This window comes from Erinaceus europaeus, chromosome 23 (genome assembly GCF_950295315.1).
Source record: "Erinaceus europaeus chromosome 23, mEriEur2.1, whole genome shotgun sequence".
NCBI lineage: Eukaryota > Metazoa > Chordata > Mammalia > Eulipotyphla > Erinaceidae > Erinaceus > Erinaceus europaeus.
The window spans coordinates 14,006,091-14,073,739 of record NC_080184.1 but is presented as its reverse complement, the minus strand read 5'-3'; the positions used below and the strand labels follow the sequence as shown (position 1 = coordinate 14,073,739).

General features: G+C 63.5%; 3 protein-coding genes across 9 annotated transcripts; all 3 read right to left on the bottom strand.

The window, feature by feature from the left end:
* Positions 1–8,468: 8,468 nt before the first annotated feature.
* AKAP8 (A-kinase anchoring protein 8) lies at positions 8,469–16,460 on the bottom strand. Of its 2 annotated transcripts, none has more exons than XM_060182329.1 (13): positions 16,350–16,460; positions 13,748–13,786; positions 12,971–13,211; positions 12,416–12,881; positions 11,972–12,104; positions 11,834–11,880; positions 11,682–11,715; positions 11,518–11,596; positions 10,878–11,019; positions 10,479–10,572; positions 10,245–10,375; positions 9,706–9,801; positions 8,469–9,435 (listed from the first exon to the last, which is right to left on the bottom strand). In XM_060182329.1, exons 1-13 carry the CDS (start codon positions 16,366–16,368, stop codon positions 9,187–9,189), a joined length of 1,770 nt encoding a protein of 589 aa, XP_060038312.1. In that variant the 5' UTR covers positions 16,369–16,460; the 3' UTR covers positions 8,469–9,186. The 2 variants fall into 2 exon arrangements, with proteins under 2 accessions (XP_060038312.1, XP_060038313.1); XM_060182330.1 differs by lacking the exon at positions 16,350–16,460 and adding an exon at positions 16,128–16,217.
* A 201-nt stretch (positions 16,461–16,661) lies between these two features.
* Positions 16,662–30,486, bottom strand: AKAP8L (A-kinase anchoring protein 8 like). The gene is made up of 15 exons (XM_060182314.1): positions 30,397–30,486; positions 25,977–26,051; positions 25,430–25,462; positions 24,954–25,203; positions 24,766–24,816; positions 24,120–24,642; positions 23,711–23,822; positions 21,903–21,976; positions 21,735–21,795; positions 21,550–21,658; positions 20,179–20,320; positions 19,934–20,039; positions 19,698–19,828; positions 17,048–17,143; positions 16,662–16,975 (listed from the first exon to the last, which is right to left on the bottom strand). Exons 1-15 carry the CDS (start codon positions 30,407–30,409, stop codon positions 16,739–16,741), a joined length of 2,013 nt encoding a protein of 670 aa, XP_060038297.1. The 5' UTR covers positions 30,410–30,486; the 3' UTR covers positions 16,662–16,738.
* A 4,469-nt stretch (positions 30,487–34,955) lies between these two features.
* WIZ (WIZ zinc finger) lies at positions 34,956–64,364 on the bottom strand. 6 transcript variants are annotated; one of them, XM_060182265.1, is made up of 10 exons: positions 64,258–64,364; positions 56,110–56,451; positions 46,355–46,507; positions 44,416–44,877; positions 43,834–44,232; positions 42,530–43,078; positions 38,371–38,889; positions 37,814–38,275; positions 37,461–37,656; positions 34,956–36,518 (listed from the first exon to the last, which is right to left on the bottom strand). In XM_060182265.1, exons 1-10 carry the CDS (start codon positions 64,328–64,330, stop codon positions 36,356–36,358), a joined length of 3,318 nt encoding a protein of 1,105 aa, XP_060038248.1. In that variant the 5' UTR covers positions 64,331–64,364; the 3' UTR covers positions 34,956–36,355. The 6 variants fall into 6 exon arrangements, with proteins under 6 accessions (XP_060038248.1, XP_060038249.1, XP_060038247.1 ...); XM_060182266.1 differs by lacking the exon at positions 46,355–46,507; XM_060182264.1 differs by lacking the exons at positions 43,834–44,232; positions 64,258–64,364 and adding an exon at positions 60,065–61,973.
* Positions 64,365–67,649: the final 3,285 nt, after the last annotated feature.

Genomic DNA, 67,649 nt, shown 5'->3' with positions numbered 1-67,649 from the left:
ACTCACATGTGTGAGGTATTGGGGGGAAGGGAGAGAGAAAAGAGAGACCCTCAATATCCTTATCAGTAAATCCTCAATTCTATTTTCCTTTCTTTCTTAAATTTTATTTATTATTTATTTATCATATAGAAACAGCCAGAAATTGAGAGGAAAGGGGAGATGGGGGTGTGGGGGGCTGGGTGGTGACACACCTGGTTAACCGCACAGGGTACTAAATACAAGGATGGGGGTCAGGGTCCGGGTTCGAGCCCCGGTCCCCACCTGCAGGCGGGAAGCTTCCTGAGTGGTGAAGGAGCAGGGCTGCAGGTGTCTGTCTGTCTGTCTTTCTCCCCTCTGGCTCCCCCCCAGCCCTCTTAATCACTCTCTGGCCTATCCAGTAACAAACAAACAAAAAGGAGGAGGGTAAAGGGGAGGCTTCACAGCGGTTCTGCCAAGAGACGCTCCTGTCTGAGGCTCTGAGGTCCCGGGTTCAATCCCCAGCACCACCATCAGCCAGGGCTGAGCAGGAAAACCAGGGGAGAAAAAAAAAAAAAAAAGGGAGGGAAGGAGGGAGACAGGAGAAAAGGAGAGAGCCCTGCAGCCCTGCTTCAACACCCATGAAGCTTCCCCCCTGCAGGTGGGAACCGGGGGCCTTGAACCGGGGGCCTTCTGCACTGCTCGACCAGGCGCACCACCACCCGTCCCGTATAAAAAAGACGGTTTTTAAATGGATTGATTTATTTAACTGATGGGACGGAGAGACCTTGAGAGGGGAGGGGAATATGTTTATATATGGGGTACGTTGAGGAGTCCCCCCTGCAGGTGGGGACCGAGGGCTCCAACCAAGTCTTTGCACGTGATAATATGTGCGCTCAGTCGGCTGTGCCTCTACCCACCCCCCAGAATTAACCTTAAAAAAAAAAAAAAAGTGCTCCGGGAGGGGGTGCAGCGGATAAAGCTTTGGACTCTCAAAGGTCCAAAGCGTGAGGTCCTGAGTTCAATCCCAGGCAGCACATGTGCCAGAGTGATGTCTATTTCTTTCTCTCTCCTCCTGTCTTCTCATTAATAAATAAATAATTTTTTTTTTTTTTTAAAAAAAGCAGTGATCCAAGAGGTGGTGCAGGGGATAAAGCATAGGACTCTCAAGCATGAGGTCCTGAGTTCAATCCCAGGCAGCACATGGACCAGAGTGACGTCTATTTCTTTCTCTCTCTCCTCCTATCTTCCTCATTAATAAATAAATTTTTTAAAATATTAAAAAAAAAAAAAAAAAGGAGTCGGGCGGTGGCGCAGCGGGTTAAGCGCAGGTGGCGCAAAGCACAAGGACCGGCATAAGGATCCCGGTTCGGGCCCCCGGCTCCCCACCTGCAGGGGAGTCGCTTCCCAGGCGGTGAAGCACGTCTGCAGGTGTCTGTCTTTCTCTCCCCCTCTCTGTCTTCCCCTCCTCTCTCCATTTCTGTCCTATCCAACAATGACGACAGCAACAACAACAATAACAAACAAGGGCAACAAAAGGGAATAAAATATCAAAAAAATTTAAATATGCTGAATTGGGAAGATGGCACAGTAATTCTGTAAATAGACTCTGCCTGAGGCTCCAGGTTCAATCCCCAGCACCACCATCAGCCAGAGTTCAGCAGGACTCTGGGAAAAAGAAGAAATATATTCGGAGCTGGACAGGAGCTCACACTCCCATTCACACACACACACACACACAGACAGTCCACAAGGTCCCGGGTTCGAGCCCCCGGCTGGCTCCCCACCTGCAGGGGGGCGGTTTGCTTCATAAGCAGCGGAGCAGGGCTGCAGGTGTCTCTCTGTCTCTCTCCTTCTCTATCTCCCCCTCCCCTCTCAGTTCCTCTCTGTCCTGTCCAATAACATGGAAAAAAATGGCCTCCAGGAGCAGTGGATTCGTAGTGCGGGCACCGAGCCCCAGTGATAACCCTGGATGCTAAATAAATAAAATAACAAAAAAAGGGCTGGGTGGTGACACACCTGGTTGAGGGCACATGTTACAGTGCACAAAGTCCTGGGTTCAAGTCCCAGCCCCCACCTGCAGAGAGAAAGCTTCCCTAGTGGTGGAGCAGGGCTGCAGGTGTCTCTCTGTCTTTCTCCCCCTTCCCTCTCCATTTCTGGCTGTCTCTATCCGCTAAAAATAAAGATAATAAAGTGTATAAAATCAAACAAACAAACAAAAAATCAGTGCCTGAAGCTCCAGCCTCCTGGATTCAATCCCCAGCACCACCATAAACCAGAGCTGAGCAGGGCTCTGGTGGAGAAAAAAAAAAAAAAAAAAGACGGGTGGCCCAGGAGGTGGCGCAGTGGTTAAAGCATCGGACTCTCAAGCGTGGGGTTCCAGGTTCAACCCCCAGCAGCACACGGACCAGAGTGATGTCTGGTTCTTTCTCTTTCCTCCTACCTTTCTCATGAATAAGTACAGTTAAAGACTAGAAAGCTGTACAGGGCAAGGAACTGGAGAAAGATCCCCCCTCTTGGGTAGCTTTTTTCTTTTCTACTAAGGGAAGCAGAATTTATCCACTTTAAGCTGCCGCTCTCCACGGCCGTGGGGTCACATCAGCCACTTAATTACTCACAGCCAATGTCTGAGGGAGTCACTGGGAAGCCGGCGACCGCCGGTGACACAATCAGGCCTTTCACTCAGCCCTGGAGTCGCACTTGACGGCAGCAGAAGCCCTGAGACCTGTCCTGACCTCCCCACTCCCACTGGCGCCCGAGACCCTCGCCAGAAATCCAGCACAGGCCTCGGAGGAGGTTGAGAAATCTCACGGGACAGAGCAAACGTCTCGTCATTTGGGTCTTTCCAAGGGTTCTCAGTCTCTTCACTCCTCACAGACAATAAGTAGCTTTATCTCCTTTGATGAATCAGCTCCCTTGAGCTCTGTTGTGGACAGGAGAGAGAGAGAGAGAGAGAGAGAGTAGCATTAAACTTCAGAAGAGAGTGGGGGGAGACAGCATAATGGTTCTGCAAACAGACTCTCATGCCTTAGGCTCCAAAGCTCCAGGTTCAATCCCCTGCACCACCATAAACCAGAGCTGAGCAGTGCTCTGGTAAAAAAAAATAATAATAAAATAAAATAAACTTAAGAAAAGATTCATAAAGATGTGAGGGGGGGCAGGCGGTAGCGCAGCGGGTTAAGCGCAGGTGGCACAAAGCGCAGGGACCGGCGTAAGGATCCCGGTTCGAGCCCCCGGCTCCCCACCTGCAGGGGAGTCGCTTCCCAGGCGGTGAAGCACGTCTGCAGGTGTCTGTCTTTCTCTCCCCCTCTCTGTCTTCCCCTCCTCTCTCCATGTCTCTCTGTCCTGTCCAACAACAGCAATAATGACAATAAAACAACAAGGACAACAAAAGAGAATAAATAAATATAAAAAAAAAAAAAAAGAAAGACAGACACCTGCAGACCTGCTTCACTGCCTGGGAAGCGACTCCCCTGCAGGTGGGTAGCCGGGGGCTTGAACCGGGATCCTTACCTAGTCCTTGCGCTTAACCCGCTGAGCTACCGCTTGACTCGCTCCGCCTTTTTAATATTTATTTATTTTTCCTTTTTGTTGTCTTTGTTGTTTACGATTGTTGTGATTATTATTGTTGTTATTGATGTTGTGGGGAGCCAGGGGCTCGAACCGGGATCCTCACGCCGGTCCTTGTGCTTTGCGCCACATGTGCTTAACCCGCCGCGCTACCGCCCAACCCCCCTACTAAGCAGCCCTGGTTTATGGTGGTGCAGGGGATTGAACCTGGGACTTTGCTTTTTTTTTTTTTTTTTTTTTACTTTTTTTATATATTTATTTTTCCCTTTTGTTGTCCTTGTTTATGGTTATTATTGTTGTTGTTATTGATGTCGTCGTTCTTGGACCGGACAGAGAGAAATGGAGAGAGGAGGGGAAGACAGAGAGGGGGAGAGAAAGACAGACACCTGCAGACCTGCTTCACCGCCTGGGAAGCGACTCCCCTGCAGGTGGGGAGCCGGGGGCTCGAACCAGGATCCCAGGATCCTTATGCCGGTCCTTGCGCTTTGTGCCACCTGCGCTTAGCCCGCTGCACTACAGCCCGACTCCCGAACCTGGGACTTTGAAGGCTCCGGCAGGAGAGTCTCTTTGCAGAATCATTGTGCTATCTACCCCTGCCCTGTATCTGTCTGTCTGTCTGTCTATCTCTCTGTCTGTCTGTCTATCTATCTGCCTATCTATCATCATTTATCACTTCACCTGGTGTGCCACTACCCGGCCTCCTCTCTCTCCCTATGTCCCCCTCCTCTCTCAGTTTCTCTCTGGCCTGGCCAATAAAATGGGAAACATGGCCGTCAGGAGCTGTGGGTTCCTAGTGGTGCCGGCACCGAGCCCCAGGGATAACCTCGGAGAAAAAAAAAAAAAGAAAAGAAAAGAATCTCGCTTTGCAAATTCCTTTTTTCTAGTGTTATTTTCATTTATTTATAAATTTATTTACTTATTTATTTTTTAAGATTTTATTAATGAGAAAGCTAGGAGGAGAGAGAAAGAACCAGACGTCACTCTGGCACATGTGCTGCCGGGGATCGAACTCAGGACCTCATGCTTGAGAGCCCAAAGCTTTACCACTGCGCCACCTCCCGGACCACTATTTATTTATTTTTTAAAATTCTTTTATTTTTTAGCCAGAGCACTGTTCAGCTCTGGCTTATGATGGTGCAGCGGTGGTGGGGGGATTGAACCTGGGACTTTGGAGCCTCAGGTGTGAGAGTCTGTTTGCAGAACCATGATGCCCACGGGCAGATGGGGACCTGGGGCTCGACCCGGGTCCTGTCCACTGAAACAGTATCCAGGGCGTGTGTTGTTCCCCAGACTGAACACCGGTCCCTCATTTGTGGAGACAGCCCATAGCCAGTGTCCTGAAAGGGGGGACAGAGATTGTTTGTGTGTCGCGTGGGAGAAGGGAAGGGACAGGTGTGTTCAGGTGCTGGCCCTAACAGGCGACAAAGTGGGACTGCGGGGACGCTCCCGCCTGAGGCTCTGAGGCCCCAGGCTCCATCCCCAGCACCCCAGCAGCCTGAGCTCAGCAGGGCCCTGGGAAATAATAATAATAATAAATTAGTAATAATAATAAGAATGGTTCTGCACACAGACTCTCCTGCCTGAGGCTCTGAGGCCCCGGGTTCCATCCCCAGCACCAGCAGCAGCCAGGGCTCAGCAGGGCTCTAGTGTCTTTCTCTATATATCTCTCACTAATATAAAATTAATTATAGGGGCCCAGGCAATGGCGCACCTGGTTGAGCACACAATATAGTGCATAAGGACCCAGGTTCAAGTCCCCCGGTCCCCACCTGCAGGGGAAAACTTCACCTGTGGTGAAGCAGGGCTGAGGGCGTCTCTCTGTCTCTCTCCCTTTTTATCTCCCCCTTCCCTCTCGATTTCAGGTAGTCTCTATCCCATTAATCAATAAAGGTAATAAAAAAAATTGGTTCTTGGGTGGTGGCGCAGCGGGCTAAACGCAGGTGGCGCAAAGCACAAAGACTGGAGCAAGGATCCCAGTTCGAGCCCCCGGCTCCCCACCTGCAGGGGAGTCGCTTCCCAGGCGGTGAAGCAGGTCTGCAGGTGTCTGTCTTTCTCTCCCCCTCTCTGTCTTCCCCTCCTCTCTCCATTTCTCTCTGTCCGGTCCAAGAACGACGACATCAATCACAACAACAATAATAACCATAAACAAGGACAACAAAAGGGAAAAATAGCCTCCAGGTGCAGGGGATTCGTGCGTGTGCAGGCACCCAGCCCCAGCGATAACTCTGGAGGCAAAAAAAAAGGAACAAGTTCACGCTGCATTTTGTTTATTCCAGAAAGGTGTTTTTATTTTTATTCTTTTAAAAAGATTTTATTTATTTATTCATGAGAAAGATAGGAGAGAGAGAGAGAGAACCAGACATCCCTGTGGTCCATGTGCAGTCGGGGATCGAACTCAGGACCTCCTGCTTGAGAGTCCAGTGCCCTATCCACTGCGCCACCTCCTGGACCCTGAGTTTTATATATTTCTATTTCCTCTCTGTGTCCCTGGCCCCTCTTCCCAGGAGACTCACTCTCACTTGCAATTATTATTATTATTTCCCCAGAGCCCTGCTGAGCTCTGGCTGACGGTGGTGCTGGGGTTTGAACCCGGGACCTCAGAACCTCAGGCGGGAGAGTCGGTTTGCAGAACCATGATGCTGTCTCCCCAGCCCAGATCTTTTAAATTTTTTTTCTTAGTGACTGAATATTGATTTCCCAAATGATGAGATCGCAGGGGTCTAACTCCACCCCGTCCCCACCCCCAGAGCTCTGCGTCCCCGTTCCCTCCACTGGAGACTGCAGGCTTCTCCCAAGCTCACAGACACGGGCGATTATTATTATTATTTTAAAAGATTTTATTTATTTATTCATGAGAAGTGATAGAGGAGAGAGAAAGAACCAGACGTCACTCTGGCACATGTGCTGCCGGGGATCGAACTCAGGACCTCATGCTTGAGAGTCCAAAGCCTTATCACTGCGCCACCTCCCGGAGCACTATTATTTTAAGATACTTTTTAAATTATACATTTTCCCCCTTTTGTCGCCCTTGTTGTGGTTATTACTAGTATTGCTATTGATGTCATCGTTGTTGGGTAGGACAGAGAGACATGGAGAGAGGAGGGGAAGACAGAGAGGGGGAGAGAAAGACAGACACCTGCAGACCTGCTTCACCGCCTGGGAAGCGACTCCCCTGCAGGTGGGGAGCCGGGGGCTCGAACCGGGATCCTTCTGCTGGTCCTTGTGCTTTGTGCCACCTGCGCTTAACCCACTGTGCTACTGACTCCCTCCTGGTGGCCTTTTTATTGGACAAAAGAAATTGATAGGGGAGACAGAGACATCTGCAGCCCGGCTTCACCGCTCACGCAGCGTGTGTGTGTGTGTGTGTGTGTGTGTGTGTGTCCCCTGCAGGGGGAGCCGTGGGTTCAAACCCAGATCCTAGTCTGGTCCTCAAACTATGAATACGTGCACTGAGCCAGGTGCTTCAGTGCCGGGTGTTCATTTTAATAATCGTAATGCATATCCTCTGCGTCTTTGATCAGAAATTTTGTATAACCATTAAGCTATCTCAGCCCTTTTTTTTTTTTTTCCCTCCAGGGTTGTTGCTGGGCTCGGTGCCTGCACCATGAATCCACCTCTCCTGGAGGCCAGTTCCCCCCCCTTTTGTTGCCCTTGTTGTAGCTTCGTTGTGGTTATTATTATTGCCCTTGTTGATGCAATTCGTTGTTGGGTAGGACAGAGAGACATGGAGAGAGGAGGGGAAGACAGAGAGGAGGAGAGAAAGACAGACACCCGCAGACCTGCTTCCCCGCCTGGGAAGCGACTCCCCTGCAGGTGGGGAGCCGGGGGCTCGAACCGGGTTCCTTACGCTGGTCCCTGAGCTTTGCGCCACCTGCGCTTAACCCGCTGCGCCACCGCCCGACCCCCTCAGCCCTATTTTTAAAAGAATTTTTTTTTCTTACATTACCCAGTTTCCCATCTAACAATACAACCCCCACTAGGTCCTCTGATTTAAAAGAATTTTATTATCCCTTTGTTGCCCTTGTTTTTCACTGTTGTATTTTTATTAATTTATGAGTTTTTTTTTAAGGATTTAAAAAAATTACTCCCTTTTGTTGCCCTTGTTTTATTGTTGGCTAGGAAAGAGAAATGGGGAGAGGAGGGGAAGACAGAGAGGGGGAAAGACAGACACCTGCAGACCTGCTTCACCGCCTGGGCAGCGACTCCCCTGCAGGTGGGGGGCCGGGGGCTCGAACCCAGATCCTCACCCCGGTCCTTGCGCTTGGCGCCACGTGCATCTAACTCGTTGCACTACCGCCAGACCCGTTATTTCTTTTCTTTTTTTTTTTTCTGTTATTTATTTTCTAAAGCTCTTTTATTTCATTTTGATGAGAGATACAAGGAGAAAGACCGTAGCCCTGCTCAGCTCTGGCTCATGGCTGGGCTGGGCAATGAACCTGGGAGTCGGAGCCTCAGGCACCTGTGTTTTGTGTAACCATCAGGCTGTCTCCCCAGCCCTGGGCCCCGAGCCCCATCATGAACCGGGAATTAACGGCTCCCTTGGCGCCACCCCAGTGCTGGGCAAAGAGGTCTCCTAGAACCCAGGCTCTGGAAAAGGATCGTCCTCACTCCCGGGATGGGAGGCCGGAGCCAGCGAGGTGCAGACAGGTGTGTGGTGAATTCAGGTGTGAGGAGGCGGAGAAGCTCCTCGGGTGGGTCTGCGGCCTCCCTGTCTGCCCGGGCTGTGTGTGCGGGTGGCTGGTGCTCGGCCCCCCGTCCCCCCGCCCACCCGCGTCCCCCGGCTCTGGGCCGCCGCCAGTCGGCCCTGAGGACGGTGAGGACGGTGGGCACCGGCAGTCGCGGGCTGGGGGCGGCTTCTCCCTATTTGGTGCCCCCCCCCCCAGCCTCCCGTCCTCACAGGTCAACGCAAACCCAGGGAACAGAACTGGTTTCAGACAAGGCGCTTTCTTCTTCTTCTCTCCCGATACTTTTATTTTTTTCTTCAACGTACTGTGCCCGACTGGCGACTTACACTGTTTGTGTCTGGGAGTGACATCGGGTTTTCCTGGAAAATGTATTTCAGTAAAAGGAACTCAACTCGGACAGAAAGCCCTGAAGTGGCGCAGAGGCGGCACACGAATGAGGTAAAAAAAAAAAAAAAAAAGGAAAAGAAAGAACGAAGCGGCCGGCAGGGATGGGACGGGGACCGCGGTCACAGCCAGACAGGCGGTCGGGCTCAGTCCGGCGCCTCCTTCCCTCCCTCCCTCCCGGCGTCACGGCCGGGCTCACAGGGCACAGCCACTTCAGAGCAGAATTCAAGGAACTGAAGCTGAAGCAAATTCTCGAAACTTAAAAAAGAAGAAGGAAAAAGCGAACCGACAAAAGGGCGTCACGAAAGCAACCGGAGCTGAGCGGCCGGCGGGAGGGCGGGGAGGGCGGGAGGGCGGGAGGGCCGGCCGCTATTCACAAGCAGGACCACGGGGTCTACTGGATCTACTGGCGAAGACGCCGCACCGCAGCCCGGACGGATACGGCCCAGAGGGGCGGCCCGCGGCCGAGGGGGCTGGGGGCGGGGGGACGGCTGGGTCCCCACCAGGCCCCTCTCGGCCGGGAGCCAGGGCGGGCGGGCGGGCGGGAGAGCGATGCGTGGCGGGACAGCCCCGGAACCGGGAGGGGAGGGGTCTAGGCGGATGCGTCCTTGGAGTCGGCGCCCGCGGGCTCCCCTTCGGCCTCCCCCGCGTCCTCGGGGTCCGGGGCGGCCTCCCTCTCCCCGTCGACGGCTCGCACGGCGGCCGTGATCACGTCTGCCAGGACCTCGGCCGCCACGTCCTCCGGGGTCTCGGCCTCGGCCTCCTCCTTCTCCTCGCCGCCCGGGTTGTCCTCTCCTTCCATCTCTGGGTCCATGGCTTCATTGGTGAAGGGGTCTTCACCCTGGCAGGGACGGCAGGGTACTTTGGGGGGAGGGAGGGACGAGCACCCGGAGCCCCGGAGCCTCAGGCGGGTCTGTCTGCAGAACCGTTATTACTGTTATCATTGTTGTTATTTCCCCAGAGCTCTGCTGAGCCCCGGCTGCTGGCGGGCCGAGGATGAGGACGGACCCGGGGGCTCAGGGAGGAGCAGCGCCCTGGCACTGCCCACTCGGGCCTGACGGCCGGGGCAGGGGGCCCCCAGACCAGCTCCCCTGCGCCCCTGCCCGCCCACCTTGAGGTATTTCTCCAGCATCTTCACGATGTGCCTGTTGTTCAGAACGCTCTTGGCCACATGGAGACTCGCCTTCTTGAACTCTTCCGCGGTCACCTGGAGGGGACACGTGTGGGCTTAACAAAAGGCGACCGGCCATGTGCTCCGGCGTCCAGGGCCCGGGTTCGAGTCCCCGGTCCCCGTCTGCAGGGGGAAAGCTTCACGGGTGGTGAAGCAGGGCCGCAGGTCTCTCTTCCTCTCTATCCCCCCTTGACTTTTGGCCGCCTCTACCCAGTAAACGCAGATAATAACAGACAGACAAAGAAACAGAAAACAAAGCGAAAAAACCCGGCAGCTGGGAGATGAGGGAGAGGGCGCAGCAGACACCAAGCCCAGAGAGTCCGAGGAGGGGCAGAAACGGGCGCCCCTCCGCTGCTTCTCGACAGACAGACAGACAGACAGACAGCGAGCGCCGACCACTGCGCCACCAGCCAGGTTCTCTGGAAGCCCGACAGGGTGAGAGTCGCTGCTCGGCCCCATTCCGGCTCGGGCCGGCTCACCCGGCGGTTGTGGTTGTGGTCGGCGGAGTGCAGGTGGCGCTGCAGCAGCTGCGGTTGCGCGGGGATCAGCATGTCGCAGGCCAGGCAGTGCGCCGCCTCGATCTTCTTGAAGAAGTGCTCCTCGCTGATCCCTGCGGACCGGGACGGGCGGGCGGGCGGGCTCGAACCCGGACTGACCCGGAGCCACCCGCCCCCGCCCACTCCCCGCCCCCTCGGGCCCCACTCCCCGCCCACCTCGGAAGGGGTCGGCCTTGGGCTTGGAGGCCTCCTTCTCCAGCAGCTCCTGGCGCCGCTTCTCGATCTTCTTGTTCCGGTGCACGATGTACTCCTGCGGCGGCGGGGCCCGAGCTCTGAGGGTCCCCCTGGCGGGAACTCCCCATCTGGTCGGGCAGCCTGACGCCCCGCCCCCTGCGGGAACTCCCCATCTGACTGGGCAGCCTGACGCCCCGCCCCTGCGGGAACTCCCCATCTGACTGGGCAGCCTGACGCCCCGCCCCCTGCGGGAACTCCCCATCTGGTCGGGCAGCCTGACGCCCCGCCCCCTGCGGGAACTCCCCATCTGATTGGGCAGCCTGACGCCCCGCCCCCTGCGGGAACTCCCCATCTGATTGGGCAGCATGACGCCCCGCCCACCTGCAGGAACTCCACCGTCTTGTCGGGCAGCTTGGTGCCGATGAACTGCAGCGTCTCCTTGTGGAACTTGCTCTGCAGATGCTTCCGGATCTCCTCCTCCTCGAAGCTGCGGAACTTGCACACCGAGCAGGAGAACTGAGTCCTGGGCGGGCGGACGGGGGAGGCGGGTGCTGAAGCCGGGACCAGGGTTCGAACGAACGCAGGCCGGAACCGGAGCGCCCCACTCGGCCTCTCTGGCGCCACCCCGCCCCCACGATGCCCCCGAGGATCCAGGTGCCTGCGGGCTGCTCAGAGCCGAGCCGGACCGGCGCACCCCCGCCCTGCACGGCACCCACTGCACTGCACGGCACCCACTGCACTGCACGGCACCCCGCCCTGCACGGCACCCACAGCACCGCACCCCGCCCTGCACGGCACCCACTGCACTGCACGGCACCCACTGCACCGCACCCCGCCCTGCACGGCACCCACTGCACCGCACCCCGCCCTGCACGGCACCCACTGCACCGCACCCCGCCCTGCACGGCACCCGCCCTGCACGGCACCAGCCCTGCACTCCGCACTGCATCCCGCACCCCGCCCTTCCTGCGTCTTCAGCCCCTTGAGTCGAGTGGCAGGGAGCCGGGTCGCAGCCGCTTACCTGTCGGCCGCCCGGTCTCGGGTCCTGTCCTTCCTCCGCTGCTTCTCCCTCCTCCTCCTCCCGTCATCATCTTCCTCCCCTGCAAGGGAAGCCCAGGTGACTCTCTCCCGGGAGCCGGACACACAGGTGGTCAGACACACAGCCAGGGCCCCCAGTCCACTCACCTCGCTGCCAGCCCGAGTCGCAGAACTCGTCCTCCTGGGGGAGAGGGGCAGAGAGAGAGAGGGCACGGCGTCAGGCCTGCCCGCCGGGCACCCCATGCCGCCCCCCCTCCCCCACCCCGAGCTGCCGCTGGCGGGGGAACCCGCAGACTTACGCCCCGGAACTCTTCATCTCCGGAACGGAAGTCACCAGTGCCGTCGTCTGCAGGCACAGGAGGATCGCTCGCCGTGAGCACGCGGCGGCCCCCTAGCCCCCTGCCCCCGCCCCTCCCCAGCCAGGCCGCCAGACTCGCCGTTCTCTGAGAAGTCGGCTTCGTAGTCGTAGCGGAAGTGCTTGGGCTCCGGCTCCTCGAACATGGGCGGCTGTCTCCGCTTCCACCTCATGCCGTCGGGGCCGAAGCGCCGGAAGCCCCTCCTTCGGGGAGGCTGCGCGGGGACAGAGAGACAGAGCTGGTCCACCCGCGGGCCGACTAGAGAAACTAGATGGGGGGAAGCCTGCCGCCAGAAGCTCCAAAGACCCAGGTTCAATCCCCGGCACCACCGGAAACCGGAGCCGAGCAGGGCTCTGGGGGGAAGAGATCTAAGCGGTTAAACCGCACGTTTTGTTACAACCAGGAGAGAGAGACGGGCCAGGGGTGGTACGCTTGGTGGGGCACAGTGCTCGCGGCCCCGGCCCCACCCGCAGGGAGGAAGCTGCGTGAAAGACCCACCGGGACAGGGACGGCCCCCGCGCTCACCCGCTCTCTCATGCCCCTCATCCGGGGCTGTCCGCGGCCGTATCCGTAGGGCATGGAGTTGTCGTAGCAGCCCGGCCCCTGCATGCCCATCATGCCGAAGTTGGGGGGCATGGACGGGAAGAGGGGGGGCCGAGGGGCGGGCCCGCACAGGCCACGGCCGCCCATGTAGGTCAGCAGGTGCCAGGGGGCGGGGCCCAGGAGGGACTCGGAGGTGGTGGTGGGGGTCGCGGGGGCCGGGGCGGGGGCCGGAGCCGGGGTGGGCGCGGGCTCGGGTTCCGGCTCCGGCTCGGGGGTGGGCTCCGGGGCGTCCGCCGGGGGCGTGAAGCTGCCGGCCTCCTGGTCCGGGTCCCGGTCTGGCTCATCCTGGCCGTGGCCGCCGTTGTGGTCTGGGCCTGGCCCGGGGGGCGAGTCGTAGTCGGGCCTGGTGGACTCGCCGCCGGCCTCGAAGGACTGGAAGTGGCAGGGCCTGGGGGGAGCAGAGCCAGCACGAGCACGGCGGTCACCCGGGGCCACGGCGAGCCAGGCTGGGAGGGCAGGGCGGGGAGCGCCCCTCACCTCTGGGGCTCCTGCAGACCCTCGTCACCGTCACCGGCCACGCCCTCCTTCGACATCATGTCCAAGCGCTGCTTGATCTTGGCGACAATGGACTCCGAGTCGTCTCTGCGGGGCTCCGGGGGGTGGGGGGCCGCCCCTCCGCTGCTTAGGCCGCCGGGGCCCTCGGGGTGCTCCCACGGGGAGGGGCCGTAGCCACAAGTGCCGCTGTCCTGGCTGCCCGAGCGGTGGTGGTTCTCATAACCTGGGGGCGGGGGGACCTCGCGGTCGGTCACGGGACCCTCGGCCACTGAGCTGGGAGGCGGGGCCGCTGTGCAAACGGGGCGGCGGTGCCGGTGCAGATACGCCGGGGCGCGGGGGACGCAAAGCGCCACGGGCTGCCCCGGCCATCTAGGGTCCCCCATGCGGTGCCGGGGTCTGAACCTGGGCCCCCAGGATGAGCTGTCTGCGTCCGGCCCTTCCCCAACCAGCAGGCAGGGCACCCGCTCCGGCCCCCACCTGCAGGGTCTGTCTCTCTCTGCCCCGACCAATAAAGCACAAAAGACTGGCCGCCAGGAGCCATGGATTTGCCTGGCAGGCACCCCGGAGGCGGAGGCGAGGGGTGAAATTCTAACGGGAAAGGAAGGGAAGGAAGGGGCGGGGCGGGGTGAGCCCCGGTCATCACGCCTCCCGCAAGGGCAAAGGTGCCTTCCCGCCCGCCCGCCCGCCCGAGGCTCCGTGGCCCCAGGTTCGGTTCGGTCCGGGAGGGAAAGGAGCGCGTCCCCCAGGCGGGACACTTACCCGGGGCGTCGGTGGGCTCAGCACTCCAGGGCCCGCAGCCTGGCGACGGAAGCCCGCGTCAGGCGTGGGAACCCGCCCCGCCCCGCCGCGCCCCGCCCCGCCCCGCCCACTTCCCTGGGACTTTGGCCCCAGCGCGATGGTGGGCGCCCACTCTCGGCCTGCAGGGCCCGACCCCGTGGCCCCGCGGGCGGCACAAGGTCCGAGCCCCGTAAGTGAGCGGAGGCCGCAGAGCGAGCCGACTGCCGGCAGACGCCCGTGCGAAGGTTCGCGCCCCAGCACCGCCGCAAGTGGCACCTGATCCAGGAAAGGCCGGCGGCAGGGGCAGCGGACTCGGCGGTTCTGCGCGGAGACTCGCGCCCCGGGCCCCGGATCCCACGCCCGCACCGGCCAACAGAAAGACGGAGCCGGTCGGGTGCGCCACACAGGGACCCGGCCGCCACGGGCTCAGGCTCCGTGGGTGGAGGCGGGGCCCGGCCCATAGACGGTCACCCGGCGGGCGGGTTAGCGCACAAGCGCACGTGGCACCAAGCGCAGGGACCAAGGACGGGGGTCAGGGTCCCGGCTCCCGGCCTGCAGGGAGTCGCTTCCCAGGCGGTGAGGCAGGGCTGCAGGTGTCTGTCTCTCTTTCCCCCTCTCTGTCTTCCCTCCTCTCTCCTAGCCAACAACGACATCAATAACAACAACAATAGTAACTACAACAACAACAACAAAATCAAGGGCAACAAAAAGGAAAATAAATGTATTTAAAAAAAATTTTTTTTTAAGTATTCTCATGGGAGTCGGGCGGGGGTGCAGCGGGTTAAGCGCAGGTGGCGCAAAGCGCAGGGACCGGCGTAAGGATCCCGGTTCCGGCCCCCGGCTCCCCACCTGCAGGGGAGTCGCTGCCCAGGCGGTGAAGCAGGTCTGCAGGTGTCTGTCTTTCTCTCCCTCTCTCTGTCTTCCCCTCCTCTCTCCATGTCTCTCTGTCCTGTCCAACGACAAGGACAACAATAGCAACGATAAAAATAAAAGAAGGAAACAATAAAAAGAAATCAATACAAAGGAAAAACAAAGGCAACACGAGGGAACAAGTAGACAGAGAGCCACCGGGTGGGGCGAGAGCTGGCCTAGGGAGGAAGCGGCACAAGCGCCTCACGGGGGAGGGCAGGGGGCAGGGGGGAGGGCACCGGGCACCGGGCACCGGCAGCGGCTCCCCAGCCCAGCGAGGAGGTGAGGAGGGAGGGGATGGGGAGAGGGGCGGGCGACCACGGGCAGGGCAGGCGGGGGAGGGGAGCCGTGACCCCGTGACCCCGCAGCCCAGACCCAACCCAGGGGTCGCTGCCTGCCGCACCCGCCCCAAGGGGACCCAGGGGACCCAGGAGGGACCCGGCCGGCACCCAGACCCCCAACGCCAACAGCCCCCTATGTCCCCCAACACCCCGAGGACCCCCAACAACCCCAACACCCTGAGGACCCCGAAGACCCTCAACACCCCGACGACCCCCAACACCCCGAGGACCCCCAACACCCCGACGACCCCCAACACCCTGAGGACCCCTAACAACCCCAACACCCCGAGGACCCCCAACAACCCCAACACCCCGACGACCCCAACACCCCGAGGACCCAGAAGACCCCCAACACCCCGAGGACCCCCAACACCCTGAGGACCCCCAACAACCCCAACACCCCGAGGACCCCGACGACCCCCAACACCCCGACGACCCCCAACACCCCGACGACCCCCAACACCCCTGACGACCCCTAACACCCCTGACGACCCCTAACACCCCCAACACCCTGACCGCCCGACCCGGGACCCCACACCCTGACCCCGTCACCCTGAGGGCCCCACCCCGACCCCCCAAGTCCCCGACCCGGCCCGGGACCCCAGACCCTCAGCCCCCCGACCGCTAAGGCCTCGGACCTCGACCCCAGACCCTAAGGGCCCAACCGGCCCCCAGAGCCGCAGACCCGGGACCCCACGCCCACCGCCCCGGGCCCGACCCCGACCCCGAGGCCCCCGACTCCACCCGAGACCCCCAGCCCGACCCCTACGGCCCCGACCGCTTCGGCCTGCGACTCGGCCCCAGACCCGGGACCCCACGCCCACCGCCCCGGGGCCCGACCCCCTAAGGCCGCCGCGCCAGCCCCCCGAGCCCCCCCGCCTCCGCCGGAGCCCCCGCCGCCCGGCCCCCGCCGCCCCCTCCACCCGCGGCCTAAGGCGCCCGCCGGCCTCCGTCCCACCGCGCGAGCGGCTCCTCGGCCCCGGCGCCGCCACCCCGCCCGGCCCGGCCCGGCCCCCGCCCCTCGCCCTCGGACCCCCCCCGCCCCCCCGCCGCCCAAATTGGGGGTCCGGGCCCGCCGCCCCGGGTCTGGGGGCGCGCACGTGACCGCGCACCTCAGCCTCGCCGCCATCTTGCGGCGCCGTCCGACGGTCCCGAGTCCCGCCCGCCCCCCGCGCCCGCCGCCCAATCCGCGCGCGGCGCCCCGGAGCGACGCGGCCGCCGGCCAATCAGAGCGCGCGCCCCGGCGCCGCGTCTCCCCACCCCGCGAGGCCCGCCCGCCCCCCGTCTCCCGGCGCCCCGAGCCCGGCCCCGCGCGCCCCTCCGCCCGCACTCGCCTCCGAATCCCGGCTCCATGGCGTCGGCCCGGCGCGCCCCGCCCGCAGACCGTTTTCTAGCCCGTCGCAAGGCGCATGCGCCGCCCGCCGCCCGCCACTGGGCCGAGGCACGCGTGTGTCAGCGCCGCCGCGCGCTATTGGCTGCCGCGCGGGACGGGCCCCGCCCCCCGCCTTCCGGTCGCTGGAGAACGGCGCCCGCCGCGGCAGGACTTCCGGTCGCGCCGCGCGCAGGCGCAATGCCGCCCCGCACCTCCCGCCCGCTTTTTCCCCGCCCGGCCCCGCGCAGGCGCAGAGAAGGCTCGGAGGCGCGTCTCGGTGGAGCGGTTTATTGGGGTGCGGGCGCCCCGCCCCGCCCCGCCCGCCCGCCCGCCCGCTGCTGCTGCTGCTGCTCAGGGCGCAGCCCCGCCGGCCTCCTCGTCGTCGTCAGCCTCCACGTCGAGCCCGGGGATGCCGCGCACCCGGCGCTGCAGCGCGCCGCCCAGCAGGGGCTCGCCCTCGCCCTCGCCCTCGGGGGGCGCGGGGGGCTGCGCCGCCTCCTCCAGGCCGCCCGCCTGAGCTTCCTGGGGCTCGGGCTCGGGCTCCGGCTCCTTCTCCTCCTCGGGGCTGTCCACGAACGGGTTCTCACCCTGCGGGGGGACGGGGGTATGAGCCGGGGCGGGCGGGCGGCGGGCGGCGGGGCGGCGGGCGGCGGGGCTCACCCTCTGGAAGCGCTCCAGCTTCTGCCCGATGAGCTTGTTGTTGAGGATGCTGCGCGCCACCATCAGCGACGACTTCTTGGACTGTTCCAGCATCACCTGGACGGGCGGGCGGGGCGGGTCGGGTCGGGTCGGGCGGAGCCCCAACAACCCAGCACAGCCGCCACCTCCCAGACCCCGACCGCCCTCCCCGGGTGGGGGACCTGCCCCACCGCCTCAGACAGACACCCGCAGCCGGCCCGCACGGGACTCCCAGGTGGCCCCGGGCTCCGTCAGCCGGGCTCAGCGAGGAGTCTGTTCTCCCCACCGGCGGGGCCGCTTCACAGGCGCAGAGGCAGGTCTGCAGGTGTCTGTCTTCCCCTCCAATGACATCAATAACAGTAACAAAAAAAAACAAGGGCGGCCATGGTCCAGTGACGGCTGGTTCTTTTTCTCTCCTCCTATGCTTCTCATTAATAAATAAACCAAATCTTATTTAAAAAAAGAAAAGGGAGTCGGGGCGTAGCGCAGCGGGCTAAGCGCAGGTGGTGCCAAGCACAAGGACCGGCCTAAGGATCCCGGTTCGAGCCCCCGGCTCCCCACCTGCAGGGGAGTCGCTTCCCAGGCGGTGAAGCAGGTCTGCAGGTGTCTGTCTTTCTCTCCCCCCCTCTGTCTTCCCCTCCTCTCTCCATGTCTCTCTGTCCTGTCCAACAACAACGACATCAATAACAACAACTACAACAATAAAACAAAAAAAGAGAAAACACGGCAACACAATAGCCTAGAACAGTGCATTTGATCGAGCCCCAGCAATAACCCTGGAGGCAAGAAAAAAAAGGCTTTTCTGTATTTAGGCCAGAGGCAAGGGTAGGCAGCACAGAGGTTCTGCAGACCCCCAAGTCCCAGGTCTAGTCCCCCACCCCACCGTCAACCACAGCTGGGCCGGGCTCTGGGGGGAAAGAGAGAGATCCAAAGCCTGAGCAGAGAGCGGCGGGCGGGCAGGCGGCTCGAGCCTGAACCGCACGGGAGAAACCGAAAGCGGACCAGCCAACCGGGCGGGCTTGGCGGCCCCGGCCCTAGGCAGCGCCGCTACAGGTGCCACAGTGCCAAGGCGGGGCAGAGACCGCACGCGGGGGTGTGGACGGCGCCCCAGCCCACACAGGAGGGAGAAGACGCCGGCTGAAGCCCTTCAGCCCCCAGGACGCACGCAGTGTGCAGAGCTCAGTGGGGGTGTGGGGGGCAGCAGGCGGGGCACAGGCGCGGCCATGTGCGAGGGCCCACGTGGCCAGCCCCACCTGCCGGGAGGGAGCAGTGCTGCGGACGCCACCTCCCTTTCACATGCCTCCTCTCGTATTAAAAATAAAAGGGGGGTCGGATGGTGGGCACCAGTTTAAGTGCAGGTGGCACAAGGCGCCAGGACCCATGAAGGATCCTGGTTCGAGCCCCCGGCTCCCCACTTGCAGGGGAGGGGGTCGCTTCACAGGTGATGAAGCAGGTCTGCAGGTGGCTCTCTTCCCGGTCTCTCTCTCATTTCTCTCTGTCCTATCCAACAACAGCAGCAACAAGGGGGGAAATGGCCCCCAGGAACAGTGGACTTGTGACTGTGGCACCAAGTTGCAGGGATAACTGTGAAGGCAAAAAAAAAAAAAAAAAAAAAAAAAAGCCACCGGGAGCGATGGATTCGTAGTTTGGGCAGGACCTTGGTGGCAGAATAAAATAAGAATGCCCGCGCAGGCAGGCCCACACCCTCAGGTGGGGCAAACGGTCTTCCAAGACGCTCCAGGGTCCACTTGTCAATCGGGGCGGAGCAAGGCGGCCTTTGTGTGCGGGTACTGGAAGAGGGCTGGGCGGTGGCTGGGCGGAGGCTGGGCACGGGAGGACCCGGGTTCGGCCTTCCCCCTTGCCTCTGGTGGGCTGCCTTCCACCCAGTGAAAGAATAAACCAGGCGCCTACCCCGCTAAGCACCTGCAGCAAAACCCTCGGGCGGGGGGCAGCACCGGGGTTAGGCCAAGAGACCCCTGTGCCTGAAGTGAGGTGAGGCTTGGCTCTCAAGTCCTGGGTTCAAGGCCCCCACCCCTCACCCCAATAAACCAGAGCTGAGTAGTGCTCAAGTTAAAAAGCCAAAGAAAACAGAAACACCGTGGAGAAAGAACCCCAGGCCAGGAGGTGAGGCGGGGCCCAGAGCCACGCCGGCCTCACCCCTCCCTCACCTGCCATCAGCACCACTGACTGGCTGGAGAGCCGGGGACAGAGACGCACCCCTGCAGCCCTGCTCCACTAATGGTGAGGCTTCCCCCCTGTAGGTGGGGACCAGGGGCTTGAACCCGGGGCCTTGTGCACTGTAACACTGCCCCGTCCCAATACGTAGCTCCCCCCCATATCCCTCCAGGGTTCTCGCTGCGGCTGGCTGCCTGCACTAGGAATCTGCTGCTCCCTCTTGTTCCACTGTATCGGGCAGACACAGAGAGACACTGAGAGAGGAGGAGCCAGACACCTGCGGCCCTGCGTCGCAACTCCTGAAGCTTTGCCCCTGCAGGAGGGAAGGGGCTCGAACCCGGGTCCTTGTGCTTGGTTCCCCGTGGCACTGTCTCCAAGTTCGAGAACCCTTTCCCAAAGCCCAGGACTCAGCTGTGCGCGGGGTCAGAGTTGGCTGGGAGGCCCGGCCGGCGCTTACCCTGCGGTTGCGGTTGTGCTCGGTGGTCTTGAGGTGCTTCTGGATGATGCCCGACTGCATGGGGATGAAGAGGTCGCAGGCGGCGCAGTGCACAGCCTCCACCTTCCGCACGAAGTGCTCCATGGCGATCTCTGCGGGGACACGCCGCGTCGGCGCCTCGGCCCGGGAGCCCCCAGGACCCTGCCCTGCCCCAGGCTCAGGAGCCCCCAGGACCCTCCCCCGCCCCCACCCCGCACCGAGGGTCAGGTCCTGGTCTCTATAGATGTGCTGGATCAGAGCATCGAGGTTCTCCACGTTTTTCCTCAACTCCTCGGTCTTCTTGGTCTTGCTGGTCACGTACTCCTGCGGGGGGGCGGTGTGTGTTTTTTTTTGCTGCAGGGGTTCAACACACAGGGTGGGCGGCAGGGGCTCGGCACACACACACACACACACACACACGCGCGCGCGCACGCGCGCGCGCGCGCGCTGCTGCGGGGCCCACCTGCAGGAAGTCGGCCGTCTGCTTGGGCAGCTTGGTACCCACGTACTTGAAGTGCTCCTTGTGGAACCTGCTGTCCATGTGGCCAGCCATCTCGTCCTCGTAGAAGGTGCGGAACTTGCAGAGCGAGCACACGAACTGGATCCTGCGGGCAGAGGACAGCGGGGAGGGGGCTGGGCCCCGGCCCGGCGGACGGCGCTGCCGCCTCACCCCACCCGGCCTCGCTCACGGCCTCGCAGCGCGGTCCCAGCAGGGGACGGGCTGGCCGAGGGGGGAGGGGGCGGGGGTCTGCGGTCGCTGCCACGGGGGCCGGGAGGAGCGCCTCCTCCTCAGGCAGGAGCCGCCGCCGCTGGAGGTAGCCGGAGGGCCTCACTACAGGAGGCCGCACTGGCCGGGCCGGGCCGCGGGCCGAGCTGAGCGCGGAGGGAGAGTGAGCACGGTCCTGAGGCGGGCGGGGGCCCGGGACCCGCAAGGCAATGCTGCTTCCTCCTCCGGGGGTGGGGGGGGCCGGGGACAGAGGCCCGGCCCGTCGTCTGCTCTGAGCGCCTGGGCTCGCTCGCTCGCTCGCCTGGGCGGGGGTGGTGTCGGGAGGGGCGAGGAGGGCAGGCCTGCCAGCCTCACGGCGGCCTCGTCTTCCTCTTCCGGGGAGACACCGGGCCGGGTCGGGCCGGGCCGAGGCGAGTCTGCCAAGGGCAGCCTGGAGCCGCCCGGCCGTGGCCTTGCGGGCGGGCGGGCGGGCGGGCGAGGTGCCGTCTGGGCCCGGCGTCCGCAGCAGATGCCCGGGCGGGGCCTGGGCCGGCCTAGCGGGCCACCGTGGCAAGGGGCGGAGGCGGGCGGCCGGCCGCCACCGAGGAAGCCTCGGGGCGGGTCCCTACCTCTGCCGGACGTCCTTATCTGGGCCACGGGGTCAGCTTTGTCTGGAGAGCCCGGGGGCCAGGCGCCGGCGAGGCTGAGGAAGGTCCAGCAAGAGCAAGAGTCTGAGGCGGAGGAGGAGGAGGAGGAGGAGGAAGAGGAGGAGGAGGCGGCGGCATCGCCAGTGCGGGAGCCCTGAGGGCAGACAGCCGCCCACCACGAGGGGCCCGGCCCGGGGCGGGGCAGAGGGCAGGCCTGAGGCCGCCACAGCACAGCCCCAAGGCCACCATCTCCGGCGGCGGCAGCAGCGGCGGCGGCGGGCCTCAGGTCGGGAGCGAGGCTACTGGCCCGCGGACGGGCGGGTGGACGGGCGGGCGGGCGGGCGGGCAGGCGGCCAGCGGGGGCCGGGGTCCATGCACGGAGGGAGAGAGGAGCAGGAGGCTGCTGAGCTCCGGCCCCGGCCCAGTGCAGCTCTCCCGGGCTCTGCGGGCGGCGGCCCGGCCCGGCGGGGGCGGCCGTTACCTTTCCACCATGCGGTCCCGCTGGCGCCGCTTCTGCCTGTCCTGCGTCTTCTTGGCCGCCAGCTGCTTGCGCTTGGACGCGGCGCCCTCGTCCTGCGCGCTCGGGGGCCCTGGGGGTGCGGCCGGTCAGCCCCGGCCGACGGCCCCCGTCTCTCCCTCAGGGCTCAAGGAGAGCCCCCCACTCACCCCTCTCGGCCTCGTCTCTGGCTCCTTCCTTCCCAGCTTCCTTGCCTTCCTCGTCTTCTTCCTGAGACAGGGCGGGCGGGCGGACCTCTAGCAGCCTTCTCGGCCTGTGCGCTCTGTGCGCTCGGAGCCCCGCCGCCCGCTGCCCTCGCCTCCCGCTGGGCCACTTACGGGCTTGGGGGCCTTCTCGGTGGCCTCGGCGCCTTCAGCGCCCTCGGCGGCGGCTTCCCCCTCGGTGCCCTCATCTGCAAGAGCGAGCGCTCAGTATGGGCAGAGGGAAGCAGGGCAGGGGCAGAGAAGGTAACCGGGATGAGGAGGAAAGGAGAGTGTAGCAGGGCGAGTGCAGAGAGGAGTAGCTGGGCAGGGCTGGGGCAGGTGTGGCAGGGCAGGGCAGGGGCGGAGAGAGGTAGCTGGGCTGGGCAGGGAGGGCAGAGGGGGAGGGGTGGCAGTGCAGGGTGGAAGGGGGAGCAGGGCAGGGCGGAGGGGGCGGCAGTGCAGGGCGGAGGGGGTGGCAGGGCAGGGCAGGGCGGAGGCAGAGGGGCGGCAGGGCAGGGCGGAGGGGGTGGCAGGGCAGGGCGGAGGCAGAGGGGCGGCAGGGCAGGGCGGAGGGGGTGGCAGGGCAGGGCGGAGGCAGAGGGGCGGCAGTGCAGGGCGGAGGGGGTGGCAGGGCAGGGCGGAGGCAGAGGGGCGGCAGTGCAGGGCGGAGGGGGTAGCAGGGCAGGGCGGAGGCAGAGGGGCGGCAGGGCAGGGCGGATGGGGTGGCAGGGCAGGGCGGAGGCAGAGGGGCGGCAGGGCAGGGCGGAGGGGGTGGCAGGGCAGGGGGGAGGCAGAGGGGCGGCAGGGCAGGGCAGAGGGGCGGCAGAGCAGGGCGGAGGGGGTGGCAGGGCAGGGGGGAGGCAGAGGGGCAGCAGTGCAGGGCGGAGGGGGTAGCAGGGCAGGGCGGAGGCAGAGGGGCGGCAGGGCAGGGCAGAGGGGCGGCAGGGCAGGGCGGAGGGGGTGGCAGGGCAGGGCGGAGGCAGAGGGGCGGCAGGGCAGGGCAGAGGGGCGGCAGGGCAGGGCGGAGGGGGTGGCAGGGCAGGGGGGAGGCAGAGGGGCAGCAGTGCAGGGCGGAGGGGGTAGCAGGGCAGGGCGGAGGCAGAGGGGCGGCAGGGCAGGGCGGAGGGGGTGGCAGGGCAGGGCGGAGGCAGAGGGGCGGCAGGGCAGGGCGGAGGGGGTGGCAGGGCAGGGGGGAGGCAGAGGGGCGGCAGGGCAGGGCAGAGGGGCGGCAGGGCAGGGCGGAGGGGGTGGCAGGGCAGGGGGGAGGCAGAGGGGCAGCAGTGCAGGGCGGAGGGGGTAGCAGGGCAGGGCGGAGGCAGAGGGGCGGCAGGGCAGGGCAGAGGGGCGGCAGGGCAGGGCGGAGGGGGTGGCAGGGCAGGGCGGAGGCAGAGGGGCGGCAGGGCAGGGCGGAGGGGCGGCAGGGCAGGGCGGAGGGGGTGGCAGGGCAGGGGGGAGGCAGAGGGGCAGCAGTGCAGGGCGGAGGGGGTAGCAGGGCAGGGCGGAGGCAGAGGGGCGGCAGGGCAGGGCAGAGGGGCGGCAGGGCAGGGCGGAGGGGGTGGCAGGGCAGGGCGGAGGCAGAGGGGCGGCAGGGAAGGGCGGAGGGGCGGCAGGGCAGGGCGGAGGGGGTGGCAGGGCAGGGGGGAGGCAGAGGGGCGGCAGGGCAGGGCGGAGGGGGTGGCAGGGCAGGGGGGAGGCAGAGGGGCAGCAGTGCAGGGCGGAGGGGGTGGCAGGGCAGGGCGGAGGCAGAGGGGCGGCAGTGCAGGGCGGAGGGGGTGGCAGGGCAGGGCGGAGGCAGAGGGGTGGCAGGGCAGGGCGGAGGCAGAGGGGCGGCAGGGCAGGGCGGAGGGGCGGCAGGGCGGGGCGGCAGGGCAGGGCGGCAGGGCAGGGCGGAGGCAGAGGGGCGACAGGGCAGGGCAGGGCAGGGCAGCCCCGGCCCCGCGCACCGTTGTCGGCCTCGCCATTGTCCGAGTCGCTGTTCTCGGAGCCGTCGGTGCGCGCGGCCTTGGCCTCGGGCCCCTCGGAGTTGCCAGGCTGCTTCCTCTTCTTCCTCTTGACCTGCGCACAGGGCCGGCTCGGCGCACGCCCCGGCCCCCTGCCCCGCCCCGCCCCCGGCCCAGCGCCCATAACCCGCCCCCGGCCCAGCGCCCATAACCCGCCCCCGCCCCGCCCCCGGCGCCCATAACCCGCCCCCCGCCCCGCCACCGGCCCAGCGCCCATAACCCGCCCCCGCCCCGCCCCAGCGCCCATAACCCGCCCCCGCCCCGCCCCCGGCGCCCATAACCCGCCCCCGCCCCGCCACCGGCCCAGCGCCCATAACCCGCCCCCGCGCCCCGGCCCCGGCCGCCCACCCACCCGGAAGTCGGTCTTGGTCCAGGTCTTCCAGGTCGGCCGCAGCTGCTTCATGCCGTTGCCGAAGCCGAAGCCGGAGCCGAAGCCGGAGCCCGGGGCGGGCCGGGAGCCCGCGGGGAAGGCGCCGGCCGCGCGCGCCGGGAAGCCGCCGTAGTCGGGGATGATGTTGTGCGCGAAGAGCGACGGCAGCCGCGACGCGCCGGGCAGACACTGGCCGCGGGCCCCCAGCGGGTCCTCCCAGGCGCGCGCGTACTCCGACGGCGGCGGCGGCGGGGGCGGGGGCGGCGGCGCGCGGCCGGCGCGGGGGTCCCGCCAGCCCTGAGTGCGCGGGCCGGGCCCGGGGCCGAGCCCGAAGCCGTCGCTGCCGCCCCCCGCGCGGCGGAACTGGTCGCGGTAGGCGCCCGGCTGCCCTTCGAAGGCCGCGTCCGCGTCGGGCTCCGGCTCGCCGCCGCCGTAGTCGTAGCCGGGCCAGCGCTCGCGCTCCGCCGGGCCGGGCCGGGGCTCGGGGGCCTCGAACGCCTCGTACCTGCGGGCGGGGCGGGGTCGGTCCGCGGGGTCCTCCCAGCCCCCGCGCCCTCCTGCCTCCTCCCGGAAGCCCTCCAGGATGTCGGCCAGAGCCGCTGGCCCTGCCGCGGGGCCCGGCGCCCACCTGTGCTGCAGAGCCTCCCGGGGCCGCCCAGGCTGCGTCCAGAGACAGGAGCTGCGGGACGGGGCGGGGCGGGGCGGGGGGGTGAGCAGCCACAATACCCCACCCCCTCTCGGCGCCCCCGCCCACCTCTCGGCGCCCCCGCCCCCCTCTCGCGCCCCCCACCCCACCTCTCGGCGCCCCCGCCCCACCTCTCGGCGCCCGCGCCGTACACGCCCCCCGGCAGTGGCAGCACGTGGCCGTCGTTGTCGGGCAGCACGTCGCGCTGGCTCATCCGGCACAGCACCGGGTCGCGGCCCGCCGCGGGGTTGGACAGCGAGCCGGGGCGCGGCGCCGTCCAGGGCCCGGGGGCGGCGGGGCCGTAGCCGTAGCCCGAACCGGGTCCGGAGCTGCTCTCCTGGCCGTGGCCGTAGCCATAGCCATAGCCATAGCCGTCGTAGCCTGCAGGACAGAAGGGCGGCGGGTGGTCAGGGGCGGGGTCCGGGGAGTCAGGGGCGGGGTCCGGGGGAGTCAGGGGCGGGGTCCGGGGGAGTCAGGGGCGGGGTCCAGGGGGTCAGGGGCGGGGTCCGGGGAGTCAGGGGCGGGGTCCGGGGGGTCAGGGGCGGAGTCCGGGTCATGGGAGGAGCCGGGGCGGGATCATGGGAGGCAGGGCGGGGCGGGCACTCACCCCTGCCCGACCCGGAGTTCCAACTCCCGTAGCCTGCAAAGATGGGGCGTGACTAGGCCGTCTCCCCCAGCCAGCGGGACAGACAGCTGGAGAGGCAGCCGCACAGCTAGCCATCCAGACAGCCGGGCGGGCAGGCAGACAGAGAGCCGGGCGGGCAGGCAGACAGAGAGCCGGGCGGGCAGGCAGACAGACAGACAGACAGCCGGGCAGGCAGACAGAGAGCCGGGCGGGCAGGCAGGCAGACAGACAGCCGGGCAGGCAGACAGACAGACAGCCGGGCGGGCAGGCAGACAGACAGCCGGGCGGGCAGGCAGGCAGACAGACAGCCGGGCAGGCAGGCAGACAGACAGCCGGGCGGGCAGGCAGGCAGACAGACAGCCGGGCAGGCAGGCAGACAGACAGCCGGGCGGGCAGGCAGGCAGACAGACAGCCGGGCGGGCAGGCAGACAGACAGCCGGGCGGGCAGGCAGGCAGACAGACAGCCGGGCAGGCAGGCAGACAGACAGCCGGGCGGGCAGGCAGGCAGACAGGCATCCCCGCCCCTCACCATAGTCGCAGGTGGGCTGGGAGCCGCTGTCGGAGTAGGTGGACTGCAGGGTGGTCTCTGAACCCTGGACGAAGCCTGCGGGCGAGCGGGCGCTGCAATGTACCGAGTACCGAGCAACCCGGAGTACTGAGCAGCCGAACACCACCCAGAGTACCGAGCACCCCGACACCACCCGGAGTACTGAGCACCCCAAGCGTCCACACCTAGGGTGGCCTCTCTATAGGTCCTTACCACCACCCCCAAACACCACTCCAGAGCACCGAGCACCCCAAACACCACCCCAGAGCACTGAGCACCCCATACACCACCCCAGAGCACTGAGCACCCCAAACACCACCCCAGAGCACTGAGCACCCCATACACCACCCCAGAGCACTGAGCACCCCATACACCACCCCAGAGCACTGAGCACCCCATACACCACTCCAGAGCACTGAGCACCCCATACACCACCCCAGAGCACTGAGCACCCCATACACCACCCCAGAGCACTGAGCACCCCATACACCACCCCAGAGCACTGAGCACCCCATACACCACCCCAGAGCACTGAGCACCCCAAAGACCACCCCAGAGCACTGAGCACCCCATACACCACCCCAGAGCACTGAGCACCCCAAACACCACCCCAGAGTACTGAGCACCCCATACACCACCCCAGAGCACTGAGCACCCCATACACCACCCCAGAGCACTGAGCAACCCATACACCACCCCAGAGCACTGAGCACCCCATACACCACCCCAGAGCACTGAGCACCCCATACACCACCCCAGAGCACTGAGCACCCCATACACCACCCCAGAGCACTGAGCACCCCAAACACCACCCCAGAGTACTGAGCACCCCATACACCACCCCAGAGCACTGAGCACCCCAAACACCACTCCAGAGCACTGAGCACCCCATACACCACCCCAGAGCACTGAGCACCCCATACACCACCCCAGAGCACTGAGCACCCCAAACACCACCCCAGAGCACTGAGCACCCCATACACCACCCCAGAGCACTGAGCACCCCATACACCACTCAGAGCACTGAGCACCCCATACACCACCCCAGAGCACTGAGCACCCCATACACCACCCCAGAGCACTGAGCACCCCATACACCACCCCAGAGTACTCAGCACCCCATACACCACCCCAGAGCACTGAGCACCCCATACACCACCCCAGAGCACTGAGCACCCCAATCACCACTCAGAGCACTGAGCACCCCATACACCACCCCAGAGCACTGAGCACCCCATACACCACTCAGAGCACTGAGCACCCCATACACCACCCCAGAGTACTGAGCACCCCATACACCACTCAGAGCACTGAGCACCCCATACACCACCCCAGAGCACTGAGCACCCCAGACACCACCCCAGAGTACTGAGCACCCCATACACCACCCCAGAGCACTGAGCACCCCATACACCACCCCAGAGCACTGAGCACCCCATACACCACCCCAGAGCACTGAGCACCCCATACACCACCCCAGAGTACTGAGCACCCCAAACACCACTCCAGAGCACTGAGCACCCCAAACACCACCCCAGAGCACTGAGCACCCCATACACCACCCCAGAGCACTGAGCACCCCATACACCACCCCAGAGCACTGAGCACCCCATACACCACCCCAGAGCACTGAGCACCCCATACACCACCCCAGAGCACTGAGCACCCCATACACCACCCCAGAGCACTGAGCACCCCATACACCACCCCAGAGTACTCAGCACCCCATACACCACCCCAGAGCACTGAGCACCCCATACACCACCCCAGAGCACTGAGCACCCCAGACACCACCCCAGAGCACTGAGCACCCCATACACCACTCCAGAGCACTGAGCACCCCATACACCACTCAGAGCACTGAGCACCCCAAACACCACTCAGAGCACTGAGCACCCCATACACCACTCAGAGCACTGAGCACCCCAAACACCACTCCAGAGCACTGAGCACCCCAATCACCACCCCAGAGCACTGAGCACCCCAAACACCACTCCAGAGCACTGAGCACCCCATACACCACCCCAGAGCACTGAGCACCCCATACACCACCCCAGAGTACTCAGCACCCCATACACCACCCCAGAGCACTGAGCACCCCATACACCACCCCAGAGCACTGAGCACCCCATACACCACCCCAGAGCACTGAGCACCCCATACACCACCCCAGAGCACTGAGCACCCCATACACCACCCCAGAGCACTGAGCACCCCATACACCACTCAGAGCACTGAGCACCCCATACACCACCCCAGAGCACTGAGCACCCCAGACACCACCCCAGAGCACTGAGCACCCCATACACCACTCCAGAGCACTGAGCACCCCATACACCACTCCAGAGCACTGAGCACCCCATACACCACTCAGAGCACTGAGCACCCCAAACACCACTCAGAGCACTGAGCACCCCATACACCACCCCAGAGCACTGAGCACCCCATACACCACTCAGAGCACTGAGCACCCCATACACCACTCAGAGCACTGAGCACCCCATACACCACCCCAGAGCACTGAGCACCCCATACACCACCCCAGAGTACTCAGCACCCCATACACCACCCCAGAGCACTGAGCACCCCATACACCACCCCAGAGCACTGAGCACCCCATACACCACTCAGAGCACTGAGCACCCCATACACCACCCCAGAGCACTGAGCACCCCAGACACCACCCCAGAGCACTGAGCACCCCATACACCACTCCAGAGCACTGAGCACCCCATACACCACTCAGAGCACTGAGCACCCCAAACACCACTCAGAGCACTGAGCACCCCATACACCACTCAGAGCACTGAGCACCCCAAACACCACTCCAGAGCACTGAGCACCCCAATCACCACCCCAGAGCACTGAGCACCCCAAACACCACTCCAGAGCACTGAGCACCCCATACACCACCCCAGAGCACTGAGCACCCCATACACCACCCCAGAGTACTCAGCACCCCATACACCACCCCAGAGCACTGAGCACCCCATACACCACCCCAGAGCACTGAGCACCCCATACACCACCCCAGAGCACTGAGCACCCCATACACCACCCCAGAGCACTGAGCACCCCATACACCACCCCAGAGCACTGAGCACCCCATACACCACCCCAGAGCACTGAGCACCCCATACACCACTCCAGAGCACTGAGCACCCCATACACCACCCCAGAGCACTGAGCACCCCATACACCACCCCAGAGCACTGAGCACCCCATACACCACTCAGAGCACTGAGCACCCCATACACCACCCCAGAGCACTGAGCACCCCAGACACCACCCCAGAGCACTGAGCACCCCATACACCACTCCAGAGCACTGAGCACCCCAATCACCACCCCAGAGCACTGAGCACCCCAAACACCACTCCAGAGCACTGAGCACCCCATACACCACCCCAGAGCACTGAGCACCCCATACACCACCCCAGAGCACTGAGCACCCCATACACCACCCCAGAGCACTGAGCACCCCATACACCACCCCAGAGCACTGAGCACCCCATACACCACCCCAGAGCACTGAGCACCCCAGACACCACCCCAGAGCACTGAGCACCCCAGACACCACCCCAGAGCACTGAGCACCCCATACACCACCCCAGAGCACTGAGCACCCCATACACCACCCCAGAGCACTGAGCACCCCAAACACCACTCCAGAGCACTGAGCACCCCATACACCACCCCAGAGCACTGAGCACCCCATACACCACCCCAGAGTACTCAGCACCCCATACACCACCCCAGAGCACTGAGCACCCCATACACCACCCCAGAGCACTGAGCACCCCATACACCACCCCAGAGCACTGAGCACCCCATACACCACCCCAGAGCACTGAGCACCCCATACACCACCCCAGAGCACTGAGCACCCCATACACCACCCCAGAGTACTCAGCACCCCATACACCACTCAGAGCACTGAGCACCCCAGGCACCACCCCCCGGAGTACTGAGCACCCGAGCGCTCCTCAGGGTACCGAGCACCTCAAGTCTCCGCCTCCAGTGGGGCCCCTCTGTGTGTGCTCGGTCCTCCCGCCCCGCAGGTACTGAGCGCTCCGCTCAGTTCTCCTCAGACCGCCCCCGACACCTCTCCGGGCACTTCCGGTCAGCCGCCTGCGGGGACCCCGACACCCCACCCCGGCTCCCCTCAGAAAAGCCGCCGCCGCAGCGGGGCGGGCGGGAGGCCCTGAGGCGCGGGGTTCCGTCGCCCCGCGGGCCGGGAGTCGGGGCGCCCGGAGGGGGGGCGCGCGGGACGCGGCCTCGGGAGCCTGCGGCCCGGCGCCATTTTGAGACGGCGGAGACGCGGCCGCGGGGCCCCCGAGGAGACGCGGGGTCGGAGCGCGCCCGCCGCCCAGGGCCCGCCGCCCCGGGCCCGCCCCGCGCACCTGTGTAGCTCATGGCGACGGCCGCCCGCGCCGCCCGCACCGCCGTCCGCAGCCGCGAAAGTCGCGACAGTCCCCTCGCCGGCGGCGACGCACGGCGCCAGGCCCCGCCTCCCGACCGCATTGGCCCGCGCGGGACGCGGCCTGCGCGCTGATTGGCCGGCCGCGCCGTCTCTCGGGGCCGCGCCCCGGCGCCATTGGCGGAGGCGGCCGTCGATCACGGCAGGGCCCCGCCCCGACCCCGCCCCCTGGCTGCGGCGCCCGGGGATTGGCTGCGCGGCGCGGCCCGGACCATCCCGAGGGAGCGGGGCGGGGCGGGGCGGCTACGGAGCGTCTGGAGGCTCAAACGCGGTCGGGCGTTCCAAGCCCCTTAGACGTTGAGATCTCGCGAGACTTTACTCGTCCGGCCCAGCGGCGGCGGCGCCCAGCGGAGCTTAATGCGTTGGAGCCCGGGACTTGCATGCCTGGGGCCCAGGTTCAAGCACAGCTTCCGCTTATGCCCGAACTGAGCAGGGCTCTGGGAAAACAACAACAACAACAACAACAATAATAATAACGGGGCTGGGAGTTGTGCCAAAGACTCTCCTGCCTGAGGCTCTGAGGTCCCAGGTTCAATCCCCAGCACCACCGTCATCCAGAGTTCAGCAGAGCTCTAATAATAATAACAAAAATAACAACAACAATAATAATAACGGGGTGGGGGGAGATAGCATAAGGATTATGCAAAAAGATTTTCTTGCCCGAAGCCCCAAAGCCTCAGGTTTGATCCCCAGCAATACCATAAACCAGAGCTGAGCAGTGCCCTGGGGAAACCAAACCGAACCGAAAGAGGGGTCAGGCGGAGGCACCTGCATCGGAGCGCCTGCGCTACCGCCCGACTCCCCCTTTTTAACTAAAAAAAAAAATTATTTATTTATTCCTTTTTTTGTTGCCCTTGTTTTATTGTTGTCGTTATTATTGTTATTGCTGTCGTCATTGTTGGCTAGGACAGAGAGAGATGGAGAGAGGAGGGGAAGACAGAGAGGGGGAGAGACAGACAGACACCTGCAGACCTGCTTCACCGCCTGGGAAGCGACTCCCCTGCAGGTGGGGAGCCGGGGGCTCGAACCGGGATCCTTAGGCCGGTCCTTGCGCTTTGCGCCACCTGCGCTTAACCTGTGCCGGACTCCCTTCCTTACTTCTTTTTAAATTTTTTTTAAGAGGCCGAGAGTAAAAGAGACCACAAGACAGAAGCTCCCTTTACTGCAGTCCTGGCGGGGCTTGAACTTGGGGTGTCTTTCTTATTTGTGAAGGAGAAAGAACCAGGCATCACTCTGGTCCATGTGCTGCTGGGGATCGAACTCAGAACGTCACACTGGAGAGAGTCCAATGCTTCATCTACTGGGCCGCCCTCCGGACTTTTTAAAAATCCTTTTGACTCCGTGATGCCGGGACCTTCTGCAAACAGGACTCTATGGTTCTCAGGCTGATGCCTCAACGGCTCTACTTGCTTTTTATTACCGCCAGGGTTACCACTGGGCTTGGTACCAACACTGCGAACCCACCGTTCCCTGGGGCCATTTTGACCTCCCCGCCCCTCCTAGTTTACTACACAGAGACAGAGAAAAATGGAGAGGTGGGGCAGACAGAGAGACCCCTGCAGCCCTGCTTCACCACTCGCAAAGCTTGCCCCCTGCAGGTGGGGACCGGGGGCTTGAACCAGGGTCCTTGCACATCGTAATGCGTGCGCTCGAGGGCAGTGCCATCCATTGCCTGCCCTTTTCCTTCCCTTTCCTTTCTTCCTTATTCTTTTTCTTATTTTATTTTATTTTTTTTGTCTCCAGGGTTAAGGCTGGGGTTTACCGCCAGCACTGTGAATCCACTGCTCCTGGCAACCATTATTCCATTGGACAGGACGGAGAGATTGCGAGGAGGGGGAGAGAGAGAGGGGCCAGGCGGTGGCACACCTGGTTAAGCAAGACATGACAGTGCGCAAGGACCCAGGTTCAAGACCCCGGTCCCCACCTGCAGGGGGGAAGCTTCCTGAGTGGTGAAGCCGGGCTGCAGGGGTCTCTCTCCCCTCCCCTCTCAAATCACTGTCTCTATCCAATCATAAATAAATAAAATATTTAGGGAGTCGGGCGTAGCTCAGCGGGTTAAGCGCAGGTGGCGCAAAGCACAAAGATCAGCATAAGGATCCTGGTTCGAGCCCCTGGCTCCCCACCTGCAGGGGAGTCGCTTCACAGGTGGTGAAGCAGGTCTGCAGGTGTCTTTCTCTCCCCCTCCTCTCTCCATTTCTCTCTGTCCTATCCAACAACAATGACAGCAATAACAACAACTATAAACAACAAGGGCAACAAAAGGGAAAATAAGTAAATAAATAAATGTAAAAATAAATAAATAAATAAATAAAGAAAAAAAAAGAGGGAGTCGGGCGGTAGCGCAGCGGGTTAAGCGCAGGTGGCGCAAAGCACAAGGACCGGCATAAGGATCCCGGTTCGAACCCCGGCTCCCCACCTGCAGGGGAGTCGCTTCCCAGGCGGTGAAGCAGGTCTGCAGGTGTCTGTCTTTCTCTCCCCCTCTCTGTCTTCCCCTCCTCTCTCCATGTCTCTCTGCCCTATCCAACAACGACGACAACAATAACAACAATAATAACTACCGGACAATAAAACAAGGGCAACAAGAGGGAAAAAAATATATTAAAAAAAAAAAAGAGGGAGACCCCTGCAGCCCGGCTTCACCGCTCGTGAAGCTTCCCCCCTGCAGGTGGGGACCAGGGGCCTTGAACCAGGCTCCTTGCCTGTGTTTCTGTGCTTTGCGCCATGCGCGCATAACGGGGTGCCTTACCACCTGCCACCCTTCATTTTATCTTTCTTGTTTTGCCTCCAGGGTTATCACTGGGGCTCTGTGCCTGCACTATGAATCCACTGCTCCTGGAGGCCATTTTTTCCCCATTTTGTTGCCCTTGTTGTTACTGTCGTTGTTGGCTAGGACAGAGAGAAATGGAGAGAGGAGGGGAAGACAGAGAGGGGGAGAGAAAGACAGACACCTGCAGACCTGCTTCACCGCCTGGGAAGCGACTCCCCTGCAGGTGGGGAGCCGGGGGCTCGAACCGGGATCCGTATCTTGAGCCCTGGGAGATGGTTTAGCGGCTAGAGAGGTGACCTCAGAAGCACAAGGTCCCGGGTTCAGATGGTTTAGCAGCTAGAGAGGTGACCTCAGAAGCACAAGGTCCCGGGTTCAGTTCCCAATGTTGCGTGTGCCAGAGTGAGGCTCTGGCTGTCTCATGTTCATGAATAAAGATAAAACAAACAAAAAAAAAAACCCATCTCAGGGCTGGGGAGACAACACAGGGATTCTGCAAAAGGCCTTCCCGCCTGAGGCTCCGGGTGCTATCACCAGCACCACCAGCAGCCAGAGCTGAGCAGGGCTGTGGGGTCTCTGTATCTTTTTTTTCTTTAATATTATTTACATTGGGTAGAGACAGAAATTGAGAGAGGAGGGGGAGATAGGGAAAGAGGCCGCTTCACCACTTGCAAAGCTTTCCCCCTGCAGGTGGGGACCGGGGCCTTGAGCTCTGTGACACCTGCGCCACCACCCGGCCCTCTGCGCGTATCTCATCAAACAAGTCATGATAATAAAAAAAAATCCCTCATGTAGCACCTGCAAATGAATCTACTCTGCAACTATTATTGTTTAAATATTTCTTTAGTATTTATTTATTCTCTTTTGTTGCCCTTGTGGTTTTATTGTTGTAGTTATTATTGTTGATGTCGTTGTTGGATAGGACAGAGAGAAACGGAGAGAGGAGGGGAAGACAGAGAGGGGGAGGGAAAGACAGACACCTGCAGACCTGCTTCACCGCCTGTGAAGCGACTCCCCTGCAGGTGGGGAGCCGGGGGCTCGAACCGGGATCCTGACGCTGGTCCTTGCGCTTGGCGCCACGTATTATTATTTTTTTTAAGGTTGTATCTTCTTGCTTCCAAGTCTTGGACACATGGCAACCTCCCCCCTCAAGATGGGACAGATGGGTGTGTCACCGGGGCCCTCTTCCAACAGGCCGAGTTGTGTCCGTCTCCCCCACCCCGTCCCTGTCTAGGGGGGCAGAACTGAAGGCCCCGCCGCACTTGGAGGGGGGTCTGTGTCTCGCCCGTTCCTCCTCTACCAGGTGGGACCGTGGTGGGGTTGTCAGTTTTGGGGGGGCCCTTGTCTCACACCCCCGTGAGCCCGAGAGGGGCTGCAGTCCGTTCTCTCCTGGAGGGGGGGCATGTCCTGCGCCTTCAACCCGGCTGGTCCCTGCAGAGTTGGGGTGTCTCTCTCCCCGCCCCAACCCCTCCAATGCTGGCTGGCTGGACAGCCCCAGCCGTTCTAGAACCTTCTAACAACCACAAGTTTCTTTTCAGCCCAGGCCGCCCAGGGGGCCAGCTCCCGTCCCCCCCGCCGAACGGTCAGGCCGTCGGGGGTTGTCGAGGGCCGTCGGCTGGGATGCCTGCCACCCCACCCCGTGTGCGCGCGCCTGTGTGCGCCTGTGTGCGCGTGGCCCGCCCCCAGCCGGCCTGTCCACAGAAACACACACAGCTGGCGGCCCGCCCTGGGGGTGTTTTTCCAGAAGAGAATTTTTTAATCTAATTTACAGACTTCTAGGTATATCGATAACCAAAAAAAAAAAAGTGTGGGGGCCGCTGAAAAAAGTTAAAAAGGGGCGAGTTGGTGGGGGCTCCCCCGTTTTTTCTAACCTGGCCCAGGGCGGTGGTGACATTAAAAAAAAATTCCATGTGGCTGAGTCTCTACACAAAACGCGTTTTTTAAAAAGGGGGGCAGGAGGGGTACATAGAAAGCAAGAGTAAAAAGAGGGGGGCAGGGCCCCCCACAGGCTCTGGGGGAGCAGGGGCTGGGCGTGGCAGGAGGCAGCTGTCAGCTCCGAGCTCTCCCTCCCAGGCTGGGAAGGTCCCTCTGGGGGCAGGGGGGGGACAGCCAGCGAGGGTGTCCGTGGCATGGAGAGCTCAGTGGGGGCTCCCAGGGTGGGGGCGCACGCCCCTCCCCTGAGCAAGCACCGTGGCGAGAAGTGCTCGTTGGGCTGGGGGCTGGGGGGCGAGGGCAGGCCCCCAGCCTCACGAGGTGCGTGCGTGTCGGCGTGTCTGCTGCGTGGGGGGGGGGGGGGGGGGCATGGCGGCGGGGGTGGGGACACGGACGGGAGTCTTTGGGGTCTTCGAAAACGGCCACGGAGGGCACCCTCCCGGCCCGCCCCGCTGTCTGCCTGGCTGCTGGCCGCGGCGGCTGGGGGGCTGACGCCGGCCTTCCTCCCCGGGGACCGGGTGGGCCTGGGCTGCAGGAGACCTCCCTGGGACCCGAGTCCTTGACGGGGGGCCGGGGGCCGGGGGCCCTGGCTGTAGTGTGCCCGGCCCTCGAGGGGGGCCGGTTTGAGGTTCTGGCTTGCTCCTTTGGAAACGGAAATGTGAGAGAGGGAGAGGGAGGGGGAGGAGGAGGAGGAGGAGGAGGAAGAGAAGGAGGGAGAAGAAAGAGAAGGAGAGGAGAGGAGAGGAGGGGAGGAGAGGAGGGGAGGAGAGGAGGGGCCTTGAGGGGTCTCATGGCTCCATGGGACCTGGGTGGCCCGATGGGGGAGGGGGCACCTCCTTTTCAGACCTTCAGAGTCCCCACTTCCTGGCCTCTGAGGGGCAAGGGAGAGGCTGGCAGGGAGACAGCATCGCGGCTCTGCAAAGAGACTCTCATGCCTGAGGCGCCAAAGCCCCAGGTTCAATCCCCTGCACCGCCATCAGCCAGATTAAGAAAGAAAGAAAAAAAAAGGCAAAGGCAAAGAGAGGAGAACGAGGAGGAGAAAGGAGAAGGCAGAAGAGGAAGAGAGAGGAAGACAGGAAGAGAGGAGGAGAGGAGGAGGGAGAGAAGGTAGAAGAGGAGGAGGAGGAGGAGGAGGACGAGGATGCAGATGGGGAGGAGGCAGGCCGGGAGGGCTGGAATGTCTGTGTCAGGGTGTGTCGCCAGCCACCGCCATCAGCGCCTGCGGGACGGGGGGCTCCTCGGGCGGGGGGTCCGCCTTGGGGAAGTTCATCTCCAAGATGTGCCGCTGCAGGTGCCGGAGCCACTCCTCCTGGACGGACAGGGGCCCCTGGAACTCCACCTCGCAGAACCTGCGGCGGGGGGGCACAAGCGCGTGAGCAGGAGGCCGGTGGCCACGGGGTTAGGGGCGAGGCTGGGGCACCCCAGGACCCCCAGCTGTAAGCCGCTCGCCTCTGCCCGCTGACCCCCGTGTCCCCTCGCCATCCACGTGGGGGGCCCAGAGGCTGAGCTCAGGGCTCCAGAGCCCCGGGTTCTAATGGGACCTTTGAAGGGACGGGGTGGGGGGTGGGGGGCACCTCCTTCTCAGACTCTGAGGGACCCGGACACTCAGATGAGGAATCAGATGGGGAGGGGCTGGGTGGCAGCCCACCCAGTAGAGTGCACCTGTTCCCATCACAAGGATGCAGGTTCGAGCCCCCGGTCCCCACCTGCAGGGGGCAGGGGGGGGGGTTCCCACGCAGTGGGGCAGGGCCGCAGGTGTCTCTCTATCTCCCCTCCCCTCTCGATGTCTCTGTCTCTGTCTCTCTCTCTCGGCCCCCAGGGTCCCAGCCGGGGCTTGGCGCCTGCACCAGGAACCCTACTCCTGGTGGCCATTCTGCCCTCTTTCATTTCGTTTGCCAGGACAGAGAGAAGTCGAGAGGGGCGGGGGGAGACTGAGAGACCCCCGCAGCCCTGCTCCACTGCCCGGGAAGCTTCCTTCGTGCAGGTGGGGACCGGGGCTCGAACCTGCGTCTTTGTGCCCGGTGACAGGCGCGCCCCGCCGCTGGGCCCCTGGTCCCTTCCTCCCGCTACGTAACTGACTCGCCCATGGGGTGGGTGCGGAGGGCTCCCCCCGCCCGGCCGTTTGTGACAACTCGGGGGCATCGATGGCCTGCGATCCCCATTTGGCCGGCGGGGCCGGGGTACAGCCGGAGGGTCACCGGGCTTGCCTGGCGTGGCGTCAGAGACCTGGGGGTCACGGTGGGCACACGGCGGGGTGGGGGTGGGGGTCCCTCCCTCCCCGCCCCTCATACCTGCATTTGAGGGTGTAGATGTTGCCCACAAACTTGACGAGGGACGTCTGGGGCGGCCGGGGCACCAGGGAGGGGACAGGCCGGACGCGGACGGGGGGCTGCCGGACCTCCCCCAGCTTATGCTGCAGGCCGTGGGCGTCCTGGCCTCCCCGGGCTGCGGAGGTGTCCGACGGCCGGGCTTGGCGGCGCTCGAACTCTGTGGGTGGGGGGCAAGGAGCTGAGGCTGGGGGGAGGGTCTGTGTGTGTGAGGCAGGGCAGGGGGCCAGAGGGCAGGGGCAGGCGCGGCGGGCTGTGGCGGGCAGGGGGCTGTGGGGGGCAGGGGCAGGGCCCCGGCGGGCTGTGGAGACGCTCACTGTTGATGTTGTGCCTCTGGTGCTCCTCGGCCTTCACGGTGGTGCCCGGCGGACCGGTGGGCAGCGACCGTTCCCCGCCGCCGCCGTCCAGGGCGCGGCCAATCTCCAGCCCCAGGTCTGCACCGCCGCCTCCCCCGCCGCCTCCCGCGCCACGGCCTGTCATGGCCAGGCCCCCGGGAGCCAGCCCCAGGGGCGGCCGCTTGTCGGCGGTGTCACGGCCGTGGCCGGCGCTCCGGAACTTCTTGGCGAAGGGCCGGCCGCCCTGGATGTAGCTGCGGTAGGCGCCCGCCTTCTGGGGCCGGTGGCGGATCCACTCGCTCAGCGTCTCGATGGGGGAGCCATTCACGCACCACTCGGTCACCCCAAACTGCCGCAGGTGCGCCCGGGCGTGGCTGGCCAGCGCCTTGCGGTTCTCGAAGTACAGGCCGCACAGCTCGCAGCAGGCCTCGGTGCCGGTGGCGGCTGTGACGGGCACGGGGTGCGGCTGAGCCCTGCCCGCCCAGGCCGCCCCCCAGCCCGGCCCCCGCCCCCCAGCCCGGCCCCGCCGTCCGGCTTACAGGCGTGGGCGGCCTTGTCGTGCAGGGCCTTGAAGGGCAGCTCGCTCTGGACGTAGGCCTTGGCCTTCACCTCCGCGGGCAGCAGCCGCTCGTCCCCCAGGGGCCGCTTGGGGGCCACGGCGGCGCCCAGGTAGCCGGCGGCGGTCGCCGGCTTGGCCCCGGACAGCGGCGCCAGCAGCAGCTCGCGGGGCCCCTGCGCCGGGCCCCCTCCCGGTCTGCCGGGCCGCCCGGCCGCGGGCACCAGGGGCAGCGGTGCCTGCAGGGGTCCCAGGGCGGGGGGCCCGTCGGCGTCCGGGGCCGGGGCCGGGTCCCCGGCGGGCGGCTCCTTCTTGACGACGCACTTGGTCTTCTTCTTGAGGATCTCGCGCAGCGTGTCGATGGGGGAGCCGTTGACCGACCACTCGGTCACCCCCATCTGGCGCAGGTGCGAGCGCGCGTGGCTCGACAGCCCCTTGCGGTTCTCGAAGAACTCGCCGCAGAACTCGCAGCGGATGTCGCGCACTGGCTCGGCCCGGGAGGCTGCGGGAAGGGGCGGTGGCTGTGGCGGGCATGGCGGGGCAGGAAGGCCCCGGGTTCCAGCCCCAGGGTGTTTCGGGTGGCACGCCGCCCGCCCGCCCGCACGGTGAGCGAGGACCCGGGTTCGAGCCCCACCTGCAGGGGGGAAGCTTCCTGAGCGGTGGAGCAGGGCTGCGGGTATCTGTCTGTCTCTCTCCCTCTCTAGCTCCCCTTTCCCTCTCGATATCTGTGTCCTCTCACCAGAATATATTTATACAGGCAAGCAAGGGGCGGCGGAGACGGCACAGGGGGTCTGCGAACAGACCCTCCCGCCTGAGGCTCTGAGGCCCCGGGTTCCATCCCCAGCACCACCAGCAGCCAGAGCTCAGCAGGGCTCTGGACTCTCTCTGTATCCATTTCTCTCATTAAAGTAAAATAAAGCAACTATGTAAGGATAACTAACGGGGGGCTGGGCTGTGGCACACATCGGCACGCGCGTGGACCCGGGTTCGAGCCCCCGGCTCCCCACCTGTGTGTGTGGGGGGGGCGCTTCACGAGCAAGGGTCTGCAGGTGTCTATCTTTCTCTCTTCCCCCCCTCTCTTTTCTCCTCGTCCTGTCAATTTCTCTCTGTCCCAGCTAAGAAAAAGCAGAAAGAGGAAATGGCCCCTGGGACGGTGGTTTCACAGTGCTGACCCTGGAGGCCAAAATCCAACCGCCCCCCGCCCCAGCACGCACTCCTGCGCCCACCCCAAGGGTACACCCCTGCTGCCCGAGCTGTCGCCAATGGTGGCCCACGCCCCCGAGGTGTCCTGGGATGTCGGGGGACACCGGGGAGCAGAGGGACGGGCGCCAGCCTCGGACCCTGCGCCCAAGCCTGCGGGGTCCTGAGCCCCACCTCTGCTCCCCTAACTTCTCTAGCGCCGCGCAAGGGAAGCAGGTGGCCCCGGGCCCAGGGAGCGCAGGCTGGCACGGCGGAGGCTCGGGGTAGGCGGCAGGCTGGCGCGACGGCCCAGGGAACCCAGCGCCCGAGGCTCTGAGGCCCAGGGTTCAACCGCCAGCAGCGCCGTCAGTCAGGGCTCTGGGCTGTCCCTGTACGTCTCTCTCGTGAAAATAAAACCCCACTAAATGGAGTTCAGGGACGGCAGACAGTATAAGGGTTCTGCCAAGAGACTCTCCTGCCTGAGGCTCTGAGGTCCTGGGGTTCAAGCCCCAGCACCACCATCAGCCAGAGCTCAGCAGGGCTCCGGGGTCTCTCTCATTAAAACAGACAAATAAAATACACACAAGACAGACAGACAGACAGACAGACAGAAGGAAAGGAAGAAAGGGGGGAAGAAATGGTGGCTGGGGAGACAGCACAGTGGCTAATGCAAAAAGACTTGTACGCCTGAGGCTCCAGGGGCCCCAGGTTCAAGCCCAGGAACCACAAGCCAGGGCTGCTCTGTGCTCTGGGAAAGGCAGGCCTGAGTCACCCGGCCCAGGGTGCACACGCCAAGGCCCCTGGTTCAACCCTCCCCGGCGGTACCATTCAGCCCGAGCTGAGCAGGGCTCTGGCCAAGGCAGACACACTAGCGAGCAGGGGCAGGGGCCAGGGACGAGCTCACGGGGCTCACGGGGGAGTGTGCATTTTGCCCTGCGTGCGGACCCAGGTTCGAGCTCCCAGCACGGCACGGGCACGGGCACACCACACCGACCGCGCCAGTGTGAAGCCTTCCCCATGGGCAAAAGTCCACCCCCACAGGGCGCCTCCATCAGGACCGTCAGCACGAGCCGCCTTGGGGGCCTCTCCAGGCCCTGCCCCCACTGGAGAGCAGAATGGCGGGGACTCCCCACTCTCTGCAGGGAGGCTGGTCGGCCTGCTCTGCCCCTCGGGGAAGACGGGTCCTGACGTGAGAGCAGCCTGGAAGGTTCCAGCTGGGACCATGGACTGTGAGCTCAGACTGACAGACAGGGACTCAGAGGCCACACGGGCCCTGGGGCGGATGGACATGGCAAATCGTTACTTGTATTTATGAATTTGCTTCATGTCTGGGAGCTGCTCTCCGCCCTGCTCCAGCTTTCTGGTCCTTTTTCCAACTCTGACACCATCTCCGCAGACAACACCTTTAGGCCACCTGCATGTTAGCTGTGGGGCTCAGGCAACAGTGACTAAAGTCACGGGCCCCTTGGAACAGACCTAAAATAGACTTCCTGCTTTCTTCACACACGGAGACCCCTAATTTCACCTGCTCTAGTCATACCTCTGGGTTCCTGGTTATTAGACAACGTGTTCTGCCTTAGATCTTACTGCTTATCAGCCACCAAGTTGCAGATGCTACCGTGATCCCGCCCTGACCTCCCTGGGCAGACGCCCTCACCCGTGTGTCCTGGAGCCTCACCTCCCCGGAGCCCTGCCCCACCAGGGACAGACAGACACAGGCTGGGGGTGTGGGTCCACCTGCCAACACCCATGTCCAGCGGAGAAGCCATGACAGAAGCCACAACTCCCACCTTCTGCTCCCCATAGAGGATTTGGGTCCAGGCTCCCAGAGGGGGAGACATGTCAGGGGAAGATGCCCAGAGGGCTCAGAACCCCAACTCCATCAGGACCCGGAGAGAGAAGAGGAAAAAGGGACACTCGGACGGAGTCACAGGTGGAGTGTGACTGAGAAGGGGAGAGAAGGCAGGAGCACAGGGGGAAATGGGCGAATAAATATCAATGTAGATAGTTGTAGAAAGAATAATCAGCCCGTGTCTGGGAGCTTGGGAGAAGCCCTGCAGTTTCCAGTGGAGGGAATGGGGGCACCGGAGTCTGGGGTGGGGACGGGGTGGAGTTAGACCCCTGTGATCTCATCTGTTTGTGAATCAATATTCAAGCACTAATAAAAAATTAAAAAGAAAAATAGAAACTGAAAAGAAAGTAAGGAGGCAGCACAGGGGTTCTGCAAAGAGACGCTCCTGCCTGAGGCTCTGAGGCCCCAGGTTCAATCCCCAGCACCACCGTCCGCCAGAGCTGAGCAGCGCCCTGGTTTAAAAAGACAAAAAGTCAGGACGCCCCCTGGCTCCGGAGGTGGCTCAGTAGATAGGGAGCTGGACTCCCAGGCATGAAGAACTGAGTTTTTTAAAAAACAAAATATATTTTTATTTTAATGAGATAGAAAGATAGACAAACATACAGAGAGAGAGAGACAGACAGACAGACATCAGAGCCCTGTCAGCTGCTGCTGAGGGTGGTGCTGGGGATTGAACCTGGGACCTCAGGACCCCAGTGTGAGGTCTCGAGTTCCATCCCTGACATCGCTAGGGGGGGCTCTGCCCTCTCTCTCTCTCTGTGTGTGTGTGTCCCTCTCCTGCCCCTCCAGCTCCCTGGCTCCTCAATAAATAAACCAGTCCACCTCAGGGGGACGAGGCTAGCAGAGGGAAAGGGGGGAGTTCCGAGCAGGCAGACAGCCTGGGGCAGCTGAGGTCAAGCACCTAGACCCCCGCCGCCGGGAGGCAGCCAGGGGCCCGGAACCCCACCTATGGCAGGCAGGCAGCGTCACCCTATAGGCCAGCCACCCTGGGGTGACTGACGCCTGGGTCCCCCCCCTCCGTCACCCCATTTCCAGGCGGGGCGGGCCCTTCCTGGTTCTGACCCTGGGGCAGCCCCCGCCCGCCGGCCCACCCGGCCCGGGTCACACTTACACAGGTTCAGGGGCGTCAGCTCTTCCCGGGCGGCCACCCAGGGGTCATCGATGGGGTCCCCGTGCAGGGCCCCCGGCAGCAGCTCCCTCTTGATCTCCACCCGCATCTGCTCGGGCTTCAGCTTCTTGGGCAGCGGGTGCGCCGCCAGGCCCGTGAACATCTTCCGGGCCGTGGGAGGCGGCGAGGCGGTCGGGGAGTGGCCCAGGGGGCTGCCCGGTGGAGGCGGCGGCGGTGGCGGCAGCTTCTTGGCCAGGGGCGAGAGGTGCAGGTCGGCGGGGCTGCGGGCATCCAGCGGGCCGCCGGGCCCCGCCATCTTGGCCAGGGCTTTGGGGCCGGGCCCGGGCGGGTTGGGGGGTCCGCCGGGCCGGGCCTGGGTCCGTCTCTTGAGGATCTCGCGCAGCGTGTCGATGGGGGAGCCGTTGACGTACCACTCGGTCACCCCCATCTGCCGCAGGTGCGAGCGCGCGTGGCTCGACAGCCCCTTGCGGTTCTCGAAGAACTCGCCGCAGAACTCGCAGCGGATGTCGCGGGCGGGCTCCGGGCCGGCGGCTGTGGTGGGGGACAGAGTTGGGGGGCGCTCGGTTAGGCGGGCAGGCACCCCCGGGGGGAGGGAGGAGGGGGCTGGCACCTGCGGCCATCTGGGAGGCGGAGGCGGAGGCGGAGGGCAGCGCTGTTCTGGGGGGTGTCGGGCACGCCCACGTGACAGTGTGCACCGGGTTCGAGCCCCGTCCCTACCTGCGGGGGTCTCTCTGCCTCTCTCCCTCCCCTCCCCCTCCCGAGTTCTTCCTGGGTCTGTCCGAAATACACACACAAAGAAGCAAAAGGAGACAGAGACTGGCGAAACACAAAGTTAGGGGCACGCCGGGCCAAGCGCACACGGCACAGGACGCGAGGACCCGGGTTCGAGGCCCCCGTCCCCACTGCAGGTGGGGACGCTTTATAAGCGGAGGCAGGGCTGCGGGGTCTCTCTCTCTCTCTCTCGGTCTCTCCCTCCGCGATGTCTGTCTGTCTGTCCAAAGATGAGAACCCGAGAAGCACACACGGGAGGTCAGGTCCCCCGGCCGGGTGGCGGAAGGAAGACGGCCCGGCCCCCGCCCGCCTCTCTCCGCGCCCCTCACACACAGCCCCGGCCCCTGCCCCCCCCCCCCCCCCCCCCCCCCCCGCACAGCAGCCGGGCCCTCTCCCTCCTCCGCCTCCTCCGTTCACTCTCATTCTCAGGGGGCCCGAGGGGAGGCCAGAGCCGGAGTGTGGTGGTCCCCGCTGTCTCCTCCCCGGGAGGGGCGCCGGGGCCCGCGGGGACCTACAGAAGTGGGGCGCAGCCGGCTCCTCCGCAGCGGGGGCCCAGAAAATGCCGGCGGCGGCCGCGAGGTCCTGCTTCCCCCAGGGGCCCGGCGCCCCCGCCGCCTTCAGCTTGGCCTTCTTGGCCGGAGGGGCGGGGGGCGGCAGGGGGCCGGCCGCTGAGGGGCCCGGAGGCGGAGGGGGCGCGGGAGCGGGGGCCGGGGGCGGCGGGGGCGCGGGCTGGGGGAGGCCGGCCCTGCGCAGCAGCCCGCGCAGCGCGTCTATGGGGGATCCCTTGGCATCCGGGTCGCTGAGGCCCAGGTGGCGCAGGTGGGCGCGGGCGTGGCTCGACAGGCCCCTGCGGGTCTCGAACCAGGCCCCGCACAGCTGGCAGTGCAGCTCTCGGGCCCCGGCACTATCTACAGCTGTGGAGACAAAACACACTGGGTTCCAGGCCGCCCGGCCCGGCCGCGGGACACCCCGCAGGCGGATGCTCTCCGCCCGGCCCGGCCCCTGCCGCGGGCCGGACGCCCCAGGGCGCGGGAAAGACCAGGTGGCTGGTGCGGGAGCCCCCGCCCGCCGTCCGCCAGCCCGCCGCCCGCACTCACTGAGGTTCAGCGGGCCCTCGGCGTCGGGCCACTGCGCCTTGGGGGAGGCCGGCCGGGGGCTGAGCGGCAGCTGCGGGCTCTGCTCGTCGGGATTCTTGCGGGGTGGCGAGCCCCCCAGGGCGGGCGGCGGCTTGCGGAGCAGCGGGGAGGCGGCCGCGAAGCCGGGCGGAGACTTGACGGCCTTGTTGACGGCGGGCACGGGCGGCGCTGGCGCGGGCTCTGGGGGCCCAGCGCGGCCCGGGGGGGCGGCGGGCGCGTCCTTGGGGGGCGCGGGCTTCTTGGCGGCGGCGGGGGCGGGCGGCCCCTTGTGCTTCACCAGCTCGTAGAGCAGGTCGATGGGCGCCCCGCTGCTCTCCGACTCGGCCACCCCCAGCTGCCTCAGGTGCGAGCGTGCGTGGCTCGACAGCCCCTTGCGGGTCTCGAAGCAGGCGCCGCACACCTCGCAGGTGGTCAGGCTCTGGGCTGCGGGTGGGCGGGGAGGGAGACACCGCGCTGAGAGCCTCGCTCTCCACAACAGAGACTCACGGAGAGACGCGCCGACGGAGACAGAGGCGGACACGGAGACACAGATGGACACCGGGAGACACGCAGAGACAGACACGGAGAGACACACAGACACACACAGATACATGGAGAGACACAGACACGCAGAGACAGACACGGAGAGACACACAGACATGCAGAGACAGACACGGAGAGACACAGACACGCAGAGACAGACACAGAGACACACAGACATGCAGAGACAGACACGGAGACACACAGACACGCAGAGACAGACACGGAGAGACACAGACACGCAGAGACAGACACAGAGACACACAGACATGCAGAGACAGACACGGAGACACACAGACACGCAGAGACAGACACGGAGAGACACAGACACGCAGAGACAGACACAGAGACACACAGACATGCAGAGACAGACACGGAGAGACACAGACACGCAGAGACAGACACGGAGAGACACAGACACGCAGAGACAGACACGGAGAGACACAGACACGCAGAGACAGACACAGAGACACACAGAGAGACACACAGACACGCAGACACGGAGAGACAGATACACGGAGAGACACAGACACACAGAGACAGACATGGAGAGACACACAGACATGCAGAGACAGACACGGAGAGACACAGACACGCAGAGACAGACACAGAGACACACAGACACGCAGAGACAGACACAGAGAGACACACAGACACGCAGAGACAGATACACGGAGAGACACACAGACATGCAGAGACAGACACAGAGAGACACACAGACACGCAGAGACAGATACACGGACACAGACACGCAGAGACAGATACATGGAGAAACACACAGACACAGATACATGGAGAGACACACAGACACGCAGAGACAGACACGGAGAGACACAGAGACAGAAACAGACACAGAGAAAGCCAGACACACAGAGAGACAGACACACGCAGAGACACAGACAGGCACACAGACACGGAGACAGACAGACACGCAGAGACAGACAGGCAGAGACAGACACACAGAGACAGACAGGCAGAGACAGACAGGCAGGCAGAGACAGACACGCAGAGACACAGACAGACACGCAGAGACAGACACGCAGAGACAGACAGACACGCAGAGACAGACAGGCAGAGACAGACACACAGAGACAGACAGACACGCAGAGACAGACAGACACGCAGAGACAGACAGACAGGCAGGCAGAGACAGACAGGCAGAGACAGACAGACAGACAGACAGGCAAAGACAGCACGTTCAGAGAGGGGCCGGGCCGCACCAAGACACAGCGCGGTGGCCCTGCCCTCGGCGTCTCCGCGTCCCCAGGTCCCCGCGGCCCGGGTGCGGCACCGGTGCGAGTGCGGATGTGGGTGCGGTGCGGGCACGGGCGCAGCGCAGCATGGCGGGGAGACCCCCCTCCGTCCCCGTCCCCCCACTCACCCTTGAGGTCGGGCAGCTCCGGCTTGCCGCCGCCCAGGCCCAGCCGGCAGGGGCCCTGCTCCAGGGGCACCCCCGGGACCGGCAGGCTCTTCTTGGGCAGCGCGGGCGAGCCCACTGCCGCTGCCACCAGGGCGCCCTCCGGCGAGCCCAGGCCTAAGGGGCGGGACACGCGCTCAGCGGGGTGGGGCGTGGGGACGGGGGTCTCTGAAGGGGCACCGGGGGTCCTCTGGGCCGGACGGGCCGCTGGGTGGGGAGGGGTCTCTCAGGGGTGTCTCTGGGGCAGGAGCCAGGCGGCCGCGTCGGCCAAGTGGGGGCCCGAGGGGGTGTCCGGAAAGTGGGGTGTCCTGAGGGAGTGTCTGTGAGGCAGGCCGTCTGGGACGTGGGGGTGACTCTGAGGGGGGTCCTGCAGCAGCAGGGTGAAGCACTGTGAAGTGGGGTGTCCCTGACCGGCAGGGCGTCTGTGAGGGCGGCATTTCTGAGGTGAGCTGTCTCGAAAGTGGGGTTCCCTGAGGGGCTGTCTGAGGCGCTGTCTCTGAGGGGGTGTCTCAGGGGTCGTCTCTGACGGCTGTCTCTGAGGGGGTTGTCTCTGAGGGGGTGTCTGAGGGGTTGTCTCTGAGGGGTGTCTCTGAGGGGCTGTCTGAGGCGCTGTCTCTGAGGGGGTGTCTCTGAAGGGCTGTCTCTGAGGGATCGTCTCTGAGGGTGGTCTCTGACGGCTGTCTCTGAGGGGGTTGTCTCTGAGGGGTGTCTGACAGGAATCTCTGACAGGTGTCTCTGAGGGGTTGTCTCTGAGGGGTGTCTCTGACAGGAATCTCTGAGGGGTGTCTCTGACAGGAATCTCTGAGAGGTGTCTCTGAGGACTGTCTCTGACAGGAATCTCTGAGGACTGTGTCTGAGGGGTGTCTCTAAGGGGCGTCTCTGACAGGAATCTCTGAGGACTGTGTCTGAGGGGTGTCTCTGAGGGGCGTCTCTGACAGGAATCTCTGAGGACTGTGTCTGAGGGGTGTCTCTGAGGGGCGTCTCTGACAGGAATCTCTGAGGACTGTCTCTGACAGGAATCTCTGAGGACTGTGTCTGAGGGGTGTCTCTGAGGGGCGTCTCTGACAGGAATCTCTGAGGGCTGTCTCTGAGGACTGTCTCTGAGGGGCGTCTCTGAGGACTGTCTCTGACAGGAATCTCTGACAGGAATCTCTGAGGACTGTGTCTGACTGTCTCTGAGGCGCGTCTCTGACAGGAATCTCTAAGGACTGTCTCTGACAGGAATCTCTGACAGGAATCTCTGAGGGGCTTCTCTGACAGGACTCTGAGGACTGTCTCCGAGGGGGTGTCCTGGAGCGCGGGGCGCGGGCGCAGGGTGAGGGTTCAGAGGTCAGGGGGCGCGGGCTTACCCGGCTCGGGCTCGGCCCTGGGCCCGTCCCGCGGCTGCGGCGGCGGCGGCGGCGGCGGCGGGGGCGGCGGCGGCGGCGGGGGCGGGGGCGGCGCGGGCGGGGCGGCGGGGCCCGGGCTCGGGGGGCCGGGCGGGGGCGCCCCCGCAGCTGCGCGCTCCCGGGCGCCCCCCGCGCGCGGCCCCGCCGCCGCCTTGCTCTCGGCTTTTGTCAGTCGGCACTGGGCGGTGGAGGCGGCCATCTTGGCTCCGGCGCACGCGGGGCGGCCGCACAGGCGGGAGCAGCCGAGCGCCGACAGCACCGAGCGCCGCCTCCCAGGCCGCGTCCAGGGCGGCGGGTCGAGCGCCGAGCGCAGCGAGCGCCACGCGCTGGGCGGGTCCCGGGATCGCGCGGGTCGGGGCGGCGGGTCCCCCGAGCAGCCCACGGCGCCCCGGCTCTCCGCCTGCAGCCGCCGTGCACTCAGGCCGCGGGCCCCGGCATCCCGGGTCCCCAAGTCGGGACGCACCAGAGAGACCCCCAGTGCTCCACCTGCAGCCGGGCTCCCTGATCCCCACATCACCCGCCCCTGCACCCCGAGTGGGACACCCGCTCCCAGAGACACCCCCAGTGCTCCACCTGCAGCCGGGCTCCCTGATCCCCCACATCACCCGCTCCTGAACCCAGCGCACCGAGTGGGACACTGCTCCCCAGAGAGACCCCCAGTGCTCCACCTGCAGCCGGGCTCCCTGATCCCCCACATCACCCGCCCCTGCACCCTGCACCCCGAGTGGGACACCCGCTCCCAGAGACACCCCCAGTGCTCCACCTGCAGCCAGGCTCCCTGATCCCCCACATCACCCGCCCCTGCACCCCGAGTGGGACACCCGCTCCCCAGAGACACCCCCAGTGCTCCACCTGCAGCCGGGCTCCCTGATCCCCCACATCACCCGCTCCTGCACCCTGCGCCCCGAGTGGGACACCCGCTCCCCAGAGAGACCCCCAGTGCTCCACCTGCAGCCGGGCTCCCTGATCCCCACATCACCCGCCCCTGCACCCTGCACCCCGAGTGGGACACCCGCTCCCAGAGACACCCCCAGTGCTCCACCTGCAGCCGGGCTCCCTGATCCCCCATATCACCCGCTCCTGCACCCTGCGCCCCGAGTGGGACACCCGCTCCCCAGAGAGACCCCCAGTGCTCCACCTGCAGCCGGGCTCCCTGATCCCCCACATCACCCGCCCCTGCACCCCGAGTGGGACACCCGCTCCCAGAGACACCCCCAGTGCTCCACCTGCAGCCAGGCTCCCTGATCCCCCACATCACCCGCCCCTGCACCCTGCACCCCGAGTGGGACACCCGCTCCCCAGAGACACCCCCAGTGCTCCACCTGCAGCCGGGCTCCCTGATCCCCCACATCACCCGCCCCTGCACCCTGCACCCCGAGTGGGACACCCGCTCCCAGAGACACCCCCAGTGCTCCACCTGCAGCCGGGCTCCCTGATCCCCCACATCACCCGCTCCTGAACCCAGCGCCCCGAGTGGGACACTGCTCCCCAGAGAGACCCCCAGTGCTCCACCTGCAGCCAGGCTCCCTGATCCCCCACATCACCCGCCCCTGCACCCTGCACCCCGAGTGGGACACCCGCTCCCAGAGACACCCCCAGTGCTCCACCTGCAGCCAGGCTCCCTGATCCCCCACATCACCCGCCCCTGCACCCTGCACCCCGAGTGGGACACCCGCTCCCAGAGACACCCCCAGTGCTCCACCTGCAGCCAGGCTCCCTGATCCCCCACATCACCCGCCCCTGCACCCCGAGTGGGACACCCGCTCCCCAGAGACACCCCCAGTGCTCCACCTGCAGCCGGGCTCCCTGATCCCCCACATCACCCGCTCCTGCACCCTGCGCCCCGAGTGGGACACCCGCTCCCCAGAGAGACCCCCAGTGCTCCACCTGCAGCCGGGCTCCCTGATCCCCCACATCACCTGCCCCTGCACCCCGAGTGGGACACCCGCTCCCCAGAGACACCCCCAGTGCTCCACCTGCAGCCGGGCTCCCTGATCCCCCACATCACCCGCTCCTGCACCCTGCACCCCGAGTGGGACACCCGCTCCCAGAGAGACCCCCAGTGCTCCACCTGCAGCCGGGCTCCCTGATCCCCACATCACCCGCCCCTGCACCCTGCACCCCGAGTGGGACACCCGCTCCCAGAGACACCCCCAGTGCTCCACCTGCAGCCGGGCTCCCTGATCCCCCACATCACCCGCTCCTGCACCCTGCGCCCCGAGTGGGACACCCGCTCCCCAGAGAGACCCCCAGTGCTCCACCTGCAGCCGGGCTCCCTGATCCCCCACATCACCCGCCCCTGCACCCCGAGTGGGACACCCGCTCCCAGAGACACCCCCAGTGCTCCACCTGCAGCCAGGCTCCCTGATCCCCCACATCACCCGCCCCTGCACCCCGAGTGGGACACCCGCTCCCCAGAGACACCCCCAGTGCTCCACCTGCAGCCGGGATCCCTGATCCCCCACATCACCCGCCCCTGCACCCCGAGTGGGACACCCGCTCCCAGAGACACCCCCAGTGCTCCACCTGCAGCCGGGCTCCCTGATCCCCCACATCACCCGCTCCTGAACCCAGCGCCCCGAGTGGGACACTGCTCCCCAGAGAGACCCCCAGTGCTCCACCTGCAGCCAGGCTCCCTGATCCCCCACATCACCCGCCCCTGCACCCTGCACCCCGAGTGGGACACCCGCTCCCAGAGACACCCCCAGTGCTCCACCTGCAGCCAGGCTCCCTGATCCCCCACATCACCCGCCCCTGCACCCCGAGTGGGACACCCGCTCCCCAGAGACACCCCCAGTGCTCCACCTGCAGCCGGGCTCCCTGATCCCCCACATCACCGGCTCCTGCACCCTGCGCCCCGAGTGGGACACCCGCTCCCCAGAGAGACCCCCAGTGCTCTACCTGCAGCCAGGCTCCCTGATCCCCCACATCACCCGCTCCTGCACCCTGCGCCCCGAGTGGGACACCCGCTCCCCAGAGACACCCCCAGTGCTCCACCTGCAGCCGGGCTCCCTGATCCCCACATCACCCGCCCCTGCACCCTGCACCCCGAGTGGGACACCCGCTCCCAGAGACACCCCCAGTGCTCCACCTGCAGCCGGGCTCCCTGATCCCCCACATCACCCGCTCCTGCACCCTGCACCCCGAGTGGGACACCCGCTCCCCAGAGAGACCCCCAGTGCTCCACCTGTAGCCAGGCTCCCTGATCCCCCACATCACCCGCTCCTGCACCCTGCACCCCGAGTGGGACACCCGCTCCCCAGAGAGACCCCCAGTGCTCCACCTGCAGCCGGGCTCCCTGATCCCCCACATCACCCGCCCTTGCACCCCGAGTGGGACAACCACTCCCAGAGACACCCCCATTGCTCCACCTGCAGCCGGGCTCCCTGATCCCCACATCACCCGCCCCTGCACCCCGAGTGGGACACCCGCTCCCCAGAGACACCCCCAGTGCTCCACCTGCAGCCGGGCTCCCTGATCCCCCACATCACCGGCTCCTGCACCCTGCGCCCCGAGTGGGACACCCGCTCCCCAGAGAGACCCCCAGTGCTCTACCTGCAGCCAGGCTCCCTGATCCCCCACATCACCCGCTCCTGCACCCTGCGCCCCGAGTGGGACACCCGCTCCCCAGAGACACCCCCAGTGCTCCACCTGCAGCCGGGCTCCCTGATCCCCACATCACCCGCCCCTGCACCCTGCACCCCGAGTGGGACACCCGCTCCCAGAGACACCCCCAGTGCTCCACCTGCAGCCGGGCTCCCTGATCCCCCACATCACCCGCTCCTGCACCCTGCACCCCGAGTGGGACACCCGCTCCCCAGAGAGACCCCCAGTGCTCCACCTGTAGCCAGGCTCCCTGATCCCCCACATCACCCGCTCCTGCACCCTGCACCCCGAGTGGGACACCCGCTCCCCAGAGAGACCCCCAGTGCTCCACCTGCAGCCGGGCTCCCTGATCCCCCACATCACCCGCCCTTGCACCCCGAGTGGGACAACCACTCCCAGAGACACCCCCATTGCTCCACCTGCAGCCGGGCTCCCTGATCCCCACATCACCCGCCCCTGCACCCCGAGTGGGACACCCGCTCCCAGAGACACCCCCAGTGCTCCACCTGCAGCCGGGCTCCCTGATCCCCCACATCACCCGCTCCTGCACCCTGCGCCCCGAGTGGGACACCCGCTCCCCAGAGAGACCCCCAGTGCTCCACCTGCAGCCAGGCTCCCTGATCCCCCACATCACCCGCCCCTGCACCCTGCACCCCGAGTGGGACACCCGCTCCCAGAGACACCCCCAGTGCTCCACCTGCAGCCAGGCTCCCTGATCCCCCACATCACCCGCCCCTGCACCCCGAGTGGGACACCCGCTCCCCAGAGACACCCCCAGTGCTCCACCTGCAGCCGGGCTCCCTGATCCCCCACATCACCGGCTCCTGCACCCTGCGCCCCGAGTGGGACACCCGCTCCCCAGAGAGACCCCCAGTGCTCTACCTGCAGCCAGGCTCCCTGATCCCCCACATCACCCGCTCCTGCACCCTGCGCCCCGAGTGGGACACCCGCTCCCCAGAGACACCCCCAGTGCTCCACCTGCAGCCGGGCTCCCTGATCCCCACATCACCCGCCCCTGCACCCTGCACCCCGAGTGGGACACCCGCTCCCAGAGACACCCCCAGTGCTCCACCTGCAGCCGGGCTCCCTGATCCCCCACATCACCCGCTCCTGCACCCTGCACCCCGAGTGGGACACCCGCTCCCCAGAGAGACCCCCAGTGCTCCACCTGTAGCCAGGCTCCCTGATCCCCCACATCACCCGCTCCTGCACCCTGCACCCCGAGTGGGACACCCGCTCCCCAGAGAGACCCCCAGTGCTCCACCTGCAGCCGGGCTCCCTGATCCCCCACATCACCCGCCCTTGCACCCCGAGTGGGACAACCACTCCCAGAGACACCCCCATTGCTCCACCTGCAGCCGGGCTCCCTGATCCCCACATCACCCGCCCCTGCACCCCGAGTGGGACACCCGCTCCCCAGAGACACCCCCAGTGCTCCACCTGCAGCCGGGCTCCCTGATCCCCCACATCACCGGCTCCTGCACCCTGCGCCCCGAGTGGGACACCCGCTCCCCAGAGAGACCCCCAGTGCTCTACCTGCAGCCAGGCTCCCTGATCCCCCACATCACCCGCTCCTGCACCCTGCGCCCCGAGTGGGACACCCGCTCCCCAGAGACACCCCCAGTGCTCCACCTGCAGCCGGGCTCCCTGATCCCCACATCACCCGCCCCTGCACCCTGCACCCCGAGTGGGACACCCGCTCCCAGAGACACCCCCAGTGCTCCACCTGCAGCCGGGCTCCCTGATCCCCCACATCACCCGCTCCTGCACCCTGCACCCCGAGTGGGACACCCGCTCCCCAGAGAGACCCCCAGTGCTCCACCTGTAGCCAGGCTCCCTGATCCCCCACATCACCCGCTCCTGCACCCTGCACCCCGAGTGGGACACCCGCTCCCCAGAGAGACCCCCAGTGCTCCACCTGCAGCCGGGCTCCCTGATCCCCCACATCACCCGCCCTTGCACCCCGAGTGGGACAACCACTCCCAGAGACACCCCCATTGCTCCACCTGCAGCCGGGCTCCCTGATCCCCACATCACCCGCCCCTGCACCCCGAGTGGGACACCCGCTCCCAGAGACACCCCCAGTGCTCCACCTGCAGCCGGGCTCCCTGATCCCCCACATCACCCGCTCCTGCACCCTGCGCCCCGAGTGGGACACCCGCTCCCCAGAGAGACCCCCAGTGCTCCACCTGCAGCCAGGCTCCCTGATCCCCCACATCACCAGCCCCTGCACCCTGCAACCCGAGTGGGACACCCGCTCCCCAGAGAGACCCCCAGTGCTCCACCTGCAGCCAGGCTCCCTGATCCCCCACATCACCCGCCCCTGCACCCCGAGTGGGACACCCGCTCCCACAGACACCCCCAGTGCTCCACCTGCAGCCGGGCTCCCTGATCCCCTACATCACCCGCTCCTGCACCCTGCATCCCGAGTGGGACACCCGCTCCCAGAGACACCCCCAGTGCTCCACCTGCAGCCGGGCTCCCTGATCCCCCACATCAACCGCTCCTGCACCCTGCACCCCGAGTGGGACACCCGCTCCCAGAGACACCCCCAGTGCTCCACCTGCAGCCGGGCTCCCTGATCCTCCACATCACCCGCCCCTGCACCCTGCACCCCGAGTGGGACACCCGCTCCCAGAGAGACCCCAGTGCTCCACTCCCCATAGCACCCCATAGACACCCCCAGCTACCAGGCGCAATCAGGCTCCCGGAATCCAGACATCCCCTGCCCTTGGTCCCTGCACCCCAAGTTGAGACACACCTGGGCTCCCCACGGGCTCCCCTATTCTCCACTCCCAGCTGGCCCGTGCACTCAGCCTGCCGGCCCCCGGCATCACCTGCACCCCAAGTCGGGACGCCCCATAGACAGCCCCAGCTCTCCACCTCCAGCCGGCCCGTGCATTCAGGCTGTGGGACCCCGGCATCCCCGGCTCCCCAAGTCGGGACGCCCCAGAGACACCCCAGTTCTCCACTTCCAGCCAGACTCCAGATCCCCCACATCACCTGCCCCTGCACCCGCTCCCCAGAGCACCCCATAGACACCCCAGCTCTCCACCTCCCGCCTCCAGGTGCATCCAAGTTCCCAGCACCCCTCTCTTTCACCAGAAGTCACCTCCTTGGGGTCAGCCCCAAGGGGACCCCGTTTCTAGAACATCTCCTCCGCCCCACTTCAAGCTCCACCATCGTTCCAGAGAATTCTCCCGTCCCGTCCCTCCTCCTCAGATCTGGGGGTCTGGGGAGCCCCCTGAGCCCAGCGTCACCGCTCACCCCCCCACGCCATCTGGGAGGACCTCAGCTGTCCCTGCCCGCCCCAGCCTCTGCCAACTTAGGGACCTTGAGGTGGCAGGGGGCAGCTTCCAACTCCTCTGAGTCACTCGGACCCCGACAGGACACAGTGACTGACCCTCCCCTGAATTAGATCCTCCCTCCCTCCCTTCCCTTTCCTTCTTCCTTCCTTTCCTTCTCTTTCTCCCTTTCTTCTTTTCACTCTATTTCCTCTTTCTCCTTCCTTCCTTCCTTCCCTCCCTTTTTTTCTTTTCTTTCTTTTTTGTCTTCAGAGTTATCGCTGGGGCTCGGTGCCAGCGCTATGAATCCACTGCTCCTAGAAGCTATTATTCCCATTTTGTTGCCCTTGCTGTGGTTGTTATTGTTATTGTTGTTATAGTTGTTGTTGTTGGCTAGGACAGAGAGAAATGGAGAGAGGAGGGGAAGACAGAGAGGGGGAGAGAAAGACAGACACCTGCAGACCTGCTTCACCGCCTGGGAAGCGACTCCCCCGCAGGTGGGGAGCCGGGGGCTCGAACCGGGATCCTCCCGCCGGTCCCTGCGCTCTGCGCCGCCTGCGCTTCGCCCGCTGCGCCCCCATCTGACTCCCATTCCTCTTCTTCCTCTCTCTCTTTCTTTCTCCCTTCCTCCTTTTTTCCTCTCTTCCCTCTTTCTTTCTTTCTTTCTTTCTTTCTTTCTTTCTTTCTTTCTTTCCTTTTTCTTCCTTTCCTCATCTCTTTCTTCCTCCATCCTTCTCTCTCTGTTTAAAGAGAGTTTGTTTTATTTATTTAATGAATGAGAAATACAGAAAGACAGAGACGTAGAGAGACCAGCGCCCTGCTGAGCTCCGGCTGATGGTGGTGCCGGCGACCGAGCCTGGGACTTCAGGACCTCACAACCTCAGGCACGAAAATCTCTCTGCTCAACCACTACGCCGTCTCCCTAGCCCATCCTTTCTCTCTTCCTTCCTCTCTCTCTCTCTCTCTCTCTCTCTCTCTCTCTCTTTCCTCCAGCAGGAAGACACTGGCTGAGGGTATACAGGTACCCCTGCAGTGGTGGTGTGACAGAAAGGAGGGGCAGGGCTGGAGCCAGACGGACACCCCAAAGTGGGCTCTGCCCCTCACCCCCCCAGGATACCCCAGACTCAGCCAAGTGTTCAGGCCACATGCCCAGACTGGGGGGGGTCACCCCCAACACCCTCCTTCTTCAGCCTTTCCTGGGCCACTCCCTTCTCCCATGTCGGGGGGGGGGTCTCTGGCATGGGGAACGGGGAATCTCATTTTATGGGGGGGCCAGGCATTAATCCCCTCCCCCCATAAAAATGAGAGAGCGCGCGAGAGAAAGAGCGGGAGCTTGAGAGCAGACAAGAGGAGTCAGCATCACAGCCGTACTTTGTACTTTGCAGGGTGGCTGAGTACCCTGTCCCCCCCTCCCCACCCCATCCCCCCCAGACCCCCTTACCATCTCCATAGGCGGGCCCGGGGTCCTCGGCCCAGGTAGGCGGGAAGGGCACCAGAGGGAAGCGCGGTGGCCGGCGGGAGGAGGTGAGGAAGCCACCGTTGCCGCCTCCTCCGGGGGGTTCTCCGGGCTCGCAGCCCAGGGGGCTGGGGGGTCTCTCGGCGGCCGAGGCGGCCAGCAGCTCTCGGAGGATGTTGATGGGCGACACGGTCAGCTCCCAGTTGGTGATGCCGAAATCTCTCAGGTGAGCCCGGGCGTGGCTGGACAGGCCGGCGCGAGTGTCAAAGCCAGCCCCGCAGAAATCACAGCGCATGAGGCTGAAGGTGCCGGGGTCAAAGTTGGCCACTGTGGAGAGAGGAGGGACACACACACACACACACACACACACACACACACACACTGCCTGTAGGGGCCGTCCCGTCCCTGGAGGAGAAGCCCGCCCTCCAGTCCTCCCCAAGGCCCCCCCCAACCCCCTGCTCCATGTCCCTCCCATCCACACCAACTCTGGGAAGCCTTCCAGGATACCCTCGCTTGTCTGTGTCTTTCTGAACAGTCACTTGACACATTCATGGGGGGGGGAGTGTGGGGGGGAGAAGCAGCACCTGGCTGAGCGCACACATTATAGTGCGCAAGGACCCGGGTTCGAGTCCCCAGTCCCCACCTGCAGGGGGGAAAGCTTCACGAGCGGTGGAGCAGGGCTGCGGGTGTCTCTCTGTCTCTCTCCCTACCTCCCCCGACTCTCTCCATTTCTCTCCGTCTCTATCGAATAGAGAATGAAAGAAACATGAATGAGGAGGTTTGTGGGTGTCCGTTACCCCTCAGGCCCCCAGAGAAGGGTCAGAACCTCAGCCCCCCCCCCCCCCCCCCCGCAGATCTAGTCTCCTGGGGGAAACATGCAATGGGCCTCTAGTTTATTTAGTTTTCTTATTATTACTATGCCTCCAGAGTCCTGCTGAGCTCTGGCTGCTGGTGGTGCTGGGGCTTGAACCTGGGACCTCAGAGCCTCAGAGACTCTGTCTGCAGAACTACAGTGCCAGGGGCTGGGGAGACAGCACCATGGTCCTGCAAAGAGATGCTCCTGCCTGAGGCTCTGAGGTCCCGGGTTCCATCCCCAGCACCATCACCAGCCAGAGCTCAGCAGGGCTCTGGGGGAAAAGTAATAATAATAAAAATAAACTCCCTCCAGGGTTATCACTGGGTTTTGGTGGCAGCACTAGGAATTCACCTGCTCTGGGCGGCGGGGGTGGAGGGGTGGGGGGGTTAGACAGCATCATGGTTCTGAAAAGAGACTCTCCGGGCCTGGGGCTCCGAAGTCCCAGGTTCAATCCCCACATCACAATGAGCCAGAGCTGAGCAGGGCTCTGGTGTTCCTCTCGGTGTCTTTCTCTCTCTGCATCTCTCTCAAAAATAAAATTAGCGGGCCGGGTGGTGGCACACCTGGTTGAGCACACATATTACAGTGCCCAAGGTCCCAGGTTCGAGCCCCCGGTCCCCACCTGCAGGGAGTTGCTTCCCAGCTTTAGGAGTGGCGAAGCAGGTTTGCAGGTGTCTCTCTGTCTCTCTCCCCTCTATCTCCCGTCCTCCTCTCTATTTCTGGCTATCTCTATCCAATAAATAAATCTTAAAAAAATAAATTAAAAAAGGGGGGTCGGGTGGTAGCGCAGCGGGTTAAACGCAGGTGGCACGAAGCCCAAGGACCGGCGTAAGGATCCCGGTTCGAGCCCCCGGCTCCCCACCTGCAGGGGGAGTCGCTTCCCAGGCGGTGAAGCAGGTCTGCAGGTGTCTGTCTTTCTCTCCCCCTCTCTGTCTTCCCCTCCTCTCTCCATGTCTCTCTGTCCTATCCAACAACGACAACAATAGGAACAACATTAACCACAACAACAATAAAAATCAAGGGCAACAAGAGGGAAAATAAATAGATAAATAAATCTTTATGGCAGTCGGGCGGTAGCGCAGCAGGTTAAGCGCAGGTGGCGCAAAGCGCAAGGACCTGTGTAAGGATCCCGGTTCGAGCCCCCGGCTCCCCACCTGCAGGGGAGTCGCTTCCCAGGCGGTGAAGCAGGTCTGCAGGTGTCTGTCTTTCTCTCCCCCTCTCTGTCTTCCCCTCCTCTCTCCATTTCTCTCTGTCCTGTCCAACAACAACGACATCAATAACAACAACAGTAACTACAACAATAAAAACAACAAGGGCAGCAAAAGGGAAAATAAGTAAAAATTAATAATAATAATGATAACGAAGAAGAGAGAATTAGGACTCCACTGCTCCTGGCAGCCGTCTTTTGTCCTTTTTCTCCTTCTTTCTTTCTGATGGGACAGAGAGAAACAGAGAGGGACAGAGATAGACAGACACCTGCAGACCTGCTTCCCTGCTTGTGAAGCGACTCCCCTGCAGGTGGGGAGCCGGGGGGCCCCAACCCGGGTCCTAACCGGCTGCGCACCGCTCGCGACCCCCCCCCATTGCCACAGGCTTCTTGCTGGTGGCCATTTTTCCCATTCTCCACTTTCTCTTTTTGTAGGTAACAGTTTTATTGGAAAACAGCCACACTCAGTCATATCCGTTTTAGAGGAACATTCGTGTTAATCACACAAAGAATAAACAAATAAAAACAACTACACAATTTACATTTTCTTTCTTTCTACCTTTTTTTTTTTTTACCAGAGCCCTGCTCAGCTCTGGCTTAGGGTGGGGCAGGGGACTGAACCTGGGACTTTGGAGCCTCAGGCATGAAAATCTCTTTGCAGAACCATTATATTATCTACCCCTACCCCACAATCACATTTTTAAAAACAGTTAATATTTATTTATTTCCTTTTTGTTGCCCTTGCTGTTTTTATTGTTGTTGTTCTTGATGTCATCCTTGTTGGGTAGGACAGAGAGACATGGAGAGAGGAGGGGAAGACAGAGAGGGGGAGAGAAAGACAGACACCTGCAGACCTGCTTCACCGCCTGGGAAGCGACTCCCCTGCAGGTGGGGAGCAGGGGCTCGAACCGGGATCCTCACGCCGGTCCTTGTGCTTGGCGCCATGTGCGCTTAACCTGCTGCGCCACCGCCTGACTCCCCCACAATTACATTTTTAAAAAACGTTGTCCCGGGAGTCGGGCGGTAGTGCAGTGGTCTAAGCGCACGTATCGCGAAGCACAAGGATCCCGGTTCGAGCCCCCGGCTCCCCACCTGCAGGGGAGTCGCTTCCCAGGCGGTGAAGCAGGTCTGCAGGTGTCTGTCTTTCTCTCCCCCTCTCTGTCTTCCCCGCCTCTCTCCATGTCTCTCTGTCCTAGCCAACAACGATGACATCAATAACAACAACAACAACAACAAAAAAGGCAACAAAAGGGAAAATAAATATAAAAAACACATTGTTCCTTCACGGGGTTGGGGGTCAGCTTACCTGGTAGCACTCACGCTTTACCAAGAGCGCGGAGCCAGGTTCCAGATCTATTTTCCCCCTTTCTATTTTATTTCATAGGGCAGAGAGAAATGGACAGGGAAGGGGGGAGACAGAGAGAAAATGAGACAGAGAGAAGGGGGCCGGGCGGTGGCACACCTGGGTGAGTGCCTATGATACAGTGCTCAAGGACCCGGGTTCGAGCCCCCCGGCCCCCACCTGTAGGGGGAAAGCTTCACACGCTTCGTGAGTGAAGCAGGGCTGCAGGTGTCTCTCTGTCTCTTTCCCTCTCTATCCTTCCCTCTCGATTTCTGGCTGTCTCTATCCAAATAAATATAGAAATATAATTTTTAAAAAAATGAGACAGAGAGACCCCTGCAGCCCTGCTCTACCGCTCGTGAAGCTTCCCCCCTGCAGGCAGGGAGCAGGGTCTCGAGCCCGGATCTTTGTGCACGGTGATGTGTGCATTCTACCCAGGAGACACTTTTATCCCGGAGGCTGGAAGGTGGGGTGTCCCGGGCACCCTCGCTTAGGGTCTCTGGGGAGGAGTCCGGGGTCCTCCCCCCACCCCTACCTTTCTTTTTCTTTTTCTGGAAGGAGAACCTTCGCTCAATGGCCTTCACGTCCTCGGCCGAGATGAAGTGCCGCACGTTGTAGCTCACGCCCACCCGGTTCAGGTGGCCTCGCACGTGGTTGGCCAGGCCGATGCCGTTGTGGAAACGGTCAGGGCAGTAAGGACACCTGCGTGTCTCCGGCCTCAGCCCCGCCGCCGCTGCGGGGTCCCCGGCCAAGAGTGCATCCAGCCCCAGGGCGCCGCCCAGAGGGGAGTCCAGCAGCAGGAGGTCCAGGGGGTGGGCGCCCCCCAGCTCCAGCCCCAACACCTCCTCCTCCTCCTCCTCCGCCTCCTCCTCCGCCTCCATCTCTGCGGCCTCGGTCAGGGCCCCGGGCCCCAGCCTGGACAGCTGGACCATTGGCACCTCGTCCCGGAGCTGCTGCCGCTGCCCAGGGGAGGCCACGGCCGCCGCCCGCAGGGCTGCCCGGAAGGTCCACTTCAGCTCCAGGGCGGCCGGCGGGGGGAAGATCCCGGCACTCTGGGAGGGCAAGTCCATCCTCTCTGCGGCTGTCTCCTCCTCCTCCTCCTCCTCCTCCTCCTCCTCCTCCTCCTCCTCTTCCTCCTCTTCCTCTTCTTCGTTGCTCTGGTACCGCTGGCCAACCAGGGAGGCCTGGAGCTCGGACAGGTGACCCCCGCTTTTGCTTCTGCGGGGCGGAGGTGGGTAGAGGGCGGCCGGGAAGGCGGATCCGCCCAGAGGCCTCGGGGGTGGGAAATCCTCCCACCTGGACGGCCGGTGGTCGTTGCTGGGGCGATTTTCCCACCAGGCTGGGGCCAGGAGCCACTCAGTCTTGCCAAAGTGATCTTCAGTGGGGCAGTGAGAGAACGCGTCCTGGCCGGTGTGGGGCCGGCCGACGGGGCCCTCTGCATCTTCTGGGGGACCTCCCTCCTCCTCCTCTTCGTCCTCCTCCTCCTCCCATCGGTGGCTGGTGTGCACCCTCTGGATGTGGTCCCTGAGCAGGCTCTCGTTGGGCGCGGGGAAGCCGCGGAAGCCACAGGCCGCCAGGCCCGGGGAGGCCCGGTAGGGCTGCCGGGCCAGGCCGGGGGGCTCAGTCCCCAGAGGTCCCCGGGCAGCCAGGCCCGGCGGCTCACGGCATCCCACGTGCCGGCCCGAGGCCCTGGGAGACACCCGCTCAAGTTTCTGGATCTCCTCCAGGATCTTCGCCCGGGAGGCCTGGTGGAGCTGCCTGTGTCGCTCCAGCGCGCCGGGGTCCCCGAAGGCCCAGCCACACTCACCGCAGGCCAGGGGGGCGGGCTGGATGGGGGGCTCCTGGCCAGGGTGCTGCCTCATGTGCTCCAGCAGGTGCTTCTTCTGCCGGAAGTAGATGCTACACTCTATGCAAGGGAAGACGGCCGGCTCTTCCTCCTCCTCCTCCTCCTCCTCCTGGTCCTCCTCCTCCTCCCCGACACCCTCCAGCACCCGGCATAGGTAGGGCGGCCCCAGTCGCTCCACCGACGCCTCTGAGTTCACCGTCCACGTCTGTGTGGCCACCTCCGAGGCCGGCCTGGGGGGCCCCCAGGTGGCCAGTTCCCGGATGGGGGCCCGGGGCTCCAGGACCCCCGCCGTGGCCGCGTCCGAGGTCTTGTCCAGAGGCAGGTGAGCCGTGCAACGAGGAGGCCTGGGTGGCCCCGAGTCCCCGGCCCCAGGGTGCCCTCCTCCGGCGGCTTGGAGCCACTCTGGGAACCGGGGGCGGCACTGGGGCCCCTCATCCAGGAGGGTGGCTGTGCTCTGGGGGTACCACAGCCCTGGAGGGCTGAGGGGTTTCATCAACGAGTTCTCAAACCTCCGGTCAAACGGGAGGCCGTCCCCAGCCTCGGGGGCCAGGGTATGCTCCCAGAGACCCCGGCCATCATCTGCGGGGCCTGGGAAGTGGCCCAGAAGGTGGCGGGTTGGGGAGCGTGGCCGGAAGTCAAGGCCCCCTCCTGCCCAGCAGCTGTAAGGAAGGGCCAATGGGACAGGTTAGCTGTGCGTCTCATCCTCCCTTTTTGAGACCTCAGGGTTGTTTTTTTTTTTTTTTTGTAATTATGGGGGGTGCAGGGGACCCCTAGACCTGCCAGGCACAGCTCATGGAATGTAACTGTCTCTCTTGTCCAGTCCCCTCCCCTCACATGATGTGGCCTCTCTCCTGCTCTTTACAAAAAAAAAAAGAAAGAAAGAAAGAAAAGAGAAAAAGAGAGGGGGAGAGAAAGAGGGGAGAGAGGGAGAAAGATAGGAGAGAAAGAGAGAGAGAGAGAGAGAGAGAGAAAGATAGGAGAGAAAGAGAGAGAGAGAGAGAAAGATAGGAGAGAAAGAGAGAGAGAGAGAGAAAGATAGGAGAAAGGAAGAAAGAGAAAAAAGGGAGTCGGGCGGTGGCGCAGCAGGTTCAGCGCAGGTGGCGCCAAGCGCAAGGACCGGCACAAGGATCCACAAGGATCCCGGTTCAAGCCCCCGGCTCCCCACCTGCAGGGGAGTCGCTTCCCAGGCGGTGAGGCAGGTCTGCAGGTGTCTGTCTTTCTCTCCCCTTCTCTCTCTGTCTTCCCCTCCTCTCTCCATGTCTCTCTGTCCTATCCAACAACGACGACATCAACAACAACAACTATAACAATAAAACAACAAGGACAACAAAAGGGGAAATAAATTTTAAAAAAAAGAGGAGAAAGAGGGGAGATGAAAAGAGAGAGGAGAGAGGAAGAAAGAGAAAGAAGACAGGATGCAGACAGAGAGAAAGAAAGGAAAAGGCGAGAAAGACAGAGAGAGAGAGAGACAGAGAGACCAGGTGGGGCGGCCCGGGAGGGGGAACAGTGGATAACACAACGGGCTTTGACGTCTGAGGTTCCGGGTGCCACCCCTGGCATCACAGGTGCCACAGAGAAACTGCTTCTCCCTCCCCTCCCCTCCCCTCCCCTCCCCTCCCCTCCCCTCCCTCTCTCCGGTGAATAAACCCATCTTACAGGGGAAGGAAACTCAGCCAGGGAGGCTGCCCCATGGAACCCTTGCATGTGCAAGACCCCTGCTTCATTCCCTGACACCAGACCAAAAGCAAACCGGCAGCCCAGGAGGTGGCACGGTGGCTAAAGACCTGGACTCTCAGGGCTGAGGTCTCAGGTTCGACTCTCAGTGTCGCAGGTGCCAAAGGGTGGCTCTGCCTGCCTCTCTCTCTCTCCCTCTCTCTCTTTCCCTCTACCCCCCTCTCTCTCTATTTCCCCCACATTACTTTTCTTTTCCCACCCCTGGCCCGTAAGTAAAGTCTTTTAAAATTTACATATATATATATATGGGAGGGAGAGCAGGTGGCAGTGGCACACATGGTTAAGCACACGTTACAATGAGCAAGGACCCTGCAGGGGGGAAGCTTCACGAGTGGTGGGGTAGGGTTGCAGGTGTCTCTCTGTCTCCCCCTTTCAATTTCTGGCTGTCTCTATCCAACAAATAAAGATAAAAAAAGAGGGAGAGAGAAATATATATATATATATATGGAGAGAGAGAGAGAGAGAGAGAGACAACAGATCCCCACTGAGCTCTGGCTGCTGGTGGTGTTGGGGATTGAACCTGGGATCTCGGCGCCTCAGGCAGGAGAGTCTCTTTGCGGAACCATTACGCCATCTCCCTTGCCCTTCTGTTCTCTCTCTTTCTCCTAAATAAATCAATCAGGCAAAAGAACCCCCAAACAAAGAAAAGTACAGCAAGAAACTCCCATCCCGCTCCCTCCCTCTGTCCTGCCTGTTTCCCCGATTCATTTATTTTGACAGGACAGACAGAGGTCAGATCGCTGGTACATACGGTGCCGGGGATCAAACCTGCCACCTCGGGCGCGCCCTCTACCGGCTGAGCCACCTCCCGGGCCCCCACCGCCTTGCTCTCCACTGGGGACCTGAACCCCCCTACCCCGCATCCAGCGTGGTCTCCTGTCATGCGAGACGGTGGTAGTTCTCTTTGCTGTTTTTTTTTTTCTTCCCCCAAGGCCCTGCCTTCTCCGTAGGTCTCACCCAAGGGGACAGACGCGGTCGTGGGTGCAGAGAGAGACGGGGAGGGACCCTGCCCACTGCCCGGAGCAGTTGACTGTAGGTCTGTGGTCACTGGGGTGCCTGCGGGAAGCCCACTCCTCTGGCCTGGCCTCCTGTCCCCTCTCTCTCTGTCTCTCTCTGTCTCTCTCGCCTCTGCCCAGCGTGGCACTCACCAGCTGCTGATCCGATCGGTGTCGGTGCTGTCATGGGGGGAGGCTTCTCTGAGGCCGGGATGGGACAGCCCATCTGCAACAGAGAGGGGAGACCCTGAGGGGCTGAGCCTTGGAAGGGCTCCTCAGCCCCATGCCCCCCCCACCCCTGAGCAAGGGGGCGTCTGGGGGAGGGGTCCTCTTCCCCTCCCGGGGCTTGCTGCCTCCTCTCTGTGTGTGTGTGTGTGTCCATAGACAGAGTGACACTTTTCTTTCAAAGTCCAGGAGATGCAGGTTCAGTTCCCTAGCACTGCCTTCTGCCAGAGCAGAGCAGGGTTCTGGTGTCTCTGTTTCTCCTCTTTCTTGTAGAGACAACAACACACTGCAACCGTTGGACTGGGGAGAGAGCATCATGGTTTTGCAAAAAGACTCTCCCCCTGCCTGAGGCTCTGCTGAGCAGGGCTCTGGGCTCTCTCTGTGTGTGATTCAGAAACAGATCAGGAGACAAGGGGTTCTGCAAAGAGATTTTCCTGCCCGAGGCTCTGAGGTCCTGGGTTCAATCCCCTGCACCACCCTAAGCCAGAGCTGAGCAGGACTCTGGTAGAAAGGAAATAAACAAACAAATAAATAAGTATTTAAGAGAGAGAGAGCTGGAGAGAGAAAGAGAAATCCCACCCAGTGAAGGACCCCAGAGTTATCTCGTCCAAATGTTGCCTGCTCTGGTGTGACTATGGTCCATGTTTCAGCCTCCAGACCCACAGCACTGTGTGTGTGTGTGAGTGTGTGTGTGTGAGTGTGTGTGTAGAATTTGGGTGCTGTGGTATCTCTCTCTCTCTCCTTCTCTGTTTTCTCTGTAGATCTGAAAAGCCAGCCCCTTCATGCGTGCATAAGATTCCAGGTTAGCATAATAATAATATAATAATAATAATAAAGATGATGATGTCAGTGAATAAGGTGGGCCAGGGGAGACAGCACAGTGATGTTGTGAAAGGCTTCAAACCAAAGGCTCTGAGAGCCGGGCTTCAGTCCCCAGCACCACCACAAGCCCGAGCTGAGCAATGTTATCATAATAACAACAACAACGATAATAACAGCCCGGGAGGTGGCACAATGTCTAGAACTTGGGCCTTACAGATAGGAGGTCCTGAGTTCGATCCTGGGCATCGCATGTGCCAGAATGAGGCTGTTTCTCTCTTCTCTCTGGTGTGACTAGATAAATCTCTTCGCAGACTAGCAGGTGGTGCAGTGGAGAAGTCACTGGACTCTCAAGCCTGAGGTCCCAAGTACAACCCCTGGCACCGCATAGGCCAGGGGGAGACTCTACCTTTTTCTCCGCCCTCCTCCTCCTCCTCTCATAAATAAATAAATGAAACACTGGGGTCAGGTGGTGGCGCATCTGGTTAAGTGCACAAGGACCCGGGTTTGAGCCCCTGGTCCCCACCTGCAGGGGGAAAGTTTCACGAGTAGTGAAGCAGGGCTGCAGGTGTCTCTCTGTCTTTCCCTCCCCCTCTAGATTTCTCTTGGTCTCTATCCAATACATAAATAAATAAATAAATAAGCTATTAAAATTAAACGAAACACTTAAATAAGTAAACCTTTTAGAATGAGATGAAAGTCACAGCCAGGGATAGATAAAGTCACACCTGGAGGCCAGGTGGTGGCACACCTGGTTGAGCACACCTGTTCCCATGTGCAAGGACCTGGGTTCAAGCCCCTGGTCCCCACCTGCAAGATATGTGTGGGGGTGGGAAGCTTCACAGGCGGTGAAGCAGGTCTGCAGATGTCTTTCTCCTTCCCTCTTAATTTTCTCTCCAATAAATAGAAAAAATAAAATAAAAGTCACACATTGGTAGCAACACCCCCATGTCTCTGAATGTGTCTCCACTCACCCGTCAGGGTCCCCCCCCAGCCTGTCTGCATGTCCCCAGCCTTAGAGCCCTCCCCCAGGGTCTCTCCTCTCCTGGGGGGACCCCTCCCCTGCTCCCTGGCCTTTAGCTGAACCCGGGCCCCTCCCCTGTGTCTCAGACTCCCCTTCCTGGCCCGACGCCTGGGCCTGAATCCCCTCCCGGGAGCCGGAGCCACCAGTGACCCCGGGAGTCCTGGCTCGCGTCCTGTCCTCAGATCCTCTGTCCGGGTGCCAAGTGAGGGCAGGCCAAGGGGAACATGCCAGGAGTGTGGGAGGGGGGGTTCCTCCCCTGCACTGCAGCGCCAGCCAGAGAGACCTTTCTGATCTCCTGCCACTGTGGGGTTGGCAGGCAGGTGCACCAGAAGAAGGTCAAGTGAGGGGCCCGGGAGGTGGAGCAGTGGGCAGAGCGCTGGCTGGACTCTCAGGCCGGAGGTTCCCCTGTTCCATCCCCGATATTGCAGGTGCCAGAGGGGGGCTAGAGAGGGGCTCTGCTCCTCTTCCCACCCCATGCACGCACAGGTAGATGTTCAAAATAAAAGGAAAGGGGCTGGGGAGACAGCACAGCGGTTCTGCAAAGAGACTCTCCTGCCTGAGGTTCTGAGGTCTCGGGTTCAATCCCCAGCACCACCATCAGCCAGGACTCAGCAGGGCTGCAGGTCTCTGTTTCTCTCTCTCTTTTTAAAAAATTTTTTTATTTATGTATTATTGTATAGAGACAGAGAGAAACTGAGAGGGGAGGGGGAGACAGAGAGGAGACAGAGAGACCCCTGCAGCCCTGCTTCACCACTTGTGAAGTGTCCTCCCTGCAGGTGGGGGCTGGGGGCTTGAACCTAGGCTCTTTTTTTTTTTTTTTTTTGCTTTCAGGGTTATCGCTGGGGCTCGGTGCCTGCACTACGAATGCACTGCTCCCGGAGGCCATTTTTTCCCCCTCATTTTTTGTTGTCCTTGTTATTGTTATTGCTGCTGTCGTTGTTGGGTAGGACAGAGAGAAATGGACAGAGGAGGGGAAGACAGAGATGGGGAGAGAAAGACAGACACCTGCAGACCTGCTTCACTGCCTGGGAAGCGACTCCCCTGCAGGTGGGGAGCCGGGGGGGGGGGCTCGAACCGAGACCCTCACGCCGGTCCTTGCGCTTTGTGCCACGTGCGCTTAACCCGCTGCACCACCGCATGGTCAGGGGCTCAAACCCAGGTCCTCTGCATAGTAGAGTATGTGTGAGGCCAGGCAGCGGTGCACCTGGTTGAGCGCACACGTTACAGTGCCCAAGGACCCAGGTTCAAGCCCCCGGCCCTCACCTGCAGGGGGAAAACTTCATGAATGGTGAACTTCATGGGGGGAGGGTCTCTCATCCCAAGACTCCATCCAGGTCTGCACCCCCTCCCTCCTGCCAGCTGCCCCCCTTTAGTTTCCTCCTCAAATTGCCAGAGTCACTCTCCTGCTTGGGGTCCCTGGTGGGAGGGAGGAGGACAGAGTTGGGGAGCAGGGACCTTTTTTCTTTCTCCCTCTCCT

Coding starts and splice junctions, on each gene's coding strand:
- AKAP8L (XM_060182314.1), bottom strand. Junction 21,796..21,902: donor CCGAGAAGGCCCCCAAGCCC/GTAAGTGGCCCA, acceptor GCCCTGTCTCAG/GAAGAAGACGAGGAAGGCAA. Junction 16,976..17,047: donor AGCTGGAGCGCTTCCAGAGG/GTGAGCCCCGCC, acceptor GTCCCCCCGCAG/GGTGAGAACCCGTTCGTGGA.
- AKAP8 (XM_060182329.1), bottom strand. Junction 11,597..11,681: donor CGACTCGGGCTGGCAGCGAG/GTGAGTGGACTG, acceptor CTTCCCTTGCAG/GGGAGGAAGATGATGACGGG. Junction 10,376..10,478: donor CAAGGCCGACCCCTTCCGAG/GTGGGCGGGGAG, acceptor CCCGGTCCGCAG/GGATCAGCGAGGAGCACTTC.
- WIZ (XM_060182263.1), bottom strand. CDS start 61,868: ATGAAACCCCTCAGCCCTCCAGGGCTGTGGTACCCCCAGAGCACAGCC. Junction 44,233..44,415: donor CGAGGGCCCGCTGAACCTCA/GTGAGTGCGGGC, acceptor TTGTCTCCACAG/CTGTAGATAGTGCCGGGGCC. Junction 38,276..38,370: donor CGACAAGGCCGCCCACGCCT/GTAAGCCGGACG, acceptor TGCCCGTCACAG/CCGCCACCGGCACCGAGGCC.